A 71,990-nucleotide genomic window follows, 5' to 3' on the forward strand; every position below is an offset into this window, starting at 1 on the left:
GGAGATGCGACAGAGCTGGGGGGAGGGGGTGCAACGAGGGTGGGGGAGGGGGGGCGCGGCAACGGGCCGGGCGGAGGAGGGTGGGGTGCAACAGGAATGGGTGGGGAGGGACGTCTCGTTTTTTTTTTTTTTTTTTAGTTTTTTTGTTTGTTTTTAATATTTTTCTTTTTTATTTTGTTTTTTATTTTTTTTCTTCTTTTAGTTTAATTTTATTTTTTCTTCTTTTATTTTATTTTATATTAATTTTCTTCTTTTAATTTTATTTTTATAAATATTTTAATAATGAGAAACGTCAATTCCGTTAATTTTGACGAAAAGTGTAACAAATTTTGACAAAATATCCTCATTTGATTCTTAAATGTAGTAGTCCTAACAGATGCACTTTTGAAGCGATAATCCTGATTTGACTCAAACACATTTATTGGAGTCCTTTGCCTATAATTTTCCCTTAATAAACTCACTCTTAAGTTTGAAATATGTTAACATCACATTATTAATTGTTCCTAAAAAAAATGGTGAAATTTTTTTAACCCCCTTAAGATTTATATGATTTTGCTACCGCCCCCTGCATCACCCATGCCGCCCCATACTAATTCTTTTCCAAACTTTCAAGCTTAAATAACAACAAAAATTACCCACCAGCAACCAACCTCTCCGAGCCCATTTAACAATTACAATGAGACCTAGCTCATTTCGAAATTATTTTTTATGTAAACTATTTAAAACCCCCTAATTAGAGTTTAGTTATTTCAAAACCTCTACTCTTAATAAAACTAATTTAAAACCCCCTATTAATCACTTAAACTCTCCCAAAACCCCCTGGTCAACTAACACCCAGCTAGGTTTCACCCCATTTTATTTTGATTTTTCGATTATAGCCCTAGTCACTTAATTAGTTTCATTTCTCTCTCTCTCTCTCTCTCTCTCTCTCTCTCTCTCTCTCTCTCTCTCTCTCTCTCTCTCTCTCTCTCTCTCTCTCCCTCTGTGTTCTCTGTTCTCTCTCATCCGTGCGTGGCTGTCATCAGCGCGTGTGGCGTTGTCCGGCGACGGTTGCCAGCGAGACCACCATCATCAGCTTCACCTCTCTCTCCTCTTCCTCCCTCTGCCATCACTCGCCCCAATTCATGCCCAAACAGCCCAAATCGCCGCCACCAAATCAGTGGTGCTCGCCGGCGATCTACCTTTTTCGGTGGAGTTGGAATGCCAAACCACCCAAGCCTTCTTCCTCTCGACGTCCTGAGCACGATGGTGTGCTCGGATTCTCCATCCGATCAGCCATAGTGGCAGATAGAAGCCACAAAGGCCGCGGCTTTTCCGCCGACGATATGCCTTTTTCGGCAGCCATTTCTGATGAGTCAGGTACCTATCTTCTTCACCTCGTTGTGCTCTTCAATTATATGTATTTGGATTGGTCCAATTGTTGAAGAAACAAGAAAACCCAAATCAAACCTCACGACCACTGCGGCTGCTCCACCACTAGTGGTAGCGATTAAAACCTGATTTTATTCATTTTTTATATGGTTATTGTGTGCTCTGTAGTTCTGTCGCTTACAGACTTTTTTTGTGTTCAATGTGCTTGAATTTTGATTGCAATTTGTGTCTGTAAATATCATGAAAATGAAAATTCAGTTTCATTTTGTTCATATGTATGTTTGTTGGAAGATTAAGACCTGTTTTGTTTGCTTGTTTTGTTGGAATAAGGGTTATATGATTATATATGTATGTATGTATGTTTGTATCATGAAAATTCATGCTTTTATCTGCTTGTTTTGTACAATCTGTGATTTAGCAATGAATATCTAAATGATGGTGCTTCAATCTTCAATATCATAAAAATTTAGTTTCAGTTAGTGAAAATTCAATTTCACTCCCTGAAAATTCAGTTTCAGTGCGTGAAAATACAGTTTCAGTCCGTGAAAATACAGTTTCACTTTGTGAAAATTCAGATTCACTTCGTAAAAATTCAGTTTCACTTATAACTATGTTTTGTATATAATTATAGTGTTTTGTTTCATTTCATTTCTATTGAAATTCTTTTATTGTTCAGTTTCAATTAGAATTTGAAGATTTGAAGATTTTAGTTCAGTTTCAGTTGTAATTAAAAAAATGTCCAAAGATCTGCAACTGTGTAACTATTAATTTTAGTGTATATGTGAAATTGTTTCGTTTTATGTGTAAAGAATGTTTAAGCAATGTGACGGTGTAATTAAATTATTATTTGCGGTGTTATTTTTTCAATTGAGTTATAATTTGAATATTTTATTTTCAATTTCAGTAAATATGCTATTTTTCAGTTTCAGTGTTTGATTTTAGTTTTAGCAAAATATTGATTTTAACCAAAAAATTCAGTTAAAAAAAAATCAGTTTTAGCAAAATTCAATTACAGTGACGTCAGTGCACGTCAGTGATGTCAGCGCTCGTCAGTGCGTCAGTGCGTCAGTGCATCATTCCGTCAGCGCGCGTCAGTACGTCAGCATGCGTCAGAAGGGTAATTTAAGATTATAAGTTATTGGGGGTTTTGAGAGAGTTTCTAGATGGATGGGGGTTTAGAAAAATATTTTGGGTGGTTAGGGGTTTAAAATTACGGACTTTGTATGTATTATTATTTGTATAATAATGTATTAACATACTATAAATAACTTGTAAAAAATTATGTAAATAACTGTTGGTACTGCCTTTGATTGTGGTCAATTTATCATCTTTTTCCTGCCTCCTACGTCATACATATATGGTGGTTGTCAAATAAAAAACTTTTGTTGGTGGTGACAATTTGTGCTGGATATCATGATGATATGCATGTACCCCCAATTAATTTAGAAAGCAATGCATGGTAGATTGTGAAATAAGGCAAAGAAAAAAATTAAAGGGTGCAATATATATCTCCGCATCTACTAATCATAGGCCGGTCCATAATTTAACATAAATGTACTGTTTTTTCGTCTTTAATTTTGTTGAATTGTTACTTTTAATATTTCACTTAAAAGTAGATTTGTCATGAATAATTAATTATTGACCTAATAATATTTATTTTTCTCTTTATAATATTGGAGAGATTTCAAATTTGAATCTATCTTTATTCAGATTAAAAAAAAAAAAAAACAGTATTTGTTATGTATCACATTATATATAATTAACTATAATTAACACTTAACATATTTAGTTGTATTAATCGCAAAAACTTAACAAGTGTAACAGTGGTGATTACATCTTGATCATTAAAAGTGGTGATCACCAAAACGTAGGTATATATATATATATATATATATATATATTGATCGCCAAAAAATGAAATTAAACTAGCAAATTTATTCTCCTTTCGAGCATAGGCATGGTAAAGTTACCAAAACGTATGGATATGTCTTGGTTTTGAGTTGGATAGATATATCCCTAAAATAATCCAGTAAAGTAAAAGACATGAAAAAAAAACAGTGTCATGAAACCGTTATGAGTAATATTCACGCACTACCATTTTATTAGTTATATATCTGAAGTAAATGATCGAAATGAAAACTTTACGGTTAAAAATTATAATTGGTTACTTACTTAGCACTCCTCACTTAATACTACAAATTAATATGCATTTCATTCCTTTAAAACTGAGGTTACATGCAACAAGCAAAGTTCACTCGATCCCTATGCTGCTATGCACATGCATCCTGTCACGCGCGTTTTCCACCCCCATCAAAAAAAAAAAAAACAAAACAAAACAAAACAAAACAAAACAAAAGGAAAGAATAAAAAAAAGTGAAAAATCTAAGAACATAGAGTTATGAGGTGGGTAGGTCTTAAACTCTTAAATCTTAATTAATTTCTCTTAGAGCCCACTAGAGCCAATTAACTTGGATAACCCAAAGGTTTGAAGATGCTATGAAAGAAAAGATATGGCAGGATGCAATGGACGAAGAAATAAAAGTTATCAAGAAAAATAAGACATGGGAGCTTGTTGATCGACCTAAGAGTAAAGACATCATTGGACTTAAGTGGGTATATAAGACAAAGTTTAATGAAGATGGCTCAGTCCAAAAGCATACGGCTCGTTTGGTTGCGATAGGTTACTCTCAACAACCTGGTATTGATTTTAATGAGACATTTGCTCCTATAGCTCTCATGGAGACTATAAGAACTGTTTTGGCATTGGCTACTCAAATAAAGACATCGGTGTATCAATTAGATGTCAAGTCAACATTTTTAAATGGAGAACTTGAAGAGGAAGTTTATGTTGAACAACCGAAGGGATATGTTGAACAACCGAAGGAAGAGAAAGTTTGTCGCCTTCAAAAAGCCTTATATGGCTTAACGCAAGTGCCAAGAGCCTGGAATAGTAAGATTGATCAATACTTATGTCAAAGTGGTTTTTTAAGAAGTCCAAATGAGCCATCACTTTATGTCAAGAAAGAAGGTACACATGATTTTCTGTTTGTTTTGTCTCTATGTTGATGATTTAATTTATACGAGTACTAAACTGAAGATGGCAGAAGTTTTTAAGAAGGATATGATGAAGGAATATGAGATGACAGATTTGGGCACTATGAGATATTTTTTAGGAATTCAGGTTCAACAATCAGATGAAGGAATTTTTATTTGTCAAGAAAAGTATGCAGAAAATATCTTGAACCGTTTCAATATGTTGAATTGCAAACCAATGGATACTCCAATGGCAATTAATTTGAAACTTTCAAGTAATGATGGAGTGCCTAAAGCTGATGCATCTATGTATAGAAGTGTTGTTGGATCACTAATTTATTTAACAAACACAAGGCTAGACATTGTTCATGCAGTAAGTGTGGTATCTCGATTCATGAGTGATCCAAGTAATAATCATTTTGCTGCTGTGAAAAGAATATTAAGGTATGTGCAAGGAACCAAAGGATATGGCATCAGATATACTCAAGAGAAAGAAAGTGTTTTAGTTGGGTTCACGTGCATTTATATCTTGGCCACAATCTCGTGCATTTTACACAGGCAGGCTCGTCCGATCAACACGTGCATTTATACAGCAATTTTAAAATACTCTTTAAATCTCTACTTACTTTTGAGATAAATGAATAACCATTTTCTTTCCCTCAACGCTCTCTTTAATAATCCAAACCCTAAAGTGTCATTTCTCATATCACGACATCACAATCAACATAAATATTCAAAGGAGACGAATATCCAAGACATATGAAATCTTTTCACAAACTAAGTAGAAATTAAAGCATGCCCCTTAAATTAACAATTTCTTCGATAAAAATTTCACATATAAAAACACATTTAAATATTACTTGATCGTTTAAAATATGAAATCCAAGGTATGGGCATTCGAACCTACATGAGTGATTAATTATGAAACTTGAAATTTAAAACTCACGATCGACTCCAATTTAAAACATAGAGATCAAACCACATAGTTAAACATAATTTTATAAAAATCAAAGTTCATTCACAGTAAAAAATCTAGCTTCAATCCTCCGCCAGATTGTCTCGAGCCTCTATAATGTCGCCTCAGCCAGGGCTCGTCCGGAAGTCGTTTTGGTATTGCAAAGTGACCGGTTACGGTACTATTTGAGATTTTGTCTACTCTGAGCAACTTCCACCTAGTTTGCCCTGAGAGGTGGCCGGAGTAGCCGAAAATCGACGGAAAACCATTAAGGGGCCGAAAAGTTTCAAGGTTTGATTTGCTTTGTACAGTCCACTACAGATCGCAATCTATATATCAAATGAAAGAGGACGTCGAGATGAATCCATAGCCACCAAGATTGTATCAATCGGACTTCGGACGACCAAGATATGGCCAATCAAAGTTTTTGCTGTAACCCACGCCTAGAGAGAGAGAGAGAGAGAGAAAGAGAAGATGCAGATGAGAGAGAGAGAGATTTTCACGGAGAAGATCAGCTGGGCTGGTTTTTAAAATATATGGCCCATAAATTACCATTTTGCCTTCCAACTTCAATAGCTCATATTTTGTCCCTCGTAACTCTGATTTGCGATCCGTTTTTGCTTACACACTCATGAGCACGAGCTCTATCCAACCATGTCAAAATTATAATTTGCAAACAAAATTTTCAATTAATCCCTTTTAAAAAACTCAAACTTTTTCTATTATGAGCATTTGTGTCTAAGTTCTTTTTCTCTTTATAATATTGGAGAGATTTCAAATTTGAATCTATCTTTATTCAGATTAAAAAAAAAAAAAAAAAACAGTATTTGTTATGTATCACATTATATATAATTAACTATAATTAACACTTAACATATTTAGTTGTATTAATCGCAAAAACTTAACAAGTGTAACAGTGGTGATTACATCTTGATCATTAAAAGTGGTGATCACCAAAACGTAGGTATATATATATATATATTGATCGCCAAAAAATGAAATTAAACTAGCAAATTTATTCTCCTTTCGAGCATAGGCATGGTAAAGTTACCAAAACGTATGGATATGTCTTGGTTTTGAGTTGGATAGATATATCCCTAAAATAATGCAGTAATAGTCACGCACTACCATTTTATCAGTTATATATCTGAATTAAGTAAATGAAATGAAAACTTTACGGTTAAAAATTCTAATTGGTTACTTACTTAGCACTCCTCACTTAATACTACAAATTAATATGCATTTCATTCCTTTAAAACTGAGGTTACATGCAACAAGCAAAGTTCACTCGATCCCTATGCTGCTATGCACATGCATCCTGTCACGTTTTCCACCCCCCTCAAAAAACAAAAACAAAACAAAACAAAACAAAACAAAACAAAAGGAAAGAAAAAAAAAAAAAGTGAAAAATCTAAGAACATAGAGTTATGAGGTGGGTAGGTCTTAAACTCTTAAATCTTAATTAATTTCTCTTAGAGCCCACTAGAGCCAATTAACTTGGTTAACCCAAAGGTTTGAAGATGCTATGAAAGAAAAGATATGGCAGGATGCAATGGACGAAGAAATAAAAGTTATCAAGAAAAATAAGACATGGGAGCTTGTTGATCGACCTAAGTGTAAAGACATCATTGGACTTAAGTGGGTATATAAGACAAAGTTTAATGAAGATGGCTCAGTCCAAAAGCATACGGCTCGTTTGGTTGCGATAGGTTATTCTCAACAACCTGGTATTGATTTTAATGAGACATTTGCTCCTATAGCTCGCATGGAGACTATAAGAACTGTTTTGGCATTGGCTACTCAAGTAAAGACATCGGTGTATCAATTAGATGTCAAGTCAACATTTTTAAATGGAGAACTTGAAGAGGAAGTTTATGTTGAACAACCGAAGGGATATGTTGAACAACCGAAGGAAGAGAAAGTTTGTCGCCTTCAAAAAGCCTTATATGGCTAAAAGCAAGTGCCAAGAGCCTGGAATAGTAAGATTGATCAATACTTATGTCAAAGTGGTTTTTTAAGAAGTCCAAATGAGCCATCACTTTATGTCAAGAAAGAAGCACTACAACAAAAAGTATATATTATAGCACTTTAGTATAGCATTTATTTCAAACTGCTGTTATAAGTGATAAAATTATAGCACTTTAATTAAAAACGCTGTAAGCTATTTTAAGGCCCACAATCCTTAGGCGCGCGAAACCCAACATTTTGTTTATTTCCCTCCCACTTGATTTGGGATAGTTTTAGCCTTCCAAGTCAGAACGTACTAATGCTTTTCCTCTCTCTCTCTCTCTCTCTCTCTCTCTCTCTCTCTCTCTCTCATCTTCCTCTAATCTATCTTCCGATCGAGCACTTGGCTGAGGGACGCTCACTCAGTCCTGCTCACTCTCGCTCGCTCACTCCTGCTCGCTCTCTCAGTCTCCCTCACCCACTCTCTGTCATGTCCATAGGTAAGTCTCTTCTCATGATTTTCTACAAATTTTGATTTTAGGGTTAGTGGGTTTTGGGGAAAATTGTGTGGGGAAGAATCAATTTTTCATGTGCTTGAACTATTGACAGCATACAATTTATTCATATGTTTTTTTTTTCTCTAAATTTTCATGTTCCATGAAGGACGAGAGCGACGAGGACAAGCACAAGGCCGAGCTCTGGTTCGACTCCGCTTTCGCATATGCCCCTTCACGTACATTCCCTATCTATCCCTCTTCTAACTTCTCTGTGTTTTTTATTGTGGTTGAATTTCTTCAATTCATTTGCTTAGTGCTTCTTCTTTGTTAGGGTTTCTCTCAGATATATCTTTCTTGCATTGCATTTGGTGTCGATTTTAGGGTTCTAGCTTGGCTTTCTTCTTTGAATTCTGTTACCTCTCTTGGAAGTTTAGGGTTTCAATTTTCGTTTTTGCGATGAATTTTGTTCCAATTGAAGCGATTGGTGTCTTGATGCTTGCTCTGTTTTATGGTGTTTGATTGCTGAGAAAATTAGTTTGGTTGTCTTTGGATGCTAAGAGTTTCGGGACTAGAAAAGAAAATTCAGTTTATTTATTTTTTGTTAGTGATTTCGTTTGCACAATTGAAAAACTAAACTCAATTGTGGGGTTCCAAATTCTTGAAAGCAAGATTTTGTTCTTTACTTCTGTTTTTGGTTAATCTATTTTCAGAAATTAAATAAGAGGTTATGGGTGTTCTTCAATTAAGCCATTGATTTGCCTGTTTTTATTTGGCTTTCTTTGATTTTCTTTGTAGTTTTCATTAGAGCTTCAATGTCATTTTTTCTACAAAAGAAGCAGAAATTAGAAGCCAAAGCAGGTATTGCAGTACAGTTTCTAGGTTGTAGTTATAAAGTATTTTGGCTTTTGATATTTAATGTTTTTGATTTGAACACTATGGGGTGTATTTCATAATTAAATATTTTTTTGTGTACTTAGGTGTAGTCCCTTTGACGTTCTATCTATAAATTTCATACTTGTATATGAAAAATTGAGTCTTATAATTACTTGGAACCTAAGACAACAAAACTAATTAATTGCCTAAACCATTTTAGTTGAAAGCTTGGTTTGATCATGGATGTAGGATTTAAACAAAGGTATAGAATCATAATTCATGGGATTGGTTGTTTTTGTATGACACTGTAGATACCCTATTTGTGTTAAGTGTATGTATGTAACTAATCATTTTGATGGGTAATAATTACCAAGGAAAATGAATTGCTATCCAAGTTTGGTGAACTTGTAACATAATGATGAGAACTTAAAAAGAAATATGTAACTTAGAACTTGTTTATGTAGATCTTATGTGAATTTAAGATGATAGATAAAGAATGGGTGCATCTTAACATGTAACAATTACCTTAAAATCTAATTGAACACTTAAAATTAAACAATCTAGCTAGGTAGGTTTTTGAGTGCATTCATTTTTTTTTTTTTTAAATGAGATTGGAGGGAGCTGAGGTTGATGTCATGACCATGGTTAGTGTTCTTTCCAGTCTCACAGAAGCAGGTAATATGAGACCTAAGAGGTCAATATTCCCTTTTCGTTTTTCTTTTGGCTCTATACTTCTGTGTGATTGTGTTTATTGCTAAATTCTTTTGCTACTGTTATTGCAAGTTATATCAAATGTTTGTATTATTGATGGAGATGAGACATTTGTTTTTTTTTTTTTCTTATTGTATATGCCACAGATGATAAGAAGAAAACAGAACACTTACTTGTACTAGATGAAGCTAAGGAAAGGCTCCAATTGTTCAAAGTAGATCTACTGGAAGAAGGGTCTTTTGATTCCGTAATTGATGGATGCGAAGATGTTTTTCATACAGCATACCCATTTAATCACTGTGTCAGTGATCCACAGGTACATTCCTTCTTAGTTTTATAGAGTTAATATTTCGATTCAATTGCAATGGTTTTCTGTTAGACACTTTATAGAGTTAATATTTCGATTCCTTTTTATCTGCAAGATGAACAAAATTATCACCTTTAAAATTCATTTTGTTATGCTCAACAATGTTCACATGATGCTTACTAATTTCTTGTTGCTACTTACAAATTTTTTCCAAATAAATCTGCAAGTCGATCTTTGTTTGGTATCACTTTGAGTAAATTTAAAAAGGAGGTCTTCTAGTAGATACTTTTCTGTAATTAATAATTAAATTATTTGTTTTGTTCCGTCAGGCATAATTAATTGACCATGCTTTATAGGGAACACTTAATGTCCTTAGATTGTGTGCTAAGGTTTCATCTATCAAAAGGGTGATTATAACATTGTCTATGGCAGTAGTTGCATTTACTAGAAAACCTCTTGCTCTGAATGTACGTAATAATTTTTCAATTTAATATGTCTTGTGTGTTCTCTGTGTAATAGCTCTTGTGAATGCTGATTCATTGAATTTATACTGTCAATGATACCAGAATTGCTTATGTGTTCTTCAATTTTTATGGTAGTTTTGCTTCTTGCCCTATTATGGTTATTGTTGTTCTTTCTTTGTACCAAACCTATACATGTAGTTGTTGAGACTGAATGTCCTTTTAAAAAAAAATTTTGGCAATATATTATTTGGAATCTTATGTTTGATCATTAATTTATTTCATGAAGGTTTCTTGTCTACCTGCTTTTGATAATTTGAGCGAATTGAAGCTGGTTGTTCTTGATTGCTGTTACTGGTGGGTAGAGTTGCTCAAGAGATCACCTAATCTGAAATATTTGCAGGTACAAAGTACTTCTCTTTTGTATTTTGGACTTTCAACATTTTCTTTCTTCTATGCAACCGTGTTTATGAAGGATATTCCTTCTTTGTGATTGGGTGAGTTTTGTTAGCTAGGTAATTAAGTACTTCTTTGGGTAGTTGAATTATGATTGAATAGGTTGTGCTATATCTACTTACTGGTTCTGATTATTTCTCATACATAGGCAACGCTGGGCATATTTGGACAACTATCGCAGCGCCTTTAGATGACACATTTGCTTTAGCTTTGGTATTTTCCTTTCCTCATTAATGTGTTAAAATTAATTTTAATTATCTCCCTTGCTAGCTCCATGTGTATTTGTGGTTTTTGTAGATCATATTCTATCTAAATTAAAAGTACACAGGACAACATTATTTGTTCTTGATTTCATTGACTAGTCACATGGTCATTTGTAATTAAGAGGGGATTATCTGACACAACTCCTTGGTTTGGAGGGCACATTGATTAAATTAAAATATTGGGACAGAAGAATCCCAATAAATGTGAAATCAAAAGTTTGTTGTACCTATATACTTATTTTTAGCAAATGCATGAATAACAAATAATTTAAAATTTTGCAATTGAGAAAAGAGAATGGGAATTAAGAGAACATAAAAGGAGAAGGGATACTCGTAGCACAATGCTGTGTTATATTTTGGTATTTGTTAGTCTTAAGTTTTTCTTTATTTATACTTATTGGGGCTGAATTGTATTATCTATATTTAGCTTTGTGCTATATATCTAATTTGGGGGAAGGTCAATATTTGTTTTTATGAAAAAAATTGGGGGGAGGATGACTTCTTTGCAACTTATGCTACTTGAACCATTTAATTGATATTTAAACTCCAACAACCAATCACAAGTTTTCTTGCTTATTGGATGATTTCTTGCTTATTATTGTTTTTTATTCAATTGATATGCAAGAGAGAGAGGTGTATACTATTTTGTAAGTCTTAGAACATCTTTATCTTTCTCTTTGGCATTGTGGACAGAAGCTAGCTAGGATATGGATCTATATCTTTTTCTTTCACTTTCTATTTTTCTCTTTGTCCTAAAAAATGTTGTCTTTCACTCTCTGCACACATCAACCATTCCCTTTTCTCTTTCTTTTTATTTATTTTTCATGTCAATGTAGGATTGTTTTATAGTTTATAATGTTATTTATATATAGTTATGAAGTAACAATGTTATTTTGTTGTAACAAAAGCAGAGATTCGAGGGTAGATTGGTCTGAAGATCAATTAAACCATTGCATTTACAGACGTTTTGGTGCTGTTGAGTGCAAAGAGGTATTTTTAAATGCTTAATTTAAATGGAGTCATTACATTAAATGAAATCATTGCATTTGACTATATGTTATTAGACATATAGACAACTCAATTGAGAAAATCTCTTGTTTGGTACTAGTCTTTCTTTACTAATTTTCATTTATATATCTATTTTTTGCTCTATCACTTTGAAATGCAGAATTTGTTATTTTAAGTTTTGTGCAATTGAGTAATTGATATGGGATCGGTTCTCTAAGAGTTTAGGCTACAAACAATGCTGAAGAGTTTTAAAAAAGTACCTTTATGTACAAAGATTTATTCTGAGTTTGCTGAAATCATCTCATCCTGCAGTACATTTATGTACGATAAGGTTTTTTTATCATTGGGCTAGATTTATCAACTGTAACTTTTATGGCTATATAATGTCAATTTCTCCTCCAGAACAAGTTTATGTAAATATTAAATTTTGTTCATCTGTCTAGGTAGATGCTTGCAGGATATTTCTTTTTTTTTTTTTTCCTTATTGTCTCTAGGTTATAGGCTTATAGTGTTCCAATTATGATTCTGATTGTATTGACAGAAATATGTTGGGTTGTACTTGCTGTGGAGTTGTATCTTGCTGGTGCTGCAACAAATTCTCAAGATGGGATTACATATCTTTTTGGAAGATGCCCTACATGAGCTCAAGGAGATGGTTGAACAGAATATGCGTTGATTTGTTAGTATTCTCACTGACCCAAAATGTTGAACTGTTTTCCTCTCTGTCTATAGCTAAGAGGTGTTTTGCAGTTGGGAGACTTGGATATTGTTGGTTTTCTTTTTTGAAGTTTGGTATTTGTAGCCTTAAGATTAGTATTTAGTATTTTGTAAGGTACTAATTGTGATACTTATGGAGCCTTAAGGTGTTTAATTGGAGTAACTTCTATTTTGAAACTACTATACTTTTTTTTATCAATTGAAACTATTGTACTTTAGGACCAATTTCCATTTTAAATGCTGTATAGAAAAATTTCTCAGTGGCAATTTAAAAATGCAAAGAAATAATTTGGGAGCAGGCACCAAAAAATGTCAACAATAAATACTATAGCGTTCATTAAATGCTGGGAAAAAAGAACAATAGCGTTTTAAAATGCTATAGTAAGGGCATTAAACGCTATTATACACAATATTATAAGAACCAAAAAACACCATTATAGAGTCCCAATAATAGTGTTTCTAGTATGTTATAGCATTTTAGAAACGCTATTATAGTATATTTCTATAGCGTTTGGAAATGCTATAATAGATGTGCTCTTTTATAGCATTCTAAAAACGCTATCAAAAAGTTCGACCTATTATAACGTCGGCTGTCATAGCGTTTTGGATAATGCTATTATAAGGGTTTTATAGCGTTTTTTGAGTGCTATAAATGACCATTTTTGTTGTAGTGAAGGTACACATGATTTTCTGTTTGTATGTCTCTATGTTGATGATTTAATTTATACGAGTACTAAACTGAAGATGGCAGAAGTTTTTAAGAAGGATATGATGAAGGAATATGAGATGACAGATTTGGGCACTATGAGATATTTTTTAGGAATTCAATTTCAACAATCAGATGAAGGAATTTTTATTTGTCAAGAAAAGTATGCAGAAAATCTCTTGAAACGTTTCAATATGTTGAATTGCAAACCAATGGGTACTCCAATGGCAATTAATTTGAAACTTTCAAGTAATGATGGAGCACCTAAAGCTGATGCATCTATGTATAGTGTTGTTGGATCACTAATTTATTTAACAAACACAAGGCTAGACATTGTTCATGCAGTAAGTGTGGTATCTCGATTCATGAGTGATCCAAGTAATAATCATTTTGCTGCTGTGAAAAGAATATTAATGTATTGCAAGGACCAAAGGATATGACATCAGATATACTCAAGAGAAAGAAAGTGTTTTAGTTGGGTTCAAGGACAGTGATTGGGCTGGTTCGATTGATGATAGAAAAAGCACATTCGGCCATGTATTTTTCTTGGGAAGCAAAATTATATCATGGTCATCCAAGAAGCAGATGACAATGGCATTATCTACAGCAGAGGCTGAAAATATTTCAGCCACAAGTGCAGCATGTGAAGCCATTTGGTTAGCGTAGAATTTTGTCAGATCTTCATCAAGAACAAAACTCTCCAACTGATATATATTGTGATAACATGTCCACAATTGCAATGACAAGAAACCATGTTTATCATAGCAGGTCAAAACACATCGAGCTCCGCCATCATTTTATCAGAAAGTTAGTTGAGGATAAAGAAATCGAAATGAAGTTTTGTAGCAGTGGCGAGCAGATAGCAGATGTATTCACCAAAGCACTTCCAAGAGAGAAATTCTATTTTTTTCCGCAATAAGTTAAGCGTGCAAGAGAAAATGCATTAAGGGGGAGTGTTAAAATTAATAATGTATTTTCTGTAGTTTAGTTTTTCTACAGGTAGTCTTGACTTTTCCTAAAGGGTATTAGTTGTGTCCTCTCATGAAGATGTGTATTTGTAACTATAAATAAGCCAACAATATGACATATTCGATATATGAAATTTATCAATTAACTATATATTCTCTCTGCCTTTCATAACTTCCTACAATATATTATAGTTATGTGATCTTTCCCCCAACAAATCTTTCATGGGGCATGTTGAGATATCCTCTCACGATGAGGTGGGCTATACCCATAAACAAGTCTTACATGAGGCACACCTCATTGTAATAATTGATCAATATAAAAAATGGAAGCTCCTTCTTATCCGAAAAAAACCCAAAAGAAACGAAAGGTAATTATACTCTATATATATATATATATATATATATATATATGCAGCCGTACTTATTAACAAACTCTCATGTAATAACTTTACGCAACCCTAAAGTTAAAGGCACAATTTATTGAGCATAATATTTGCAAGTTGATCATAGCTAGAGAGAATTCATATATGCGACCCTACTAACTAACTCCAAAGTAGTTACGTACTTTATGCAGCCAATAAAGTTAAGGGCAGTTGATTTTATATAGCCAGTTGATCATATAGATAAGAAAATAAGTAAACTAATTAAGCATATATATTTTCACTCCTATTTCGACATATAATGGATAATTGATCCTATTATCTATACTATCTCTATAGTACTAGTCTTTAAAGTAGAAATTATTTTAAGCTGTGTAACTTTTATGGATCCTAAAATGCGTTACTACAATAGTCATGGCTTGTGTCGAGTGGGTGCAGTTTTTAGAAACCAGGTTGGTGAGGTGATGGGTGTTGTTGCATTGCAAGACACGCAACTATATATGCAAGGGCCTAGTGGTGTTTTTGATATATGCAAACATTCATTTCCGCATCTTCCATGATAAATATACTTAATATATTTTATAAGAGGAATGCTATTCATGACTCTCTCCAATCTACATTTTCTTTTATTATTCTCATTTTGCAGTGTAAATTTATGATCAGAATCGTTTATTTTTTAGATCATTCTATAAAGATCATCTCTACAAAAAATCAATCAAATCGGAAATCATTTGGTTATGTACTTGTGATCAAATAAGCAGACGATAAATTGATATAAATTTGATTCACCGTTTATTTATTTGATAACAATTACATGACCAAACGATTTTCAATTTAGTTCATTTTTTGCAGATACGATCTTCAAAGAATTACTCAAAAAATGAACAGTTTCGATCATAATTAAAAATATATTCTGAAATTAGAATAATAAAAGAGAAGATCGGTGGAGAAGGTAGATTGGAGAAATTAAGTGGATAACATAATATATATGTTCAACTCGATTTATGATATAGATGAGCGTCAGAACGCTTCTTTATTAGTTTTAAAAAACTCTTTGTTAGTGTCAGTCATTAATTAGCATGTAAAAATTGTATCTAACCAACAATAATAAGTGTCTTTTTTTTTTTTTTTTTTTCTTTGTATGTATTATTATTTGTATAATAATGTATTAACATACTATAAATAACATGTAAAAAATTATGTAAATAACTGTTGGTACTGCCTTTGATTGTGGTCAATTTATCATCTTTTCCCTGTCTCCTACGTCATACATATATGGTGGTTGTCAAATAAAACTTTTGTTGGTGGTGACAATTTGTGCTGGATATCATGATGATATGCATGTACCTCCAATTAATTTAGAAAGCAATGCATGGTAGATTGTGAAATAAGGCAAAGAAAAAAATTAAAGGGTGCAATATATATCGATCTCCGCATCTATTAATCATAGGCCGGTCCATAATTTAACATAAATGTACTGTTTTTTCGTCTTTAATTTTGTTTTTTTTTTTTTGAGAATAAAGCATATCATTGTATTAAAATAGCCAAAAAGGCAGAGAGAATACAAAATATGAGCCCAAAGGCTTACAAGAAAACAAAAACCCACAAAAGTGGAGCAAAAAATCCCACAGAAATTCGAAGATCTCATAACATCGGCATCGAGCAGATACTATAGTCATCAAACGGAGCCAGAGAGGCACCGTAGGAATTAGCGAACTAGTCGCGTTTGGATTCACGATCCTACCAACATCTCTAAGTCGAGGCTGACAATAGCGCAAAGTAGTGGATGTGGCAATAGTAACTGGTGGAAATATGACCGGTACCGGCGAAAATAATGACTCACTAACACCTTGTGATGAGCGCCAGAGAAAACCTGAAAGCATCAAAACACAAAACAAACCAAAACAAACAAAATCTGAAAAACTCTCACGAAGAGAGGTGAAGAAACTCTCACAAGGAGAGATGAAAACGCTCTCACTTATTGGGATGAGAGTATCCCAAAGGACAAAAATAAAAACACAGAAAAAGGAAAAGAAAAACAAAGGAGAGAAGGGCGAGGGGAGGAGCAGTCTGTGAGAACACAAGGGCCGCCCCTCCCCCATGGAGAGGTTGAGGGGAGGAGAGAGTTTTTTCTTTTGGGATGGCGGCTAGTTTCGTCTTTAATTTTGTTGAATTGTTACTTTTAATATTTACTTAAAAGTAGATTTGTCATGAATAATTAATTATTGACCTAATAATATTTCTTTTTCTCTTTATAATATTGGAGAGATTTCAAATTTGAATCTATCTTTATTCAGATTAAAAAAATAAAAAAAACAGTATTTGTTATGTATCACATTATATATAATTAACTATAATTAACACTTTACATATTTAGTTGTATTTATCGCAAAACTTAACAAGTGTAACAGTGGTGATTACATCTTGATCATTAAAAGTGGTGATCACCAAAACGTAGGTGTATATATATATATTGATCGCCAAAAATGAAATTAAACTAGCAAATTTATTCTCCTTTCGAGCATAGGCATGGTAAAGTTACCAAAACGTATGGATATGTCTTGGTTTTGAGTTGGATAGATATATCCCTAAAATAATGCAGTCAAGTAAAAGACATGAAAAAAAACAGTGTCATGAAACCGTTATGAGTAATATTCACGCACTACCATTTTATCGATCAGTTATATATCTGAACTAAATGAAATGAAAACTTTACGGTTAAAAGTACGTACTTTAACTGTTAATTTTTTTATCCAAAATTCTAATGGGTTACTTACTTAGCACTCCTCACTTAATACTACAAATTAATATGCATTTCATTCCTTTAAAACTGAGGTTACATGCAACAAGCAAAGTTCACTCGATCCCTATATATGCTGCTATGCACATGCATCCTGTCACGTTTTCCACCCCCTCAAAAAAAAAAAAAAAAAAAACAAAAACAAAAAAAAAAGTGAAAAATCTAAGAACATAGCTAGAGTTATGAGGTGGGTAGGTCTTAAACTCTTAAATCTTAATTAATTTCTCTTACAGCCCACTAGAGCCAATTAACTTGGTTAACCCAAAGGTTATAGCCATAGCCATCAAACCCCCAACCAAAACCCTCATCACAGACCTCATAACTGGAGCCTTCCCCAGCGTTGCCCCCAACCACCCAAACACCACCAAAGCCAAGCTCACAGCCGCCGCAACCACTGCCAGCCTCACCCTGTACTCTCTTATAAACGACGCTGCCAGCAATGGGACCATTGCCCCCACTGAAAACGCAAGCGCCGAAGCCGCTGCAGCTTGTAGCGGGTTCGGCAGACTCTCCTCGTCCTCGTCCTTGGCCTCCTTCTTCGCTTCTGCCACGTGTACTGAGTTATTATTGGTTTGCTTGTTCTGACTGTCTCTCTTCAGTTGGGCAACCTCTATGTCCAACTGCGAGTAAACGGAGACGAACTCTCCGATGGCCATGCTACAAGCACCGGCTACTAGTCCGGCGAACCCGGTTAGGATCATGGCCTTGATGTCTTGTTTGACAGCTCCCACGCCCATCATTAACGATGCGGTTGAGATTAAGCCGTCGTTGGCGCCGAGGACGGCGGCGCGGAGCCATTGGGAGCGTTTCGAGTAGTCGAAAGAGCCGTCCTCGTGTTTGGAAAGGTTTTGGTGCTCGAGGTCGGTGGTGGTGGTGGTGGCGGTAGCGGGGACGGCGTACTTGCCGTCGGTTCGGGATGTTTCAATGTTTGTGGCTGCCATTTGAGAAGTGGAAGAGGAGGCCGGAAGAAGGCCGGGTTGATAAAAATTAATTGTTGTGTGAAGAAGAGATAATTGGAGAAGTGTGGAGAACACACGCCGTGAAGAAGGGTATTTATGGAGTAAGATGGTTCAATTATGGAGGAGGCAAGGGTGGGGTACGGCCACTAAACACTGATAACACTAATGGGGAAAGAAAAGTAGTGTGGTTACTTTGTATTATATGAGACCACCATGCTTAATCTTAATTAGGGAGCGTCTTCAACTCATATTTTAATAGATTTTAAAAAATTTAATAAAATTTAAGTGTTCTCAATTAAGAATTTAATGGATTTTATAAAAATCTAGGTGTACTCAACTCGGATTTTAATAAATTCTTTAGATATCCAAGTGTCTTAAAAAACTGATGGATTTCATTAAGTGATGGATTTTAATGGATTTGAATGAAATTTAATGGATTTTTTACACATAACATATTTTATGAGAAGTCCAGTTATTTCTCTTGGATTTTGATGAATTCTATGGATTTTCAAATCCATTAAAATTTGAGTTGGGGACACCCCCAAGCACTCGGTAGTGTAGTTTTTTTACTCTGCGTCCGTGTATACGGACATATTTGACTGAAACTTAATTTTTTATTTAGCTGGGTTTTCAATTAAAAATCTTTCAAAAATTGAGTTTATGAGTAATTTATTATAAAAATAGTTGCCTCCAATGCATTTTCAATAGTTATAGAATTAATAAATGAAATAGATTCGTAGTGGTTTTTTTATAAGGAATTGTCAAGTAGAAGTTCAATTAACTTTTTTTTTGTAAATATTGTCATGCAGAGATTTAATTCATTTTTTTCTTAATTTTAATAGGGAACAATAAGTTTTTTATGGAAATAATTCATAACAAAATGGAAATGGGATTTGTTCCTAAAACTGTGTTAGATAGCCCGCCCCCTTAGAGCCTTGACTATATTATAGCCTCTATATTTGTTTATATATCTATATATAGAGGAGCGCTCTAGAGCTAACTAGTTAGTAAGATAATACGACACTAATCATCATTTTGAGTCCACTATACACAATGTAATCTCATGATCCAAACTATTTATTTTTTAGGTTTTCATTCAAAGATCATCCTTGTAAAAAATCAACAAAATTGGAAATCGTTTAACCAAGTATTAGTAAGCTAATTGTGCTCATGAAAATAGACGAACACAAATTTTTCAATAAAATATTAAATGATTGTAATGATAATCGAATGGCTAAATGATTTCTGATTTGGTTGATTTTTTGTAAGGTTGATTTTTGAATGGAGACCTAAAATATGAATGGTTTGGATCATGAGATTACATTGTGTAGTGGACCCAAAATAGTGGTTAGGACTGTATTATTTTACTAACTGATTAGCTCTAGAGCATTTTTGTATATATATATATCCCTATTTAGATTAAAAAAAAAAAAAAAAAAACCTTGTGTTCTTCATCCCTATAAGTACCTCCGTGATTGAGATGAATGATCTAATGTTTTGACCCAAAAAAAAAAGAAAAAAAGAATGAGTTTCTTATTTATTTAAGTGGCTCTATATATGAAGGCCCATGATCAAGAGATTGCCACGTACTACATGCATGCATGTTCATGATGTTGGATCAAGACCAACTTTGCAGGGGAAATCTATGCTGAGTTCTGCTAGTTCTATTATCTCATGAACTGACTAGCCGGCCATCTTTTACATCATTACATCATCTATCTAATAAATCTTAAATTTATAATAAATTTTCAGTTAAAGGGAAAAATAGAAAATAAAAATTTTGCTGCATGAAGACCCAATTCTCAGCTTCTGATATTTGAAACTGAGATGAGAAAATTTGGACAAAAAAAAAAAAAAAAATTGTACAAATTACAAAGAGAAATATGTGAATTGAAGGAGCTAACTAATTAAGTAGGAAGAAAGTGTTGCATGCATGCACTAATTGGTAGAATATAGATTGTGATGGGGAAATTAATTAAGGACAAATATGATTATTAATTGTGATATACGTACGCAATAGTACGTAATTCTGTTGAGGAAGCAAAGAATAATAGAAAGATTAACACCGCGACAGCTTTATTGACATTTATCATGAAAAGATAAAAGAGTAAATGAAATGAAATGAGAAAGGATAAGACGTATGTACTTTTAAAGGCAGTTATAGCGGATACCCCGGCCAAGCTCATGAGCAAAGCGTGACTCGATCACTGACTGACTATCAAACAAGACAAAGCTCCACAACGGAAGCTATGACATAAACAATGGAAGCTAGCTAGCAATAATTCAAGGCTTTCTTTTCTATCTTAATTCTTTTTTGTTTTTTATTTTTATTTCTTTTTGGTTATATACAATTTTTGTTAGTTTATTTTGGTAGCTAGCTAGCTAGCTCTCCTATATATATAACAACATGTACTGGTAGGAGATAAATTAAGATTTGTAACTTGGTTTAGAAATTTTAGAGACCTAGAATCAAGTTGATGGTTTCATATATATGGACTTTAATTAATTTAGTGGCTGGTTTAATTAACATATGACATTGCATTTCCACATCCACATACGCATATTCCAAACATAATGTTAGAGGTTGATATTCTTTGTCAAGCGACCCAGTTCAATATTGGATTTTAAAGTAAGCCAAATCGATCGGATCCCGGCCATGCATGCATATATAGACATCAAATCAGGTAGGATTTGCACATGTTAGCTCATATATACATATGCTGTTGTCACCCAAATTTGTGCCAACAAAAAAGAAACAAGATCAAATCTGTCATTGTTAAAACCTAAACAACTAAATATTATATAGAGGTCCATTCAGGCGTGGATGTCTGTACGTTCGCACCCAGCGTCGAGCGCTTGGTGCAGCGCTCAGCCGTTGTAAAAAAAATTATATATATATATATATGAACGTTCAACGATTAACTAGTTCTGGCAAAAAAAAAAAAAAAACGATTAACTAGTAAATTAATTAGTAAGATAATTACACAGCATAACCATGCACCCTTTTGGAATTGACAATAAGAATTATATAATCTGATTATCGATCCATTAATTAGTGGCTTTGTAAATCATTTGGAGAAAGCCCTTTAGTACATGACCATACATACATTACATACTCTTGCATACGAAAAACCTACTGAAAAAAAGAAAAGAAAAAAAGAGGCTCAAAGATGGATTGCTGAAGAAGAAAGCACTAGGTAGGTGTTGATAAAGAAAGAGAGTGGGGATCCATCAGATGATTAAAGATGATGGGAGGGAGGGTGCATTCCATACGAATGCCACTACCACTTCATTTTCATATTCAGTCAAAAAATTAACGGAATTAGGTTCTTTATCTTCTCGTCCTTTCTTTTCAGTGTCCCACACTTCCCACTCAAATATATATTGCACAATATATCAATAATGTGGCTTTATTGATCGATTTATATATGCCTCTTTTGAGCACTAATATTGGCTTTGTGTAAAGCCAACGTAGCAAACTAGAAACCTTTCTTTGAATGCATGTATAGTGGACCATCCAAGTTGTTTGTCTACTTATAAGCCAATAAATTCCACCTCATTAGACAAACATTGATCAACAAAACATTGAACTCTGGATTGACCCTCCTCACGATCACGTGCCAATCAACAAGTTTTATATGTGTTAACTGATTTTAAAAATGTATGGAACGTTTTTTTTCTAGTATATTAATTCTGAAATCAATATTTAATTTTCTCTTAATTGAATTGAATCCATTCGATTATAACCCCACAATAACTCTGTCTTCAACAAAGGGTAACCTACCTTTGTTAGTTTTAGTTGCTTTCGGCCTTGTTTTGAGAGTCTAAATGCCTTCTTTTCTTTGGGACCAAATCAAAGCGACTGCTTTTTCTGTTTTAGTCTATATCCTCACAGAGACAAATACAAAATGTACAGGGTACTGATTGACTCATCTAGTTTATGAGTGATTATACATATCTGAATGTACCTTTAGACTTTACACCGATGACTCGATGAGGGAGTAAGTAGCAAAGATTTTCCTCATTACCAAGAAATAAAAATATAGACCTAAAAAGATTATATATGGTCTTCCAAGACCTAATAAAGTGCAGAAGATAGTTGATGTATGTGCATTTTAAACAAACTGACGCACAATTAGAAAATGGAGCATACGTCACCGTACATTAGAACTTCAATTAATTAATTTTGACCGTCCATATAAGCTATATGTAGGCTAGAATGTAAGATCTTAAAAATTATGAGTTAATTATAGCAATAATCCATGAATTACATCCTGAGTATCACTTTTTTTTTTTGGCCAACCTGAGTATCACTTTAGTTCATTAATTTCATTTTGAAATTTTGGAGTCCATGAACTATTACATGATCAAGTATCACTTTAGTTCTTTTTGTAACTTATGTTATATTTTTCGTCTAAAATACTCATGTGCCGTGCACGTGACCCATATTTGAGGACTATATTTGTCCTCACAGTGCCTTACGTACCCCTCTTCAACATCTCATCCAACCCTTTTACATTCATCTCACCCTTACCTATGTATTGGTTGCTTCCTTATTCTGCTCAATAATTTTGAAAATTATTGTGCAAGGGCAATATGAGACGTTAAAGGAGGGGTAGGGCACTGTAAGGACAAAAATACCCCTTAAATATGTGTCACGTGCACGGTTTATAGGTATTTTAGACGAAAAATGTAATAGAGGTTACAAAAAGGACTAAAGTGATACTCGTGCAATAGTTCATGGACTCTAGAATTCCAAAATAAAATTCATGGACTAAAGTGATACTTGAAATATAATTCAAAGAATATTGCTATAATTAACTCTAAAAATTATTGTGTCCAACCGTGCGGATTACGGATGGTGGCCAGGACACTTCCTAGCTTATTGCGTACGTAAAAATGCATCGAACACACACAAAAATTTATCTACAAACCTCCTTGTATCCTCCAGTTCGGGTCATGACTCCAAAAATTGTGGCCAAAACTGTTTAACAAGTCCCTCTTTTTTTCCTTTGCTACTTAATTAACAAGTCCATTGGGGTTGTCCATTTGAGCTAATTATAGTAGCCGTAGCGGTTCATAAGGTGAATCGTGTGATTTTGGAGTTGCGTATAATAGTAGCATGAGTAAGATTGAGCTTAGCATATCCAATATATATGTTGTCCAAGACAGAAGCCAAACTAAGTCTTTTCACTCCTTTTATTGTTGAGTGGGTTACCATGACTTCAACATAGTGCAATATATATATATATATATATATATGTGTGTGTGTGTGTGTGTATGTTGGATAGGCCTGAATTATCGTTATCTGTTTAGAGTGGAATACACCTTGAATCAACGAAGTGGACCAAGTTCAAAAAGGGCGTGAGACAGATTTAACACACTTGTGCACCATATTATTCTCACTTGTCTTCTTGTTTAGCTTAAATATGAATAATATTAGATGTATAACATATCTCTAATAATAGTGAGACTCAACTATATGTACATGTGAACATTACCTCTACTGAAATGTGGTACCAAAATGTGATGCAAATAGTTTTATTTTCAAATAACAATAAAATATTATTTCTTGTATGTAATTTTTGTATTTCACGAAATGATACCCAAAAAATATATATATCTCTTACCTTTCCCATTCTAATTGAAGGCTTCTATAAAATACCTCCCAATTTGCTCTTGGTATCCTCCATGCTCACCATACCTCCTATTTATTTATTTTTTTAATTAGAGTAGGGGGATTGAACTTGGGTGCATTGTGAGTAATTTTACGGCCCTTCCAACTAAGTTACTTAACAATTATACCCCCTATATTTTAACTTATCACCTATCCTCACTACACTCTCAAATAAATTATGGCAATTTGATTGAAGTAGAAGCAAGTGGGAGTAAGTATATAACTTCTTTTCATTTGAGAAGGTGCACAAGGGTTCTGTTTTCCACTAGATTGAGGAAGGAAGTATCTCTTGTTATTGTGATATTCGGTTAGTTTGTATTTTCTGTTTAATTTAGATGTTTTGTTATGTATTATTTTTTTCTTCCTCCGGATTTACTTATCGAATAATAGAAAATTGAGTTTAATATTAAATAGTTAAATATAAATAGAACTTTTAATAAAAAAGGATATAAATAGAACTATTACTTTATGGCTTTATTACACTTTACTTACCTTAACTTTGAAATCAATCTCACTTCACCACCTAAAAAAAAATTGTATCAATTTACCACCTGAATTAAAAATTTGTTGCAATATATCACCTTTGTCTCATTTTGTCTAAACTTTTCTTAAAAATAATCACTACTACAAAATGCGTCAATTGTGGTGGACAGTGCTGGCGGATTAGCCTTGTCCAACAAGAATGCTAAATAATTCCTGGCGGACTGCCAGGATTACTCATATGTGGCAGATTAAACCGCTAGGATTACTCATATGTGGCGGTTATATCCGCCAAGATTAAATAAGCGGGAAAATTCCCGCCTTCAGAAGCTACGTTGACAGTTAAACTCAATCCTGTCGGATTAGACCGCCATCATATTTAATCATGGCGGTCCAAACCGCCAGGATTGATCTAACCTAATTAAAGTGTGCAGCCTCCCCTTCTTCCCTTTCATTTCTCTTCTTCTTCGCGTTCTTTCTTCTCCTTCGCCGCCTGTAAGTAAGCTGCAATTGTAAGATTTTTTATTTTTTTCTTCTTTTCTTCTTCTTCCCTTCTTCTTCTTCTTCTTCTTTGTAATATCTTCTTATTTTTAATTATGTTGTTGGATTCTCTTCTTTTCAGGTGCGGCCTTTGAAACTCGACTGGGGTTTGATTTGGGTCTTCCTTCGTTTGAACACGATTTTAGGTTGATTTTTGGTATTTTTGTGTTGATTTTGGGTCTGATTTTAGGTGATTTTAGGGTTGATTTTGGGTTTGATTTTGGTGCAGATTGGTTGATTTTTAAGCTTTTGAAACTCGATTGCAGCTAGATTGGGTGCGATCTGATTGCTCCTAGGTTGATTTTTCATTTCAAACAGATCTGATTTTGAGTTTCTAATTTAAGATTTTGGGTTTCAAACAGATCTGATTTTGGGTTTCATTTCTTTTATTTTTTCAAGTTCGATCGGCAATGGTGTAACAAAGATCGATTGGTGTTTGATTGTGCATCCTTTGATTTTTAGGTTGATTTTTCAGTTTAGCCTTTGATTTGGGTCTAATTTTTTGTGTTTGATTTGGATTTAAACTATGATTTTTTGTGTTTTATTTTGCAGGCCAACCCTTTGGTGCAGCAAGGTTTGGGTGGAGATATTGATTTGGCAACAAGGTTTTTCTATGTTGGATATTTTTTTTTTTTGTGGTTGTATGTTGATGTGTTGTAGTTAAAAATTTGTTAGAGCTAGAAATATGTTAAAAATTATTTATGCTTAATTTAATTGATAGATATGTATATGTTAGATTTGTGTTTATTTTGTCATATATTGCATGTTAGTGTTAATATATTATTAGGGTAGCATGAAAAATATTAATTATTTAGCTAACATACTATTTAAATTTAAAAATTCATGTATCAACCTTAAAAATAAAAATTATAAGAGAAATTAATTTATTAATTTGCTCCCCCTAATTTATTAATTTTTTCCTCCTAATTTATTAATTTTTGAATTTAATTTATTAATTTGTTCCTCCTAATTTGTGAATTTAATTTTTTACTTTGTTCCTCCTAATATGTGAATTTAATTTACTAATTTGTTCCTCCTAATTTATTAATTTGTAAATTTAATTTATTAATTTGTTCCTCCTAATATATTGAATGTTTTTTGAATTTAATCTAATAGGTATGGATAGGTACGCTTACATGATAGGGATTGAAAGATTGTAGGTGTCAGGGTCTAGAGTTTACATCTAAGAGTCGCGTAATATCTTGTGATTATTAGGAGGTAAAGCATGGATAGGAGTTGGTTGACGATACCGCGACAGTTAGAGGCATACGTAGATGGAATCAATTTGTTTTTGGATCAAGCGGCTACGAATGGTGTTGGGCCAAATAAGTTCAAATGTCCTTGTAAAAAATGTTGCAATTGATATATCTTTAGAAGACAAACTATTGTGGATCATCTTGTATGGCATGATATGGATAAAGATTAAAAAAAAAGCTTGGTGGCGTCAGCATAGGGAGCCTAACATTAGAGAGCCAAATTTAAGGATGATAGAATATGATGTAGGAGGAGAGATGGATGGTATGCATAATTTTCTTAATGACATATTTGTTCAACCAATAACGGAAGAAGAGGTTGGGTCGTCGACACAACCTTCTATTGTGGATGGGCATCCAGCAGAGGCTGAAAGTTTTTTCAAGTTGCTTGAAAAGGCAGATCAAGAATTGTCTCCTGGTTGTAAAGAGTTTAAGAAATTGGAGGCCGTTGTAAGATTGTACCAGATCAAGTATTTAGGGAGTTTGCCGGACAGTTTATTCACTACGTTACTAGAATTGGTAAAAAGAATGTTGTCTGATGGAGATTGTTTGCCCGAATCTTGTTATAAGGCAAAAAAACTTATAAATGGGTTGGGTCTCACGTATGAGAAGATGGATGCATGTCCTAATGATTGCATAGTATATTGGAAAGAAACCTCCAAATTAACTGCATATTCGGTGTGTGGCAAATCAAGATATAAAGATAACGAGGAAGAGGATACTTCTAGAAAGAAAGTCTCAGCTAAGGTTATGTGGTACTTCCTTCTAAAATCGAGATTGAAGAGGTTCTATATGCGAAGCATATTGCTGAACATATGAGGTGGCATGCAACTGAATGTCTCAAGGATGAGTTTATGAGGCATCCATCAGATTCTCAGGCATGGAAGCATTTAGATACTCTATACCCTGAGTTTGCATCAGAAATTCGAAATGTGCGTTTAAGGCTGGCAAGTGATGGATTTAATCCTTTTGGCCATATGATCAATGCCCATAGCACATGGCATGTGGTGATTTCTGTTTACAATTTGCCTCCATGGATGTATATAAAGCAACCAAATTTATTATTGTCCCTGTTGATTCTAGGATCGAGAAGTCCCGGAAATGACATTGATATGTATTTGCGACCATTAATTGATGACTTGAATGAGTTGTGGGAGGTAGGCACTACCACGTATGATGTGTTTTGAAACCAAACTTTTACGATGAAGGCTGCTATGTTATGGACCATTAGTGATTTTCCAGCTTATGGAATGTTGTCTGGATGGAGTACTAAGGGATATAAAGCATGTTCGCATTGCATGGATGATAATGTATCTGAACATTTGCCTGTGAGTCGTAAGATTTGTTATTTGGGGCATCAAAGATTTTTACCAATTGGACATAGGTTTCGAAGGGAACATGCAGCAATTAATGGTCATCGAGAGAATCGTCAGGTACCAACACAGTTGAGTGGGTTAGAATGCCTTGAACAACTATCTAGTTTGAGGTTCACTTTTGGAAAGCATGACAAAAATGCTCTTGTTGGATAAAGAAGACGAAGGCCTTCGATTTCTAGAAGTAATAACGGTCAATGGAAAAAGAAAAGCATATTTTTTGAACTACCATATTGGAGGCATCTTTTGATCAGACACAATCTCGATGTTATGCATATTGAGAAAAATATATGTGATAATGTGGTTGGAACATTGTTGGATATTGTGAAGAGGACAAAGGATGGACTGGCTGCACGTGCAGATCTTGAAGTCTTGAATATAAGACATAGCCAACTCCCTCGCAGAGAAGGAGATAGAACATTTTTGCCTCCGGCAATATTCACATTGAGCAAAGTAGAAAAAACCTCATTTTGCAAAGTGTTGTCTACTATTCGGGTTCCTGATGGATATTCATCAAATTTGTCTCGTTGTGTCAATGTGAATGAGAGAAAAATAAATGGGTTGAAAAGTCACGATTGCTATGTTTTAATGCAACAATTACTACCGCTTGCAATACGTGGTTTGTTACCCAACTCTGTCACTATGGTTTTACTAGAGTTGAGTGCAATCTTTAGACAGTTGTGTAGCAAGAAGGAATCTGAGGCAGCATTCAAACAACTTAACTCTAGAATTGCATTGACCTTATGTCAGATGGAGAAGATATTCCCTCCTTCATTTTTTGATGTCATGGTGCATCTCCCAATTCACTTGGCAAATGAAGCTACTATTGCAGAACCAGTTCAATATAAATGGATGTATCCCATTGAACGGTAATGATAATTTCGTTATGCTTAATTTGCACTCATCTTAGTTTTGATTCCCTAATTTGTTATTCATGTTAAATATTGAAGGTATTTGCAAACATTGAAGTGGTATGTCTGAAATAAGAGTCGTCCTGAAGGTTCTATTGCTGAAGGTTATTTGGTTGATGAGGGTTTATCTTTCTGTTCCATGTACCTTCGAGATGTTGATACTCATCGTAATCGTAAAGGTCGAAATGCAGATGGTATTGGACGTGGAGTTTCTAGTGGGTTATCAATTTTGACTCCACAGGCCAATATTTAAGTTCAGGTGAAATTGTGGAGGTTGATCTAAATGATAGGAATCGATGCCACATATACATTCTAGATAATTGTGATGAAGTAATCCCATTTAAAAGGCAACATGAAGACTTCTTGAGAGATAAACATTGAAGGGAAAGGTTCACTAGGCGACAAATCATGGAGTTAAGCAAGAAGGAATTTCCTGAATGGTTTAAGAAACATGTAAGAATCCAATTACTAAGTTTGCATTTTAATTTTTTTCATATATGTAATATTAATTTCTACCTCATGTTTAATTTTCACAGATTAATGCAAGATATTATGCTAATAATCCATTGATATCTGATGACTTGCATTGGCTAGCTAATCCTCCTCGTACACTTGTGACTAGATATAAATACCACATTATTAATGGTTTCAGATTTCGAATAAAATCGGTGGATGATAAGCATAAGAATCAGAATTGCGGTGTATTTGTACCTGCAAATATTCCGGGTGGTGTTGGGCAAGTTAATTGCTGTAGTGTTGTCACAGATATGTTTCTGGTTAGATATTGTGGTTCTACCGAGGCAGAAGATATGAGTCGTTGTGTGATTGAGTTGATAGTGGAAGTCTTAGGGGTATGAAGACGAATCAATATGGTTTTACCTTGGTGAAGTTCAATCAATTGAGATTTAAGAATGACCCTTTTATACTAGCTTCACAAACAATACAAGTATTTTATGTACAAGATTCAAATGAAACATATTGACATGTAGTGGTCTAAACGCATCAGAGAGATTTTTTGATGTATTAGAGGATAAAGATACAATTGATGATTATGCCATACCAAATCTGGATGATCAGGTACTTGACAATGAGGATATGCAAACAAGGGTTGGCGTAGAAGAGACACCTTTTGATGAAGCATTACCTTTGCCCACTGAGCTTGGCGTGGTTAATTCAATTGTTGACGATGACCTTGATGATGATATAGAGGCTTAAATTAGGTTTTTTTTTTTTTTTTTTTTGGTGTTATTATGTAATTAAGAACTATTATGTAATATTTTTTTAATAGTGGATTTTTTTTTTTTTTTTTTTTTGTGCTGGACTAGGTCCCGTGGTTTTTACCTTTCGAGGGTTTTCCACGTTAAAATATATTTGTGTGTCGATTTATTAGTTTTATTGCAATTTAATTTTCTTATCTTAATTAATATTTATGTAGTATATATGTATTTTGTGGTGTACATATCTATATACATGGTTAATTATAATTTAGTTAGATGAGTGATAATGGAGAATATATAGACGAGCACCACGATGAGCAAGTTGAGGATAGTTCAAATGGTAAGATATAGTTTGGTTATATAAAGTTTTTATTTATTCTATTATTTACAATATTTTTTTCATTCATATATATATATTAATTTTTATTAATATGTAGTAATGCCCCAAAGGAAAAGACGTGGTCCCAGAAAGATTAAGTAGGCTGGTAAAGATCATAGGGGCAAAGAGTATTGTGAATTTAGTGTGAGCGGAAAGTGCATTTCTCAAAACAGTATAGAGTTTTCCAAGTTTATATCTTCCAAGGTGAAAGATCCCAATAATATTCCCCTACTGCATGATTGGAGATTGGTTGAAGAAGAAACAAAGAACAATTTGTGGGACAGAATACGGGTATCAATTTATTTTTTTGAAATAACATTAAAGGTAAAATACTTGCAAATATTGACATATAACTGTTTTTTTAATTTTTTATGGATGTAGGGCACTATCACTTTTTATGATACGAATTTGGTAAAAATGTCAATCATTAAGACCATGACTTTGGCCATTGCTGAACATGCTTATGAAGAATACAGAAATTATTTGAAAGCGAAGTACTACACTAGCAGGCCAAGTCAGCGGCGATTGAGATGTCCCGATAATGTGGATCCTGTGTAGTGGGCGAAGATGGTGAAACATTGGGATAACCCAAAAATTCAGGTGACAACCTTTAATTAAATATTTAATAATACTACACATTGTGTAATTATGACTACTTCATGTTTTGTTTGACTTTTTAGGAGATAGCTGAGAAAAATAAAGCTAATCGTTCTCAACAATCGATGAGCCACACATCGGGATCGTGGACATTTGAACGTGTTCGTGAAGATTATGTAAGAATAGTTAATTTTTTTCATTTTATTGAGTTACAGTTTTATTTATATTCTACATTATTATTTTTTTAATGGTTTAAATTTTCAGAAGAAGAAGCATGGAGTTGAACCCGATCCTATTACTTTCTTTCGTGTTACCCACACGCGCAAAGACAATAGTTGGATTGATGCGCCATTGGAGTAGAGAAGGGTAAATATTTAACTAAATTTTTTTTCCATAATGTGTATTTTATGTTCTTAAATTTTAATTATAAATTTATCTAAATATTTGTATACTAGGTGTCCATGGAGAGTTCTGTTGACTTACGAGTTGAGTCTGGGGCGGATGATACTTCTGAACTTCGCACAGAAGTGTATGTTAAGGAGATGGGTCCTGAGAGAAAAAATAGAGTTAGGCTTTATGGACATGGGGTGACACCTGAAATGGTGCCTTATGCTAGGGCTCAAGCTAGTAGTTCTTCTCAAAGAACTTCGAGATCATCGAAGACAAGAGAAGTTCTTTTGGAGGCACAGTGCCTCGAATGGCAGAGGAAGCATGAGGCTGTGCGGCAAAGCAAAATGCCCAAGCTGAGGCAATTGAGCTGTTAAATACTCAGCTATAGCAGCAGCAGCATCAGCTAATGATGTTTATGCAGCAGCAACCACATGTGATGATGCAGACACAGGCACACCCGCAGAGCTCGCATCCACAACAGCTTTCTAGCCAGAGTCAGCCTCTACATTCTCCCTATGCTATGTTCCCAATGAATCCTATGTACAAGATGTCTTTTATGCCTCAGTCACCGTTGCAAATGCCAGGATATTGGCCAGAGGTACCTTCTCCTAGTGCCTCACATCATTCTACAGGTGGTGGATTTGCCAGATTGCTTTCCGGTCATATAGTTGATGACAAATTTTTGAGACATTTCGGTCCACAGGGAGGATCAGAATCACATTCAGCTTCTGGTTTGGGTTCTGCTACTGGACTTGAGTAGATTAGTTTAGTTTGTATAAACTTTAATCTATCTTTAATTACTAGTGGACTATTATTTGAATGGTTTTGTGAATTGAAATATTTTATCTTTATTAGTGGATAATTGTTATTTGAAATGTTTTATATTAATTAGTTTATTTTATATTTAAATATACTTGTGTTTTTTTTATATATATATTCAATAATTCTGACAGTTGTATCCGCTAGGAAATAATTTATTTATATATTTTATTACTTTTTCTGGCGGATATATTTGACAGGAATACTACCAATGCCGGCGGATTGGTCTGACGCGGTAAGATTACTGGCGGATATATCTGACGCGAATACTACCAATGCTGGCGGATATATCCGACGCGAAAACTTTTCCCGTCGGATATAACATTTAAAGACTTATCAGCGCGAAAACAATTTCCTAGTAGATTTAGACAGCTATCCGCCAGGAAAAGTGTTTTCCCTGCGGATTTTATGCTGTCGGACACGTTATCCGCCAATGTATTGTAATCCTAGCGCATTTTACTATTTTTTCGGTAGGAAATTGCTTTTGTTGGCGAATTAAGACCGCCACGAATAAGTTGTTAGTAGTATATTGTATTTTATTTTTTCAAGTTAGTTTTTTATTGTATCAAAGCAGGTAAAGTGTAAAAAAATCATTTTTTTCTAATAATAGGAACTTGAAAAATGCTAAAACACTTTTATTTTTAATAAATGTTTAGACAAAATTAGCCAGAAGTGAAACATTGCAATAAATTTTTAATTCAAATAGTAAATTGACATAATTTTTCTTATGTAGTAAAGTGAAATTGAACCCAAAGTTCAAATGAATAAAATATAAAACAAAAAACCTTACTTTATTTATAAATTGAGTTATATAAATGCACATAATTTATTTATCACTTATCTTCCTAAGCCTAACGCAGGCCCGGCCAAAGTCCAAGTTGAACAAGATATGTTTCAGGGGCCATATGTTGTTTACACTAACATCTCCTAAGATTTAACGTATTTTAAAAGACTTTTAACAAAAAATCTTGACTTTTACCCATTGTCTCAATTGAGGATACAGCATTTAAATTATTCAAATTAATGACTCCTAATTTTCTTTCAAAGTACAAATCAAAGACTTTTCGTCAATTCAAATAAATACCGTTTGATTGGTCACATGATCCGCACATGGTCAATTTGTGAGAGCAAAAACGTCTTTTCTCCTCAAAATGAATTATAAAAAATAATATCATTAATAGAATTTTAAAAAAATAAAAATAAAAAAAAGGGGGTAGAAGACGCAAAACCCTTCCACCCCCACCCCCACACCCACCCACCCACCCCACCCTCCACCTCCACCTCCACCTCCACCTCCATTCCCCTCACCTCCACCTCCATTCCCCTCTCCGGCCAGCAACTACCCCATCAGTGACAAAATTTCATTACTACCAAAATTTAGTATATAACTTCGTGGACAAGTTGTCCACCACAAACAGTACGTCTATAAAAAGACTAGATTATAACACAATTTCTCTTAAGCAACAGAAAAAGAACCTAGCTTAAGAGTAACAAATAACAACTGCTCTCCAATCAGTGACAATGGCTGGAAAGATGCACCCCAAAAATCGGAAGATACTGAAGCTCAACCCCAGAATATATATAGTCTTCAAAAATTCTCTTATTTCTTTCCCGCCAGACCACCCAAAAAATCCGCTAGCACACTACAGTTCCCCAAAACATTTTCCTTCTTACCACCACAGAGAGCTTATGCATTTTTCACAAAATAATGAAGTAAAACCAGCTGGCATAACCCGACTCACATTACCTTCTCTAAACAATTTCAGTCAGATTTAAATCTATTGGAAAATCAAGAAACATGTGATCTGCACTTTCGCTCCCAGCTCTACATATCATACACCACTGAGGATAAAAACAAGCATTTGGTCACCTTTGAATCATATCACCAGTGTTAACCTGCCATGGGCAACCAACCTAAAAAAAAGCTTGAGGCACCTTAGATTTCCAAATCAGCAAAGAAGGATGAAATGTGGGAATAGCTGGATTATTAAAATAATTTTCTAAAGTCAGAGTTGCAAGAAAACTTCCCTAAAGATTCTAAACTCGACCTTCTAAAAACAAGATCTACCAGCATATAATCTAACATTTCCCAGCAATGGAAGGAGCGGAATGGGCTCTCTACTTCCAAATCCCAACTCTAGCAACAGGCACATTACGAAACCTGGACAAATTGTACAAACAAGGGAATAGATTATTCAAAGGTGAATCCCCCAACCCAATTTTCCACCCAAAATCTCACTCTCTCCCCATTTCCTGATACCAATTGAAAATGATGAAGAAAATATCCATATCCTTGACTACTGTCCTTCCAAGGGCTACAAATTGCTTCACCAAAGGTTTTGCATATGGGACACATTTTCATGTAACCTACACTTACTTCTAATGCCTTCATGCCATAGAGCAAACCCAAATCTGCTTGCCAATCAAAGCCTTACTGTTTAGCTGATATCACCCACTACCAATCCACCTTTCTCTTTACCCACTCCACACCACTGATCCAATAACTCTGCATTTGTTTATTCCAAATAAGCCAAGTATACTTATTGACTTAACTATTAGCCATTCGAGTAAGTAGATAAACATAAACCAAAACAATACAGTCCTGACTCCACATGATTCAATATACACAGGCAATGCATGTGAAACTGCACCAAGTTAACTCAACCAGTCAACTCCACAGAGGAACCTGATACATTCACTCAACATAACAGTCAACAGGCGTTACCACCTCGCACCATCATCTACACCCTAGTAAACAATTACGTACGCATTTTCAATCTAATTTCGATGAGCCACCAAGGCCTTATCAAACCAGTCAATAAAAACCACAATATTTGTCTCTCCTTTTTCCAAAGGTCAATAGCCCATATTGTGAACAAGTTCCAACATATTCACTTGTAGAGCCTACAACCCTACTGTAGTCAATCAACTCTTATGTGCTTCTGGCATCACAAATACCAAACCCAGGTGAAGCATGCTCAACTAAACTTGGCTTTGGTACCACTTTTTGAATAGGATTTAGCAGAAGAAGGTATCCAATATTGAGATAAATCACACGTACAAAGACAATTTAATGTGGTTCCATGAAACTCCATCTAAATCCATAATCCATAGACAAGAGAGATAATTCACTACATAAAACCATGAAGAAATAACAATTAACAAAAGCACAAGAACCTAAACACCAAATTCAACACCTGACCCAAGCCTCAAACTATCCCCCTTCCATTGCTTCCTGATGTCCTGAATCATAAGACAAATTCTGCCTCATTGCTTCCCATAACTTATCCACTCTCTATTACTGTATATTAATCTATGAACCTGTGACATTGAATGCCATAACTTGCAAACCACCTTTCACATGAAAGACGTAACTTGTACTTTACTCACTGACGGAGGATATACTTATTTAAGAAAACGTAGAGTCTTCCCCTACCCTCTTCTGAGCAATCTGTAGTGAAAGCTTTCACTTTCTGAAGCAAATACAAGTATAACTAGGGTTATTAAAAGATAAAAATCCTTTAAGCATGCTATAATATGTGATATCAATTGATATTTGTTCTTTTATGTTGAAACACTAGTATCAAATAGACAAAACTTTGTAATGCAGCAATGGTGCATCCTAAGGTATTTTCAGAAGCAATTTTTTCCAGTTGAGTAAAGCCACAGTAGTAACAGTACGCGGCATTTGAAAATCACAAGTGTTTGTTTAAACTAAGAAAATATGCTTTTGCCACTTCTCATTATCTTGATGAAAACTGTAATGTGCATCCTAATAGTATCTACTAGTCAAAACTTCTTGATGCACAATGGTGCCTCCTAAGGTATTTTCAGAAGAATTTGCCACCCGTTAAGGAAAGCCACAGTAGTAACAGTATATGGCATTTGAAAAGCACAAGTGTTTCTTTGAAACTATGAAAATATGCTTTTTCCACTTCTCATTATTTATCTCAGTGAAAACTGTAATGTTACACTAGTCAATGCAATGTATCCAAGCATTAAGTTTATACCATGAACTACATAAAAGTTAAAGGTTGAGCCAAGAAGAAAGTTCTGAAAAATTCTTCTTATCATGTGAACTTGGTAATACAGATATGCAAGAGAACCTACACATTGCAAAATATCAAGAATTTCAAAATATTGCTGACAAACTGCACTTGCAGAGCAATATTCTGATACTCTCTTGCATTCCTGCTTCGGACATCAATGCATAAACAGAAACCCAATTATGAGCACACAATCTTACAACTGCAAATCCGAGATGCATTGTATCCTCTAATCAACATGCATGGGTTCCGAGCCCCCACTCGCGTCCTCCATTCCATTTTTTTGCTCCTTCTCCTCAATCAAATTCTTCTGCTCTTCCTCTATGGTATTCTGCAACTCATCCACCTGTAAAAACGTTGAAACACCACAAGAATTAGACCGAATTTCACAACATAATACAAGATTAGGGAAATGGAAACAGAGCTACATACCACATGCAAGAGCAGAGCAAACTGCTTCTTGCGAAGCTCCAGCATCCGGGAACTAGCCGTGTTCTCCGCATCCAACGCCGCAATCTCCTTCTCCAAATCCGATATGATCTTGAGCGTCTCGGACCGCGGTGGCTGCGTAGCAATCAACCTCCGAATGGCCTCGCACTCCTCCTTATGCTTCCTCTCAATCTTACTCTCCTCGAGTTGCTTCTTGAGCAGCTCGATGTCCGTCTGCGCCTGCAGTATCTGCGTGTTGATCTCCTCCCTCAACTCGTCGAAGTTGTGCTTCTCCCTAACATTCGCCTCCACCACGGCTTTGCTCTTGAGGAGGGGGATCTCGAAGGTGTTGAGCTCCTGCAGGAAAGCCTTGGCGAGCTTCTCGCAGTCGCCGTAGTTGTCCTCGTTCTTGTCGAGCTCGACGAACAAGGAAGTGAACTTCTTCTGGAGCTTCTTCAATGGCGGCTCGCCTCTGGTGGTGGTCGTTCGGGTGAGGAGTCTGTGCTTGATGATTGCGTCATCTTCGAGCGGCCCGAACGCGTAGTTCGCTGCCACGGTCTCTCCGCGCCCTGAAACTTTCCTTCCTTTTACCAGCATCTACACAAATGAATGATTTCGATTTTGCAGAAATTCAATTCCAAATTCGCCAAACCCTAATCTCGTTTCAAATTCGCATAGGAGGATTCAGCTTTCTGATTGTGGAATCGAACGGTGACGAAAGACCTTTGTTATGTTTGCTCAAGTTGAATGGACGGTTAGGATGTGTTTCTAGGATATATCCAGAGTTGTGTGTAACAGTGTATCACTATCATCTATTTGATCGACTCATTGACAGTGTATCACTGATTCACCGTCATCTATTTCCCGTTGCAAGAATGACCCACTTTTTGTTCTCACTTCGTTAACATTATCACCGCCGTTCCTTTTAAAATTAGAGCGCTACTATTTGCACATTTTTTTTTTCTTTTTGCACATTCTTTCAAAAAAAAAATTTAAAAGAAAAGACCACATTGCCCCTCTTTAATTTCCTCTCTTTCTCCTTTCCTCACCCACACACCCCATACCCATTTTTTCTTCTTCTTCTTCTTCTTCTTTCCCAACCCCTACCTGCACCATTTCTTCTTCTTCTTTTTCCCCCCACCCCCGCCTGCACCATTTCTCTTCTTCTTCTTCCCCGCACCCGCACCCGCACCCCCACCTGCCCCTGAGCCCTCCCCTCCTCTTCGGCTCCTCTGTCCCTGCCGCCTCGCCCCGAGCTAGTCCCTCCTCTTTCTCTCCTTCCCTTTCTCTTCCCGCCCCGCAGACAGCCAAAATCTTGAAGAAAAAAAAAATTGCAGGGGCTGGACAGACAGAGAAAAGGAGAGAGCAGAGGGGGAAGAAGAGAAAGAGAGAGAAGGGGATAGAGGAGAGAGGGGCGGAGAGGGGTGGGGTGGTCGCCGGCGGTGGTGGGCTTCGACGGTGGTGGGTTGCTCGGCGTGGTCAGGATGGGGTGTTTTGGGTGTTTGGTTTTTTTCTTTTCTTTTGTTTAGGAGGGGGTGTGCAAAAAAAAAAATTAAATGGGTATAAAGTCTTTTTCTAAGGGTTTTGTTTTTTTTTTTTTAAGAGAGGTGTGCAAATAGCAGCTCTCTAAAATTATGGTCACCGATTTGGAAAAGGTTTATTTCACGATTTATCATCCCAAACTATTTTTCATCCTCAGATTATTACTTGAAAGATTTTTTATCTTAGGTCACCACCTATAACTTATACATGTGTCCTATTTTACCTTATTTTGTCAACACCTCTGTAAAAAATGCTGACATGGCACGCTGGATGTGCATCACGTGTCACCTCTTTTCTTTTCTTTTCAGATTTTTTTTATTTTCTTATTTTTATAAATTTGAAAATTAATTAAAAATAGCTCCTACAAACTCAGAAAAATACATGGAAAATTCCTAAGAACTCGTCTTGACTAGTACTAATTTACTATGGGGTCAAAATACCAATTTTTCCTTTGAGTATTTCTAGAAAATTTGAGAAGTCCCAATTTATTTCTAGAAAATTAAGCAAAATATCCCTCTATTAAATAAATTTTAAAAAAATTCTACAATTTCCATAAAGTCTCGAACGAATTCTCAAAAATATTTTGGAAACTACCAAAAACCTATTTTAAAGAATTTTTTCGAGACTTTACAGAAATCGTAAAATTTTTCTAGAATTTATTTTATAGAGGGAAATTTATTTTCCTCTAAGACCAGGAGGTCTTTTGGGTAGCAAGTGTTCACGAAAAAGGTATTGTTAGTTTTTAGAAGCCCAACAATGCAGACTTTGTATTTTTTAGAGTTTGGGAGATTATCCTATGAATTTTCAAAGAGTCTAGAGTATTTTAATTTTCTATAAATAAATTTGGACTTCCCAATTTTTCTAAAAATACTCATAGGAATTTTGACCCCATGTTAAATTAGTACTAATTAAGACGAGTTCGTAGGAATTTTTCATGTATTTTTCTGAGTCTAGAGCTATTTTTAATTAATTTTCAAAGTTTATAAAAATAGGAAAATAACAAAAATTTGAAAATAAAAGAAAAGATGTGACACGTGGCGAATAGGGCCATCATTTCCGTATTATTACATATCATCGCACCATTCAACATCTCTTAGAGAAACGCATTACTACACTGACTCAACAAAAATGGCTCTGTAAGTTACTAGGTTACAATTACAATGTTCACTACCGTCCTGGTTCTTCTAATCAAGTCCCTGATGCCCTCTCTCATCAACCTGAGTTACTTGTTTTAACTGGCCAATCTTGTCCTCTTATGGATTGCATTATTGACATTCAGCATGAATACAATCTTCTTCCGAATGTTATGGCCATAATCGCTGCTATTCGTGGGGGTTAATCTAATCCTAAGGGGTTTTCAGTTCAGAACAACTTTCTTTATTATAAGGGTCGAATCTTTGTGGCTCCATCATCTATGTAACGTTCCAAACTACTTCAAGAGTTTCATAGTGGTGCCACAAGGGGTCATTCCGATTTTTTATGAACTTATAAACGCCTCACTCACAACTTCTTATGGACTGGCATTAGGAAAGACGTTAAAACTTTGGTTGCTGAGTGTGATATCGTCTAACGCCAAAACTATGAGGCAGTTCATCCTCCTAGTCTTCTCCAACCTCTTTCCATTCCTACTGGAGCTTGGTTGGATATTTTCATGGATTTCATTGAGGGTTTGCCTACCTCTACTGGGAAAAATGTCATTTTGGTTGTGGTGGATTGTTTGACTAAGTATGGGCACTTTCTTCCTCTTTCTCACCCGTACTCCGCTAAACAAGTAGCTGATGTATTCATTCGTGAAATTTTCTGCCTCCATAGGCTGCCACAGACCATTTTGAGTGATCGCGACCCTATCTTCCTTAGTAAATTTTGGAAATCTTTCTTTAAGCAGCAAGGCACACAGTTATGTCGCAACACTGCTTATCACCCCAAAGTGATGGGCAAACTGAGGTTTTAAACAGGACCCTTGAACACTACCTTTGTTGCTATGTTAGGGATAAGCCTACTGCTGGGACTATTGGTTTACCTTGGGCAGAGTGGTGGTATAACACCACATTTCACTCGGCTATTCGCATGACTCCATTTGAGGCATTGTATAGTTATCCACCTCCGTTTGTGGCTGCTTATTTGCTTGGTAGCACTTCTGTTCATTTGGTTGATGTCGCTTTCTGTGATCGCGACTCTCTTTTAACACTTCTAAAATCTAATTTACAGCTGGCACAATCCCGCATGAAGACTTATGCAGACAAAAATCGCACTGAACGAACATTTACCATTGGTGATTGGGTTTATTTGAAGCTTCAGTCGTATCACAAAAAGTCTATTCATTCAAGGCTATGTCACAAGTTATCAGCCCGTTATTATGGGCCCTTTCAAATTCTGGAATGCATTGGTACTGCTGCATATCGTTTGGTTTTACCCCCTTCTTCACGATTGCATCATGTTTTTCATGTTTCTTTATTGAAGGCCAAGATTGGGCAGCATGTTGTTCCTCATCCTACTCTCCCTCTCGTCAATGATTCTAGTTCTTTCTTGCGTGTTCCTAAAAATTTTTTGGACAGAGGTGTGGTTAAGCATCATAATGCTTCGATTACATGTTGGTTGGTGCAATGGTCTGGTCTTTCGTCCGACGATGCCACCTGAGAGGATGCTGCAACCATCATGGCTTGTTTTCCTGACTTTTCGGCCTGAGGACAAGCCTTATGTTGGGGGGGTGGACTTGATGAATTCCCCTTGTATTGGCTTAGTACAGGCTTGATTATATGTGATGGTCATTTGCTGCTCATATCAGTTAAACATTATTACTCAGTTAGTTTCCTTTTATTTTCTTTCCTAAATTGTAATTGTCTATTTGCTAGGTGGCAAACATCTAGACATACTTGCATCTTTAACCGTAGATCTGTAGCTAGGGTTATTTTCTTCATATATCTTCTATTAGCAATTATAAGAACTCCATGACATGAATTAAAGAACTACTTTCCTTTAGAATTCTCTCTCTCTCTCTCTGTGCAATGGTACCCAACACATACTCAATTTCCTTTTTAGGTTTGAGATGGATGAGAATTTGACTTCTCATAATAATCTTGTTGAAATCCCCCAACTGATAGGACCACATCAGTTCATCCATCATGGGTATTAAGAAAAAAAAAATTCTGGATCTACATATTTCCCTTCTCTTTTTTTTTTTTTTTTTTCTTCTGTTTCAAATCCATAAAATTAAGAAAAAAAAAAAAAATAGCAAATCCACCTCCCCACATCCAACCCATGCTTTTTAGTTCTTACTTCTTACCTCTCCTTCCCCGGCCCACCTCCTCTCGTTCTTCTATTGGTTTCTTTTTTTTTTTTTTTTTTTAATTTTAAACATATAAAAGAAATTTGTATAATTTTGGAAATGCCTACATTGCCTTAACATCTGTTAACAATTTTTACAGAAATTCTATTGAATACCTATTAGATACAAAATAATAGTTTCGATACTCAATTGGGTAAAATAAAAGTTCAGGTACCAAATTTGGACATAGTTTAAAGGTTAGGTACCAAAAATGAAAAAAACCCTTAAAAAAATGACATGATTTGTGCTCACACAGTTTTTTTTTCTTTTGTTTTTTTCTTTTGTTAAAGAAAGTAATTCATTAAGAAGCCCAAAAGGGCAGACCATTACAAAGATGAAGGCTCATTAGGCACAGCTCAACAACTAAATTAAGAAACACAAAACAGAAAAGAGAACAAAGGTAACAAATATCAAAACACAAAATCCTTAATAACATTTGCATGAACCCTAGCCAAACCAAAATCCATACATAGTAGCAAGTTCCACCATCAAAGCACAGCCCTGAGCCAAAAAAATCAGCAATTTCCACCATTAGAGCACAACAACTCATGCAAGACCCTTAACCACAAAAGAAAACTAGGAGAACCAAAGTACTACATAAAAAATTGAGGAAAATGGAGGTGTTTCCACTTGCACATAATCTGATTGAGGAGTGAAAAATCACTTTAAAGTGGTAGTTACATATACTACAGTGGACCGCCAACTCGAAGAGAGGAAATCACAAATGAATCTAATAAGGGTTTGAGATTTCGGTGGGTTTTGAGAAAGGGGCAAAGGGAAAAACAAAAGGGGGATTGAGCAAAGACTAAGAGAGCAGGAGAGGAGGAGAGGAGGACATGAGAGAAAATGGTAGAAAAACAAAGATAAAAGAAGATGCAATACCTCTAGATCTGAGCATATAGCTCAAACAAAATCACCACAACAGGGTGAAGGAAAGCTCAAATAGAGGAAGTAGAAAACATAGGAGAGAGAAAAGATGGAGATATGTGAGTAAGATGAGGGTTTGAGGTGGGTGGGAGGGAGAGGGAGGTGAGTGAAGACTCTCAAAACGGCATAGAGAAATATATAATTTGTTTACATCGTTTTATTCTAAAAATATTGTGTTCATCATAACAAAATAACAAAATTAGTTTTTTATTAAACTATCTTCTTTTTTTCTCCAATTATTAGATTACTTCTTACAATAATGATTCTTGAAAAGAACTTACAAAATGAATGACTTATATCAACATTACGAGGTAGCCTCACATCTGATTTTTTTTTTTTCTTTTTTTACTCCTTAAATATTTTTGTAACAACTCGACCCATATTTCACTAGAAATTTAAATTTTATTGGTTATGGACTTAAAGAAGTCTAAAGGAAAGTTGAGTAGATGTTTTGGCCTAAAATGTGATTCCCTATGCCATGTGGGAAAAGAATTGCGGGCATGCCACCGTCCAAAAAAGATGGATTAAAATAGAAGTCTTGGCCAAGACCACGAGAGTCAGTCGAGATTTCTATCAAACGATTGTGGGCCAAGATAAAAGCTTGTTCTTGGAGGGGGTTTTTTGCTTGCCTAATCTAATGTTAGAAATTCGCTTAATTTGTGTGTACAAAGACTCTGTGTAAATTCAAGTGTAACTACGGTGGAGCTCAGGGTTGACTGATTTAAATAAAAGCATAAAACCTTAAAGTGCAAAATAAGTGAAATATGGTGTGGGTGAGGTTGGTAGCTAATAGTGGTTCTCACTACAAACCTAACCATATTTTGTACCCAATCATACCATTTTTAAAGAAATGACAATAAAATATAAGCTAGGAAGAGTAAGCTGAAAGAAGACTAGAAAAGGAAATCAAATCTGAAAAACCACCAAGTTTTATCCACTGGGTAATGACTTTAATGTAAAAGAGATGCTAGGAAGGGCTTTAAATATAAGTGAAAAGAGTAGTCAAATTAAGAAGTCAGTAAATAACATTCATCCAACTAAGAAGCCATAAAGACTAAGAACAGTAACAACTTTCCAGAGTTCATTGATGAACTTGCACAAAAAAGAGAAGTGAAATACACTCCAAAACAAAGAAAGTAATGACAAAATAACCATAAAGATGATGAACACTTCGTTTCAAAGCTAATAACTACCTAAAAAGGGAGTAATGGTAAAGGAAAGACAAGACAAGACTGAGTCTTTGAATATTCAGATGAGCCGCTTTGGGATCTGGAATTTTGTGGGGGTTGATGATGATATATTCCCTCTGTAGCTTGATATTTATACTGCCCTCCGAGATTAGGGTTTGCCATGACCACATACGGATGGGTTCCACGTGTAGGTCCCTTCCTGATCTCCTTTTGAGCCTCACCTAACCTTGTACTATTGTCAACTTTTGTGCACACCACCTTGTCTTTAACTAGCTAGAACAATAACAATGGTTGTGCTACTTTTTAGAACCTGCTCCCTCAGGTAACGTAAGGAGATTCATTTTGTTGCTTTTATAACTTCGGTCCATATTGTTGAATGGTCAATTATGGCCGGAGTGCATGCTACGGCTGGAAAGGTAGATTCTTTAGCTATTAGGAAAGACCTTCTACCTTTTGTCAGTTGTGATTTTGAGGTTAGCCCTAATAGTAGAGAGACCCCAAAAAATATTTCTACATTAATTTGGAGACAATAATAAATTTTGGAGATTTCTGAAAATTAATTTAAGGTTATAAAGATTTTTGATTAATTAATTGAAGTTATTAAGGATTTATTGGAATTATTGAGAATTATTTGGAAACATTTAATTTTAATTGAATAAATTTCGGGAGCTCAAACTTTAAAGTTGAGGTAGTAGAAAAATAGTACAAGTCAAATGGTGTCTATATAATTTTACGGAACATAGAAGTCAAGTACAGTATAAAAAAAAATGACACATATTGAAATGTGATTGGGCCAGGTGGGAGGCCAAGCCCATTTGGTAGTCACGAGCTGGGCACGTGATGCCACATCAGTATTTTCCGTCACTCAACTTCACAATCTTGACTGATTGAATCTGATTGCGAAACTAATGGAATTACGATCCTACAAATGTGCAAATTGAAATGACGGTGACCAAAGTGCGACTTACCCAAAGTACAGGGACCAAAAATAACTTTTAGCCTTTTTCACTATAAATTTAAATTTTATTGGTTGTGAATTTAAGAAGTCTAAAGGAAAGTTCAGTATATGTTTTGGCCTAAAATGTGATTCCCTATGCCATGTGGGCAAAGAATTGCTAGCGTGCCACCATCCAAAAAAGACGGATTAAATCAGGAGTCTCGCCCGAGACCACAAGAGTCAGCCGAGACGATTGTGGGCTGAGATAAAATCTTGTTCTCGGCCAGGGGCTTGCCTAATCTAGCGCTAGGACTTCACTTAATTTGTATGTATAAAGACTCTGTGTAAATTCAAGTGTAACTACAGTGGGGCTCATGATTGACCGATTTAAATAAAGCATAAAACCTTAAAGTGCAAAATAAGTGAAATATGGTGTGGGTGAGGTTGGTAGCTGATAGTGGTTCTCACTGCATGCCTAACCATATTTTGTACCCAATCATACCATTTTTAAAGAAATGATAAGGAAATATAAAGGAGAGTAAGTTGAAAGAAGATTATAAAAGGAAATCAAATATGGAAAACCACCAAGTTTTATCCGTTGAGTAATGACTTTAATGTAAAAGAGATGCTAGGAAGGGCTTTAAATATAAGTGAAAATAGTAGTCAAAGAAGTCAATAAATAACATTCATCCAACTAAGAAGACATAAAGACGAACAGTAACAACTTTTCATAGTTCATTGATGAACTTGCACAAAAAAGGGAAGTGAAATACACTTCAAAACAAAGAAAGTAATGACAAAATAACAATAAAGATAATGAACACTTCATTTCAAAGCTAATAACTACATAAAAAGGGAGTAATGGTAAAGGAAAGACAAGAAAAGACTGAGTCTTTGAATATTTAGATGAGCCACTTTAGGATCTGGGATTTTTGTGGGGGTTGATGATGATATATTTCCTCTATAGCTTGATATTTATACTGCCCTCCGAGGTTAGGGTTTTCCATGACCCCATACGGATGGATTCCATGTGTAGGGCCCTTCCTGATCTCCTTTTGAACCTCACCTAATCTTGTATTATTGCCAACTGAAACAGTAACAATAGTTATGCTACTTTTCAGAACCTACTCCCTCTGGTGACGTCAGAAGATTCCTTTTGTTGCTTTTATAACTCCGGCCCATATTGTTGAATGGTCAAGTACGAACAGAGTGCATGCTACAGCCAGAAAGGTGGATTCTTTGGTCGTTAGGAAAGACCTTCTGCCTTTGATCACGTGGTGATTTTGAGGTTAGCCCTAACAGTAGAGGGACCCCAAAAACATTTTCTACATTAATTTGGAGACAATAATAAATTTTGGAGATTTCTAAAAAATTTATTAAGGTTATAAGGATTTTTGGTGAATTAATTGAAGTTATTAAGGATTTATTGGAATTATTGAGAATTATTTGGAAACATTTAATTTTAATTGAATAATTTTGGGAGCTCAAATTTTAAAGTTGAGGTGGGAGAAAAATAGTACAAGTCAAGAGGAGTCCATAAAATTTTACGGAACGTTTTTTGGACCCGAATCCATTATTGGTGACTTTATTAAAAATTTGGACACAAATGCTCTTAATAGAAAAGTTTGATTTTTCAAAGGACCTATTAGAAAACACAATTTTGGCTTTGATTTTGACATGGATGGATACAGGTCGAGCTCATCAGTACGTAGGTGAAAACGAATCGTGAATTCGAGTTACAAGGGCAAAGTTATGGGCATTTGAAGTTCAGGGGTAAACTGGTCATTTTTCAAGTCAGAATTTTATTAAAAACCCAGCCTTCTCTCTCCTCCCGTGACAGGCCCGGATTCAACCTCACTTCGCTCGTGGGACTTCCGACCCAACCTGGTTAGATCTTTGCCATCCAGCCATCTCCCAGCGCAAGACCAATCGCGATCTTCTTGTCTCGGCGACGCCAACTGCCTGCTGGAGTCTGTGGTGAACACCAAAAAAAACAAACTAGAGACAAGATCACAACAGCAAAAACAAGCCAAAATAGACCAAAAGATTGCAGCACATAACCAATGTGCCGAGGCCATGGAGTGTAGAGTTTCCAATTACTAAAATTATAAGTTATAACAATAAATGACTCCTGAACTGCTGGAAAAATTAATATTGCAGAGACAAAAATGTGAGCAGTTACCAGGCCTCTGGTGCAACTTTGACATCAAATGCCAATATGATGCCAGATTCATTGTTTTCTTTATTCAATTCTTTACATTGGCCTTCATGGCATCCTTTTTATGTACAGAGCCTATGCTAATACAATTAATAGGAATATTAACTTCTGGGATCTTCAAAAACTCTAGCAATGCTTCCAAGGAGCCTAGAGTAGATGCTTGTACACAAACTCCCTCACCGGCCATTCTTGTCATTAATCCTGCTCATGAGTCATGACTGACTTCATGTCATCCATAGGTGCTTCCTTGACCCCTTCTAAGTAATCAAGAGGGCCTACCACATATAGAGCAGTACCACATATAGAGCAGTGCCACAGATAGCATGTTCATCGCCCTGCATAAAATAAACACCAAAAATAAAGAAAATCTCACAAGGGTCCACAGCCAAATATCTTACAATAAGTAGAAGTGATTGGCCTTTACTTCAACCTAGAATTACCTGTGCTGTGGATCTTGATACCTTATGCAGCCTTGATTTCAAAATGATGCTGATACGTTAACTAAAATCAAGTAAGAACCACAGAATCATCATCTGAAGGAATGGACAACTAGCATTGCGTCAGACATAATGGTTCATACAAGACATGAATGACAAAACAATTTAACTTTTGGAGTTAAACCAGTTGATAACAAATGATTCTGCAAAAGATATTCAGTCAATAAAGCTATTAAAATAGTTAACATCCACACACACACAAAGATTAGAGGTATAGAATTATTTATATAATTCAACATCTCCTAAACAAGAAGCTCAAACTTAGAACTGGCAACCATTTTGGAAGAAAGCAACATGGCAATCTACTATTTTATAAAACTTGGTTATTTGTATAGTTGTTGTATCTGAATTGAAAAGATAATTGCTATTGCAGGCATATGGGTGAATCTAATACAGGTGGGCATTGCAGATATTGCTAACCTCAGATAAAAAAGGAAAAAGAGTTAATTATAAAATAGTCCTCAATTCGTTCCTGATTCTCACTTAAGTCCCTCAATTTGTTTTTTTTTTATTTTTTTTTATTTTAAAGTCCTCAAATTTTTATCCGTGTCCCATTTTAGTCCATACTGTCCATTCTGTTTGATTTTCCTCAACTTTTCAGTGGTTATTTTGTCACTATCTCTTCTTTCTATTGATTTTTCATTTCATTTGCAGATCCCTTTTGTGAATCAACAGCTCCATTAGGGGCTCCCTCTTCTTTGCAGCTTTTAACTCAGACCATGGATTCTCTTGAACATTATAATCAGCTGCTCCCAATTTCCTTCACTGATTGTTACACAAAAAACTCACAACTAAAGCTCTATTGTTTTGAAAAATCTACCATTTCGGTGCTTTGTTCAGGAAAGAGAGGAAATTGAGATTGAAATTAGAGAGGAAGTGACAAGATTACCCTTATAAAAAGCTGCTCATGTGCTCAAGATGTGAGAAAAATGAACAGAAAATGTAAAGGAATAGACGGAGAGGATCAAAGAGAGACATCAGTAAAAATTTGAGGAATGTAAATTCAAAAATTGAATTGAGTGATTAAAGTGAGAATTGATCATGAAAAACTTCAATGACTTTTGCTACAATTAACCCAAGGAAAATTATAATAAAACACCTAATATCATGTAGTAGATGCTATCCAGAGTGAGATGGTGACTTACTGATATGAATTTTGAGAACAAGATCACTAGCCTTTCAAAAAGTCTTTCTGAGGCATTGGATGATTAATTCAAACATAACTTTCAAGCATGCTGTGGGAGGGAGGGAAGCATTGGTTATTCAAGCACAACGTCCATTGCCTAAAATCCAAATCTAAATCTCTTCATCCAAACGGGACCTTAGTCTTCCTTATATGATGGGACATACATGCATGTTGTGGGAGGGAGGTCACATGTGATGGGTTCATACAAAAATTCCACCACTTCAACTTAGTCCTGCCTCATCATAGTTTTCACATATGCGCTTAATGGTGGAAAATTTACATCTGCTGATTTATCAAAATCACAATTGGGGGCGTCTATAGCCTCAAAAAGAAATGCTGTTGTCGAATTGGTTCACTGTTCGATTGAGTTCTTCTATATCTTGCTCATACACCACACGAGCCCCACACTTCATATTCGAGCATGTATTGGATTGGTTCCTCATGAAGGTTCCGAATGAAATCCTAATGTGACTGCCCTTTTTACTTTCATCACGAGGCACATAAAGTACCCAAAGGTGATCTGACACAAATTGCCGTGTTTTCTTAGAATTATACAGAAGGGGAAATCCTTCTGTTAATTTTTTCCCTCCATAATAATCATACTCAAGAAGGGCAAATGGCTTGTACTCCGCTGCAAAAACAACACATAAAGCAATCCCCATCCACTTGCTACATGACTGCGGAGGTAGCTCCACAATTACTGAATCCCCCACATTTTGATTAATGAACCAATCATGAATTTCATTTCCAGGAATTAAAACTTGGAATCGGTTAAGAATTTTAGAGATTCCCTGCACCATAGAAACCATTATATCAAACTGCTGTGTGTGTAAATAAATAAATAAATTTATGTATATATGGGCAGAGAGAGCGTACCTGAGCCAATTGCCTTAGAATTGAAAATACTATATTATTGCAACCTTGATTGTCAACCAATCCAAAGCCATTGACAGAGCTGAAGGTAAATTCATACAAATCGGTGTATGTGCTCAACTTTGGTGGATCTGGGAACAGTTTTAGTGAAGTACAATAGTCTGTGTTTACATGTAATATATAATTTGAGGGAAGACCTGGCAACTGCTGAAGCCTTTTGCACCTCTCCAAGTTAAAATGCTTAAGCTTAGAAAGCCATCTAATGCTTGCAGGAAGACTAACAAAATTGTTTCCACTAAGATTTAATATTTCTAAATAGAACAAGTGGCCAATATCATCCGGTATTCCTCCTTCACTGATATTACAGTCACCTAGATCCAATTCCCTTAAAGAACACAAACCATTTAGAGAAGCAAACACTAAACCTTTAGGCTCAAGACTCTTTTTTGGAAATAACCCAAAAGGGAGGATTGAACGCCTTGACTCAAGAGACCCAAAAGATAATACTTTGAGTTTTTTCATAAGAACAAGAGACACAGGTGGCGCTCTTATACCAGTTTGACTCACATCAAGCTTCTCCAAATCCTCAATCTCCCCCAATTTTTCTGGTAATTCACAAAGTTTTGAACATCCAGACATGTTGAGATTTTTAAGAGACTTCAAATTACAAATGGCACTCGGTAGGCACAAGAGTCTTTTGCAATCTCTCAGATCCAATGAAATAAGGCTAGTCAGACAACCAATTGATGAAGGTATTTTCTCAATACCAGTGTGATCCAAATCAAGCATCTCCAAACACTCGATCTTCCCGAAGTTTTCTGGGAGTTTGTCAAGTTTTGAGCATCCAGACATATCTAGATATTTAAGAGACTTCAAACTACAAATGGCACTCGGAAGACACAAGAGACTTTTACAAGCCCTTAGATCCAATGAAATAAGTCGAGTCAGACAATCAATTGATGAAGGTATATTCTCAATAGCAGTCTCATTTAAAGAAAGCTTCTCCAAATTTTTCATTGGGCCCACAAATTCGGGAATCTTCTTCACTTTTGAGCAACCAGAAAGAATAAAAACTTCAAGAGATTCCATTCTTACCTTACTTGGGAGACTCTCAATACTTTTGCAATGGCCAAAGTTCAAAATTTTAAGCCATTTGAGAACTGCAATGGATGGGTGAACCTCAACTAAATTGCTACATCCTTCAAGAACCAAGCTCTCAAGATTCTGAATACCTGTGAAATCTGGGGTCCTTTCCAAGTTTTTGGAGTAACTAAGATCAATATATTTCAACTTGTCCAAGTACTGTACGGTGCATACAAAATGGTAAAATAATTAGCATCTACAAAAACACAAATTATTAAAAAAAAAAAAAAAAAAAACTATACTGTATAATAGCATACAAGTAGAAAATCTTACCTTTACTCCATTCCAAAGCTTAAAAATTTTGCTACATTTCAGATTAAGCACAGAAAGTTCATCCGGTTGAAAACCTTGTGGGAGAAATTTTGAAGGATACTCCCACCAGTCAAGAAATCTTAAGGAATTAGGAAGATACTTGGGGCCTAGAGAAAAGGCACAATTAGCAATTTGGAGAAACCGTAGTCGACACATCTTAGAGAAGGCTTCACCGTTCCAGTCTACGTGTTCTCGGTAATGCAATCTTAAGACTATGCCTTCAATTTCTTTTGTTCCCTGATAAATAAAAATAACAAAAAAGGTTAATTCCAGGATCAAGTTTTATACTGTGTTAAAAGAAATTATAGTCCTATTCAAACTTAGTATTAATTTTGCATAGTTTCTTACCGTATTCTTCGTGAGTACATGAACGATGTCGTTACTAAGCCATAACCGACTGTGTCCACCGGGCTCATCAAAAGACTCCTGACGAACAATTTTACATCCCATTTCTTGTATCAAATCATGCATCTCCACCCTTCCATGTGAAATATTTATGAGAGATTTCTCAACAAGAACATCTATCACAATAGAAGCACAATAGCCAATACATTCCAGTATTTCAACTACTTTCTTCTTGTCCTTCCCCTTATGGAAACATGCAACATCGAGAAAAATGCTCTTCTCCATATCATCATCTAGTCCGTCATAACTTATTTTAAGAGTTTCAAAAATTATTCTATTAGGACACTCCTTTAGTTTATCCAATGTGCTAATCCATGCATCTTTACCTCTTTTGTACAAAAAAGATCCCAAAACTTTAAGAGCTAATGGAAGGCCTCCAGCATAATTTACAAAAGACTTGGACAGTTCCAAATAATCTTCTTCAGGCTGTTCTTTCCTAAATGCTTTCCAACTAAAGAGCTCAAAAGCATTATCTTGGTTGAGTCCGTCAACCTTATATGGTTTCTCTATACCATGTGTTAGTAGCAAATGTTCATCTCTAGTTGTAATGATGATTCTGCTTCCCATACCAAACCAGTCTTTACTTCCAGCCAATATTTCCAGTTGGGTTAATTGATCCACATCATCAAGAACGAGAAGAACCTTTTTATTACAAAAACAGTTCTTTATCAGAGTGGATCCATCATAAACATTTTCAACATTTGTATCACTTTTCTTAAAGATTGAGGAAAGAAATTGTGTTTGTAGATGAATGAGACCATGTGTTGCAGAATCCTCTCTGACATTAGCAAGAAAGCTGCTAACTTCAAAATTATGGGAAATACTCTCATAAACTAGTCTAGCAATGGTTGTCTTACCAATTCCGCCCATCCCCCATATCCCAATAAAACAAACATGATTTGCCTCAGCATCTAAAAGCAATTTTATTTGCTCTAATCTAAAATCAATTCCAACTAAATTCTCTATGGAACTTGAAAATGTGGGATGCACGTTGTTCCACATTGCTTCAACAACTTCTTTGATAAGCTTTGTTTCATATCTATCCTTTGAAGTCCACCCAGCGAGATTACCCACTTTTGTAAAAGCAATTCTCCATTGTTGCACCTTTCCTATGTCTTCCCTAAAGTTTTCTTCATGTCTTTTGAAGGCTTCTGCAAAAGTTCCCATTTGTTTTCGAACATCTGAGGGATCCACATCAAAAAATATTGGAAGAATTGTCATTCTGGCTTCCATGCATTCAAGAATCTTTGAGAGTTCATCCAAACACCAGGTTGAAGAAGCATAGTTTGGCGAGAGAACAACAATAGCAAACCTTGATTCCTCAATCGCGGTCAAGAGCGCTGAAGAAATAGCTGTCCCTCTTTCAAGTTCTGGGTCGTCTCTGAAAGTTTTAAGTCCTCGCGAGTGCAATTTCTCATATAAATGGTCTGTAAAACTAGTGCGGGTATCTTCACCCCTAAAACTCAAAAACACATCGTACTTCCACTGAGGAGCTGAAGTAACAGACGTGGAAGCTCTTTGGCTGCTCATCGCCATTGAAAACGGATCCCAAGCAATTTTCTCCAAACAGTCAACTGATACAAGCAATTGCTAAAGTTTACTAGAATATATTTTTACCAAAAAAGAAAACGAAGACCCATAAACTTACATGCTAAGATACTATGACTGATGATCTGAAAAACTACATTCTCTACAAATTACCATAATTTGATATAATTATTTCTTTTTTTATAAGCATAATTTGATGTAAATATGTTGGATCTTGGCTGATGCTCTAGATATCTACTACTCCAAATATATTTATGAGTTCATTCTATACAACTTTCCCAAATTTTAGAACTCCAAACCGATGGAATAAAAATAGGAAAATGTCCAGAACATACATGCACAAATGTAAAGAAATCAAGAAACCATTTGGATTTTGGAGCCTAACCTGAGCTTGTTGGCGAGCGACGTTGGAGTTGACCAAAGCTTGAATAGCTAGTCTTTGTTCCGGTTACAGAATAGCTAGTGTTTAGATATGTAGGAAAATTCTACAGCCACATTTGCAGAAAAAAAGGGGTGCTAGTGGTACCCTGCTACTGCTTTCTACTGGTTGACTATTGACTATTGACTATTGTCCAATGACTACTGTTCAGCATTTTTTTCTTCTTTTCAATTACTCTTTTCTTTATCGAAAAATATTAATTATTATTTCCTAAATTCAGAAAATTAACATTTTGACTCACAAGATCGATAAACTCTGTCTAGACTCTATTTTGGTCTCTACATGTCCAAAACAGTTAGTTTTCTAAATTTTTAGATCAAAGGTTAGTTTTCTAATAGAGCTATGTAACAATAATAGATAACATGTAACATATCCCTTTACCTACATGTTGGGACTGAAATAGATTGTAGGATAGAGGCACAGCAAATTGGTGGCTCACATATTTTGATCTAGAAGCTGCCCATAGGAATTGGGCACTGCCCAGTCAATCTATTCACCCATTTAAATGGGAAATGAGTACCATGATGAATTTTCATGTCACTTTTGGAACATTAAACTTGAAGAGAACTAACAGTGGTACTCTGGCTGGAATATTTCAAAAATCAGAAGATCTAAATTTTGTTTGCATTTATAATAATCTCTATTTCAATTTTGTGCACAGTCAAAGCATCCAGTATTACAATTTTCTTTTGCGAAAAAAATAATCCACTATTAATTTCACATCCACTTCTACTTTAGTTCTTAAAAAGAAAAAATAATCCAACAAATGTGGCATCAGCTTCTCTCAAGTCTCATGGTATCTTGAAAATCCTCTTCAATTTCTGAAGCAGCTCCCGCTCATCAATTGACAGGTCATTCTGAATATTCAAATTACAATTAAGAATAAGAGCTATATGGTTGACATTATCCAAAAAGTAATTACAGTTTTCATGAAATTTAAGCTTACCCAATAATACGCTTTTACTACATCAATCGACCTTCTTGTGATATGGCTGACAAGTTCGTCTTCAACTTCAAAATGCCTACCAGACATCTTTTGCTGTTCACCAGGATTCATCCCAACTATCTGCAAAAACACAAGAAAAATATTCCAATAAGTACTACTCCAGTTAAGTTTAAATCCCACAGCAGAACCTGCAAACAAGCAAAGCAGTCAAGCCCAAATAAGGCTCCAAAAACAAAAATTAAAAATAAATTAAAAACCAACCAGCATGAACAGAAAAAATAAAAAATAAAAAATAAAAAACAGACTAATATTTTGGAGAAAAAATGTGAGCAGTTCACTTATAATAACACCTAATATAGCACTTACACAGTTACACTTGTGACTGTGTAATAATATGGAAAAATATCAATCTGTTTATAGCATTGCTTTGTCATTACTCATACAAAAGAGCATTGATCTAATGAAAAGCTAAATTTCTACAAGCCACTTTCATAAATAAGTGATAAGGCCCTCTAATTCTTCACAGGAAAACTCCATAGATTACCCACGAAAAGAACATTAAAGGTTGCAGTAATGCACTAACAACTAATACTGACACACGTGTGTCTGTGGGTGTGGTGTGTACATTTCAAAGGTTATCATACCTTAATGGCTACCTTCAGCCCCTTATTTGCTATATCAACACTTCTGGTTAATTTCCATGGCTGCAATGCACCCAATAGTAATAAAAACGATTTCAAGAGTATCGCTTGGAGTCTTTATTGTTTTGGTCTGACAAATTGGAGTCCCAACCTGCAGAAAGGGCACATAATATAAAGATAGATGGATATAATTAACAAACATTCCATTGATCTTGGAATTTATATAATCTTTTCAGAAAACTCCAATGAAGTCCCTGAGCATTATCTAGACCCAAGGACAAAGTAGACATGCTTTGAAAACTGAAAGTAAAAAGACACACGTGTGTCTGTGGGTGTGGTGTGTACATTTCAAAGGTTATCATACCTTAATGGCTACCTTCAGCCCCTTATTTGCTATATCAACACTTCTGGTTAATTTCCATGGCTGCAATGCACCCAATAGTAATAAAAACGATTTCAAGAGTATCGCTTGGAGTCTTTATTGTTTTGGTCTGACAAATTGGAGTCCCAACCTGCAGAAAGGGCACATAATATAAAGATAGATGGATATAATTAACAAACATTCCATTGATCTTGGAATTTATATAATCTTTTCAGAAAACTCCAATGAAGTCCCTGAGCATTATCTAGACCCAAGGACAAAGTAGACATGCTTTGAAAACTGAAAGTAAAAACACATAGACATAGCAGGAGTGGAAATTATTCAAAATTTCAAATTAAATAAAGAAAACTTTCAAACTTTCAGTATATATGATTCAAGAACTAGTATGCATAAAGTCAAGGGATATATCAGCAAAAACAGAAAGAGCTAGCTTTGCAAAACCTAAAAAATAATTCACCTACATTTAGGCCGGGATGAACTATTGGTGCAACACACTAACATGGAAGGCGTTCCAGAAGATAGTGTCTAATTATATTGGAAAGGAAATATAATGTATCACACAAAATAAAATTCAAATGAGTTTTGAAAGTCCACATTATTTAAACAAAAGATAATGCATATGACAATTGCTGAAAAATCTTCTGTGAAATTCCACTACTTTACCCATATTCCAAAATAGGGGCAATGAAGAAGAGATTTCCCACTCTTAACTAAAAAAAACAAAAAAACAAAAAACAAAGGGAAACAGAGTTTTCCCGCTTAAGATCCTTTTAGCAGCACCAAATACTGAAAGGAATCCCAAAAACCTTGGCGCATGCCAGGGGAACATTAACAGTTTTTAGCAAATTTGATAACAAAATAAAGAGAGAACAAAATAAACCTATACACATGCCAGGCCATGATAAACCCAAAACCTCACACACATTATATCCCATTAGAGAGAACAAAATAAACCAAATGCAGAGTATATAAGTATACCTTCGCAATGCCTTCAAGAACATCAACCCCAAGAAAATTTGATTTTTCTTGTTATAAACAGTGTTAATCTTGAGCAAACAGGGAAAGACAGCTTCATCAGCAACTTCCTTCTTCTTTTCCTCAATGAGATTGTCGATGTAGGCCTTAAATTGATCAAATAAGTGATAGATGATATCCGCAATAAAAATCTTCACAACCAATTTATCTGCAATTGCTCGCGCCTCTGGCGTCACTTTGACATCAAATGCCAAGATAGTGGCAAATTCTTTTTTCTTATGAAGCATTGCACTGGCCTTCATGGCATCCTTCTTATGTACAGGGCCTATTCTAATACCACTAACGGGAATATTAACTTCTGGGGTCTTCAAACACTCTAGCAATGCTTCCAAGGAACCTAAAGTAGATGCGTGTACACAAACTCCCTCACCACTCTTGTCTATCCTGCTCTCAACTGATTTCATGTCATCCATAACTGCTGCCTTGACCTCTTCCAAGTCATCACGAGGCCCTACCACATATAGAGCAGTCCCAGCAAAAGCATGTTCAAGACCCTGCATAAAATGAACACCTAAAATAAGGAAAATCTTACTACAGAAGTCCACAGGCAAATATCTAACAGTAAGTACATGTGGATTGGCCTTGACTTCAACCTAGAATTACCTGTGCTGCTATCTTGATACCCTGTACAGCCTTGATTTCACTATGATGATGATATGTTCCCTGCAAGCAAGAACCATAGAATCATCATCTGATGCTATGGACAACTACAACTGTGTCAGACAAATAGGGTTCATAGAAGACATAAGAAAACAATTTAACTTTTGGAGCCCATTTAGAAAGCTAGAAGAAACTTCAACATTCTATGTTCCAATTGATGACAAATGATACTTCAACATCTCTTAGAAAAGAAACTTAAACTTGCTCCTGGAACTAATTTAGAAAGTTAGAAGAAAGCAGCAAGAAAACCGAATATTTTATAAAACCAGGTAATTATATAGTTCAAAATGTGTCCTACTGTATCTGATGTGAAAAACAGATTAGTAAGCTTTAATGTTTTGTGGAGGAGAAACGGCACCTGTTCTCTGTTCACTAGAAGCATAACAAAATTTGAGATTTACATTAATGTGCATATACCATTTGGAGAACATTTGAGATGATGCTTAACTACCTATGGCTCAGTGGACATTGACTAGAAGTATAACATATTTTAATCCCCTACCAAATCACAATAAGCTAAAGACAAATTAAAAAAAGAAGAAGAAGAAAGAAAGAAAAACAAACCTTCACACGCAGTTCTTTCATAGGATGTGGTGTCAATAAAGCTCGGATTGTAGTAACAATTGGTCCCTAAAAAGATAAAAAGAAAATAATATGAAGGATGATACTCCTCTCTGAAATTCTTAAATGTTGACAATAATCATTTGTAAGCATATCTAAAACAAAAAATGACAAAAGTTTGTGAAACTAAAAAGTACAAAAGCACTTAATTTACTAAATTGTATTGGTAAAAGGTTTTAGATTCTTGCCTGCATGCCGCAAACAACTATTTGATCTCCTTCATGAAGCATACCATTAACCAATACAACATCAATTGTTGTCCCAAGGCCCTCAACTTTCTTAACCTCCAACACCGTACACTGATTGGTGCACAGGATCATTCCCCCATCAGATTACTCACATTTCAAGTAATGTTCAATGCCTTCACATAACTGAAAACAAAGTGAAAATGAAATAACAAACCTGAACTTCATTGCTGTAAGTAAGTTTCTCAACCATAGTTTTCTGGGTCCACTGAACCAATAGTAATAACAAATCTGGGATTCCTTCACCACTGCAATATTCCAAATTATCAGAACAAAACCAAAACATAATCATTAAAATAAAATAATGGTACAGTTGAAACTGAAAAACAAATAAGGCCCAAAGTTCACAAGCCATATATACCTAATGGCACTTGTAGGTACAATACTGTATGTTTCCCCCATTTCTTTATTCTTATAGTACAAGTCAGTATTTAGACCCTGCTCCTTGAACTGAGTGATAACCTGGAAACCCAAACAAATTAAAATTGAAGATTTAACCAGAAAAGTCAAATTAAATGAAGTGAAACAAAAAGACAAGGCTGGAAATGGAATGCACAAGACCTGTATGAGTTTCACATTGAACTCAATTTGTACATCCTTAGTTTGTTGCTTCATTGCCTTCACAATCGGCGCGTTGCGGCAGGTTTTCCACCCGTAAAGTCTGTCTACCTGAAATCAAATTAGATATTCAAGAAAACAAAATTAAACATTGTTGAGAATGAGAATACACTAGTAGGGAGGGTATGTGGATTTGACCAAAAACTCACCTTATTCAATGCAATAATGAGCTCTGTATTCCTCATTTTCAAAAGATTGAGTGACTCTTTTGTTTGAGGCTCTAAGCCACACATATTGTCAACAACCAAAATTGCAATATCACATAAGCCTGAACCCCGTGACCGTAAATTAGTGAAAGACTTATGCCCAGGGGTATCAATGACCAATAGACCTGGGACATTCAGCTTCGCATCAGCTTTCAGTTCCTTAGTTCTCTCACGCATATTCTCTGCAGGAAAATATGTTGCACCAATCTGTTGAGTTATTCCTCCAGCCTCACCTTCCTGAACATTTGTGCGTCGTATACAATCCAGCAGCTTAGTTTTACCAGCATCAACATTGCCCATAATGCAGCAAATACGGGAACGAAGAAGGTTAGTTTCACTCTCTTTAGGGGCAGAATTACTCGGTATTGCTTCTTTTTTACCAGCAGCATCTTTCTTTCTGCTTCTGCCAACTTCTACCTCAGGTTGTTTTTTCTTATTCTCAAGATCCTGAGACTATTGGTTGACAAGGACGGATTTTCTGGGCAACAACTGCTGGCTTGGCACTTGCAGGAAGGGCTGGAATATTAAAATATCGAAGATACAAATCCAAAGCAATATGCCTTAGCTAGGTAACACCTATCAGATCAATAATATAAATTCAGACTGACACCTTTCCAATTCCGAGCATATGCTTGGAATAAAGAAACTTCCACGTAACATAACTCGAGACACTAAAATTAAACCAATAAGCTTCGGATCACTTCTTGCAAACATAATCATCTATAATGATTTCACACTTCCTATGTCTAAGAGCAGTGTTGATGCAAATTTCCGTAAGAGAAATGTAACAACTTAGAGATGATGATCTGGCTAATCAGAAGCTCTGCTGGATGATGAAGTGGATGTTGACTCGAGATCTTCCTGCACGAACACAAAATCAAAGGAGATGGACCGGTGTGGTACCAGCCAAATACGCTCCGATGATGAAGTCAGTGATGTGTATTTGGAGGTGTTTGTGTAAGAACAAGAAAAAACAGATGATGAACTTGGGAGAATGAAGAAGAACAAGGTAAGATCTTCTGGGTTTATTCTCAGCAAGTGGGATGTATTATGATAGGCTTTTTGTGAGTGGAGTTGTGTATTAGATGATCCCACTTTTTGTGCACATAAGTCAACTTATATAGGTAAAGGAAGTGGTGAAGGGTAAGTTACCTGCATGAGGGTGAATGGTTGAGAGGAGCCCACGCGTTCGGCCATGAATAGTAGCATGCACAGCTACCCACCTCCTTTACATTCAATGCTGCATTGAATGCAAAGATGGAAGATCAAGTGGGATGCCCTAATAGTCATGACTGTGAGCTGAGATGTTTCATCTGTCAGAGAGCCATGTTAGAGATATTCGAGTGAGGCGGTTCGTCCTGACTCCAATCTTCTAGAATGGCAGTGGGATCCGAGCCGAACCAATTATAGATATCATATACGCGGGTATAAAATATATCTACGTTCGGATCGGACATGGATGGACTAGTTCAGACTGGCTCGACATATGACATGGCAGTCACCACCCGACGATAATCCGTTTGTCTGAGAAGATGATCACCAAGGGCCGAGCCGAACCGAACTGGGATAACTAAGAAAAGATGAACACTCAATTCTTAGGGGATCCTCAGATCGGGTCGGATCGGATATGGAGATCCGCTGAGATGTGCCGATCCGAACTAGCAGTGAAACTATGCCGAGCTGGCATGATGACGTGGAGGTCCAAGTCTGACCATTGAAAAGTCAAAGCCTGAGGTTGGATCTGACTTGCCACGCTTCTATCCATGATTGGTTGTTAAATCCATGTGGATTTATACACAAACAGAAGTCCCCCAACTTCCGATCCGAACAGACTGTGATGAATTGGAAGTTGAAAAAGGACAGTCTGTGAAAAGTAATACATGATATGCCCCGTGCCGAACTGATGCAGATGTGCCGATCTGGACAGGTCAGACTTCCCAATAATCCGAGCAGATGATGATGCCTGATTGGCCAAAATAGCTTGGGAATATGCGAAGGAGTAACTGTTCATGATTGTGTCTGCATGGGGGAACGTAAGGGTCACTTCACTTATGAGTATTTTAAACGTGGACACGTGGCAAGATCTGGCATCTGAAGCGCCAAAAGTGAACGGCTGGGATTGAATTTTCATGGGGGTATAAAAGGTCACCCATCTTTCTCTTCCTACCTTCTCTCTCTCTCTCTCTGAAATCTTTCTCTCTCCGTGGGTTGAGCAGCAACTCAATCGCGACTCCGACCGAGCACGGTCTTAGGCGAGGCAGTTCCGAGTGTGTGAGAGGCGGAGAGTGTGGCCGGAGAAAAACCAATAAGTGATTCCTCCCATTTCTGAGTTTTTGTGTTTTTCGGGTTTTCTGGGTTTTGTTCTTGAGTGTTCTTGAAAAAGACACTTTTTAATTCAAAAAGCAAGAGAAAAAGTGAAAAAAAGGTGTTTGAGAATGTCAACGACCGACTCAAGTGGTCGGCTCGGCTCGGGGGAAGCATTCGAGGGCGACAGTGATGCTGAGCTGAGCCGAAGCCCACCAGGGGGTGAGGCAAACTGGGACGAGTTTTCCGAGGAGCTGGTCGAGGTCGGCTCGGACTTAGAGTGTAACCCAGGCGAGGAACGCCAACCTCGAGAGGGTGAAATAAGTCCCCAAGTAGGCATGAGTTCGGATCAGGGGCAAGAAGGAACAGCTCACGAGTCCGAACATGCAGATGAGGAGGACGATGAAGAAAAAGATACCGGTGTCGAGCCGAGCTCGAGTACTCCAATAAGGCTCACTTCGGGGTCAGAGGAAAGAGACAGAGGTCACGATGCGTCGAGTTCAGCTCGGGATGTGAGGGGGTGTTTGATCGACCCGGATTTCTATGAAGATCTGGCGTGGAAAGCCGACCAGATCCCCAATGAGATGACCAAATTTCATCTCAGGGATCTGAGGATAAGGTATGGAGTCCCCGATTCGGTCTTGACAAGATTGCCGAGCAGGGGAGAGAATCCAAGCCGACCCCAAAAGGATGGGTGACAATGTACCCGGAGATGTTTGAGAATGGGGTTCGGCTCCCCCTGCACCCTTTTCTGCAGGATTGGCTGGCAATGATTAGTGCGGCGCTACACCAGCTTAATCCGAACGTGTACAGGATTATCCTGTCTATACACATCTTGTGGCACAAAGTGCACAAGTGTGTGCCAGACAAGGACCTGCTGATCTGCTCTTATTCACTGAGGTCGAAGCAGAAGACCGAACTCGGCTTCTACAACCTTCAGGCATACTCTGGGCCACTGCTTACTGGGAATCCCTCATCCCAGAAGACTTGGAAGAGGAGATACTTCTTCGTTTCTGGGGATTGGGAGTTCGCCGATCCGAGCAGTCCCTTTCCGACTCGGGTTTCTAAAGCCTTTAGGATTCCAGGTGAGCACTCAATGTCTGGAAGGGCCGATCCGGAATAGACTTGTGAATATTTGCTAGTGATGATGATCTAACTCTCTTGGTTTTCATTTTGCAGTCAGCTGGGGGAAATTTAAACTTCGAGGTGAGCTCAGAGACCAGATCGCCGTGGTGAAGGAGCAACCATCGGAGCATCTGTCCACCAAATTCTTGCTCGGCTCAACCCAGATCGAATCGAGCGGGATCTCTTGGTTCGTGTCGAGGTGGAACCCCCGAGTTGAGAAATGGATGAATCCTGCCGAGCTGGAGGCGAAGCTGAGGAAGAGGGCGGCGAGGAATGCCCAGAAGAAGGCCAGAGCTCAAGTCCCCGCCGAGCCAACTTCGGTGCCTGCTCGGGCCACACCCCAGGCCGATCCTTCCATGCCGAATTCGGCTAGGCAAGCTGAGAAAAGGAATGGCCCGCAGGTTGAAACCTGGGTAGAGAAGAGGGCTTGTGGACTGAGCCAGCGGGTGCCAGCGCCGATGTCTCCGGTTCGGCTCCCAAAAGGACGGTGGAGGTGGATCTCTCCATTGAACCTTTCGTCACGGGCTTCAAAAGTGTGGTCACGCCGAAGATCGTGGAGCGCCTCTGGGCAGGGAAGAAGGCCCCGAGCTTCGGGAGCAAGGCCCTGAACGCGTCTCAGCAGGCCATGGTGGTAAGTATCCTCTCTTTCGAATTTTGAAGTTTGTCGGTTCAGCCCGGACTAATTGTTTCTGTTTTTTGCAGCTCGCCCTTAGGCAATTCGAGGTGGCGCAAGCTGCGGTCGACGCCGAGGAGAAATGAAGAAGCTCAGGGAGAGGAACCTGGAGCTGAGGGAGAAGCTGGCCGAAATCGAGCGACTGTTCAAAGAGGAGCGTGAGCGATCCGCTGATCTGAGAATTCAGATGGCCAAGCAAAAGGATGAGGTAGCTCGGCTCAGGAAGGAGCTTTTGGCCTCGGAGCAGAAGGTGATCGACCTCGAGATGTTCGCTGATGAGCTCCAACGGGATGTCGAGGTGGCTGAGCAGAGGGCGGTTGCGGCTCGGCGCTAGGCTCGGGAAGTGAGCTTGAAGGAACTGGGTGACGCCCAGTTCGAGGGGTACAAAGAGCTTGTGGAGGTGATCCGAGCGAAGAGGCCGGACTGGGATTTGTCCTTCTTGGTCGAGTCAGAGGGCGAGGAGGACACCCAGGAAAATCAGAAAGAAGAGCTCCCCCCCCAATCGCCAAGCTGAAACCAAGGCGGTCGCGTCCGCGGCCGAGTCGAGCCAGGAGAGTCCCCCGATCTCCGCGGACAATATACTCGAGATCCCTCTGGTCCCCGAAGCTGATCCCAATGCAGAGATGCAGATCGGAGGCGTCGAGGTGGTGCAGCTCGGCGAAGAGTCCCCTGAGAGATCTACTTGATATTTATTTTTATTTATTTTTATTCCCGAGCCGATGTGTGGCTCAAGGTTTGATATGTTTTTGAACAATTTGTTTTTGAATTGTTTGTTTATTAATTTATTTTCAGTATTTTCTTTTATTCCAAGTTGTTTGTTAGTTCAGCTCGGAAATGAAACTAAAAACACAACAAGTAACAGATGGATAAGAAAATGATGAAAAATAAAAGTCATGATAAAAACAAAATGAAATAAAAGGTATTTTGAGATCGGCTCGACTTGACGATCGCAATGAAATAAAATGTAATGATAATTTAAAACTTGTTTTCAGACTAGCCTGATAAGCATGATGAAAATAAGCAGAAATTAGAAACCCCTAATGATCCAAGATGGGCTTTATATATCCATTGAGATATTAGGAATTTTATTTTTGAGAAAAATATTCAAATTTACTTTCAGATGGGCTCGGTACGCACGATGAGAGTTTGAGTTTGAGGGTATATTTTTCTTTTAGAAATTTCTTGTCGAACGTTAGGACTGTTGTAAGTCACTTCGGCTCGGACAAGGGTTTTTATAGACCTGATAAGTCTGTACTATGTCGAGCATCGGGCCAAATATGGCGCGCCAGCTCGGCACAGGAGTTTATAGACCTGATGAGTCTGTACTGTGTCGAGCATCGGGCCGAACATGGCACGCCAGCTCGGCACAGAATTTATAGACCTGATGAGTCTGTCAGTTTATTATTTTTTGAAGGAGACACTTAGATCTATTTTTTTTTTTTTGTTTGGGGTGTATAGGAGTAGAGTCCCCAATGTCTACTTCAAAAAATAAGAATAAGATGGGTAAAAAGGGTGTTCATCTTTTCATTGATTGGAAAAAATGCTAGGTCGGACAGTCCCCGATCCTAACTACATTTACTAGTAATAAATCTTTAAGTGTTCAGCATTCCAGCTATGCTTGAGGGGTTTCCCTGCCAAAGTGGCTAAGTTGTAATTGCCAGGCTTAACTATGTCTGTGATCCTGTAAGGTCCGGTCCAGTTAGGATCGAATGAGCTCTCCTTGATGACAGAGGGTTCTTCTTCATGACGAGGTCGCCTAGTCTGAAACTTCTTGGCTTGACCCTTTTGTTGTAGTATTTGCCACCTTCTGCTGGTAGGCAACTTGGCAGAGATTAGCATCGGTTCGTCTTTCTTCGATTATGTCCAGGCTGAGCCAAAGTCCGGTGTCGTTGGCCTCTGGATTGTATGTGCCGGTCTGGAATGAAGGAGTCCCCATTTCGACCGGAACAACAGCATTGACACCGAACGCCAATGCATAAGGTGTTTCCTTTGTAGAAGTTCGGTAGGACCATAACACCTCTGGTAAGAGTTCTCGCCAATTTCCCTTGGCATTATCAAGTTTGGACTTCAAGGTCTTCTTGATGATCTTGTTGACTGCTTTGACTTGTCCGTTTGATTGCGGATGGTAAGGTGCGGCGAAGCGCAAGTTGATATTCAGACGTGAACAAAAACTTCTGAATTTTTTGCAGTCGAACTGTTTTCCATTGTCCGCGATGATGGTGTGTGGCATGCCGAACTGGCATATGATGTTCTTCCACATAAAAGTCTCCATCCGTTCAGCTAGGGATTCAACTTCGGCCCATTTGGTGAAGTAGTCGACTGCTACTACAGCCATCGTGACTTGCCCCTTCGCCTTCGGCATTGGGCCGATCAGATCAAGTCCCCACTGCGCGAACGGCCAGAGACTGGATATGGAGGTCAGCAATTGAGGAGGCTGATGGGAGACTACGGCGAACTGCTGACATTTCGCACAAGTGCGAGAAAGATGATCTGCATCCTTATTCAGCGTAGGCCAAAAGTAACCCTGTCTGATCGTCTTGTAGGCAAGGGCTCTTCCTCCAGAGTGGTTCCCGCATATCCCCAGGTGGATTTCCTTTAGCACATATTGACCCTGTTGAGGTGTGACGCACTGTAAATAGGGTAGGGAGAAGCTCCTCTTGTAGAGCTGACCATCGATGATGCTAAACTGACCCGATCTAGTTTTGATGAGACGTGCCTTATCCCTTTTTGGGGGAAGAATCTCGGAGATCAAGTAGTCGGTGATCGGCGTCATCTAGTTCGGTTCGGCGTCGGTCTGCATGACGGCGGCCTCCTCTTCGGAGGTGCTAGGTCTGTCCAGGATTTGGACTGCAACATTCCTGGCCGATCCAATATCTGTGGCTGAGGCTAAACGCGCTAGTGCATCGGCTCTGCAATTTTCTGCCCTCGGGATTTGGGATACCTTGTATTCTCGAAATTTCCTAAGCAGTGATCGGGTTTTCTCGAGATAGGCCGTCATGCTTGGTTCTCGAGTCTCGTATTCTCCCAATATTTGGTTGACAACGAGTTGGGAGTCATTGAAAATGTTCAGTTCAGATGCTCCGAGCTCCCTTGCTAATCTGAGCCCGGCGATGAGTGCCTCATACTCTGCTTCATTGTTGGAGGCTTGAAATCTGAAGTAAAGAGCGTACTCCATTACGACTTGTTCTGGGGAGATCAAAACCAGTTTGGCCCCGCTTCCCATAGCATTGGAAGATTCGTCCACGTACAAGGTCCAAGTGAGGAGGTCAGCTTGGGTACGAACACTGTTCGCGTTCAGATCAGACGCAATGAGGATGACGGCGGTGCCGAGCGGATCTTCCTTTGTGATTGTGGATTCACAGATGAAGTCTGACATAGCTTGGCCCTCGATTGACCATTTGATGAGCCGACCCGACATCTCAGGTTTGGCCAGAATTTGTCTAAGTGGTTGGTCAGTCAAAACGATAATTGAATGGGCCTGGAAGTATGACCTTAGTTTTCGAGCCGAGCTGACCAGGGGTGAGGGCCATTTTCTCGAACTTGAGATATCTGGTTTCGGCATCGACGAGAGCTTGGCTCGTGTAGAAGATCGGATGTTATACCCCGCAGACCTCTCTGACCATAACCGAGCTGAGCGCTAAGTCAGAGACGGATAGGTAAAGAAAAAGTTCTTCACCTTCCTCGGGTTTGGATAAGATGGGAGGTTCCCCCATGTGCCTTTTCAGATCTTGAAAGGCCTGCTCGCATTGCGGGGTCCATTCTATGCTCTTCTCTGCTCCCTTCAAAGCTTTAAAGAAGGGGAGGCACCAATCTGTCGACTTTGATATGAACCGGTTCAGGGCGGCGACTCTTCCAGTCAGACTCTGGATCTCCTTGCGTGTCTTTGGGAACTTCATGTCAATCAAGGCTTGGATCTTCTCCGGATTGGCCTCGATCCCTCATTGGCTGACCAGGTAGCCAAGGAATTTGCCTGACCGAACCCCAAAGACACATTTGGCTGGGTTCAGTAGCATCTGATATTCTTTCAGGACTCCGAACATGTCTGAGAGGTCCTTGACGTGTTCATCCGCCTTGATGCTTTTGACCAGCATGTCGTCCACATAGACCTCCACCGATTTGCCTATGAATGATCTGAACATGTGGTTGGCCAGCCTTTGGTAGGTGGCTCCGGCGTTTTTGAGATCGAAGGGCATGACTTTGTAGCAGTACATACCGCGATCGGTTATGAAGGATGTGTTCTTCTGGTCAGGTTTGTGCATGAGGATCTGATTGTACCCAGAATAGGCGTCCATGAAGCTGAAGAGCTTGTGTCCTGCTGTCGCATCGACCAGTTGATCTATTCTGGGCAAGGGAAAACTGTCTTTAGGACATGCCTTGTTCAGATCGGTGAAATCCACACACATCCTCCACTTCCCATTGTTCTTTTTTACCATGACCACGTTGGCGAGCCAATTGGGATAGTCGACTTCCCGGATGAACCCGTTCTTTTGTAATATTTAATTCCCAAGAGTTAATCCCTTTTTAACTTGTAAACTGGAATGGAAAGTATGTATAAAACAAACAAACAGATTACAATAAACTGGAAGATACAGATGTAGAATAAAAGAAAAGTAAACATTACAACTCACAAATCCATTTGGAACAGGAGACCTACAAATTGGTAGTGGCAAAGGAACTTTAAAACTTCAAACTTCACACAACACTCGAAAGAAAGAGGCCGAGTTTCTAACTCTGATCTCTGAAAACTAGAATCTTAAACAAACTTAAAGCTTAAAACTTGTGATGCCTTGGAATGAGAAGGAGTCCTTCTTAAATAGAAGGGAAAAGCAGGTTCCTTCTTGTCCTTTTAGACGCACTAGCAAAGGGAATAGACAGGAGGATAAAAGGTGAAAGGAACAGTGACCCGCACTAGGATGAACAGTGCAAACTTTAATAAAGGTGATGTTGACACCTTATCTGTAAAGGCTAGGATAGATTCCGTCACAGTCATCTTCATTATTTAGACGGGTGTCTTCTTCTTCTTCTGGTTCAGATGTTGACATTTTATCAACTTCATTAAGAGCTTCAAAAAATTGCTGCTTGATGTCTTCTTGGGAAAGGGAAGGGTCAGCTGATTTAGCTGCTTTAATTTGAGAGATAAGTCCTTTAAGGACAGGAACAGATTCCTTTTTAGAGTTCGAAGAAGAGGCTTCTTTAACCCCTTCAAGAATTTCAGAAACTGATCTTATCTTGAATCTGGGAAAGACAAGATGAAGAGTTTGATATTTGTCCCACCATTTTATAAATAATTGTCTTTTAAGGTGAGGAAGGTAGATAAAGTCATCTTCCTCAGGTGGGGAGATTTCATAAACCCATTTGAGAATCCAAATCATATCATAAAGGTAAAAAAACCATAAGACGGCTTCCCAATATCCTGAAATATCAAAGTTAGAATTTCTAAATCTAAAAAAAGAATCTTTGATTTCAAGAGGTAGAAGATCTATGGAAGGGCCCCAAAGGAGAAACCAAGCTTTAAACCAGTTTGGAATGAGTTTTTTAACCCTTATTTGGAAATTGAAAAACCAGGAGTGTGAGAAAATATCATTTTGTAAACACAAAGCATTTTCCCAGGCATGCTGGTAATCAAAATAATTGAAATAATTTGGATAAATTTTTGGGTTTCTAAACCGTCTTTTAGACATTGGGTTTGGACCCCAATCTTCCTGAGATAATATCTTTAAGATATATAATTGGGAAAATCCAATAACTCTTTTAGAGTCATTTCTGTAGTTGTGGGTTATTTTAACCGATCCAGTTTCTATGAGAATTGCTTCATAGAAGAATTGGTTCTTTCCTTCAAATTTAGGGTGTAGATGCCCTATTAAATATAACCTCGCTACTTCAGCTGGGTTTCTTTCTGCGTGAACATCTTCAATGGGTCCGAGGGGGATTTCCATTGAAGGGATGTAAGGAGACCTTTTAGGTTCCTCTGGCTGCATTTTTTGCTTATTTTTTCCTTCCATGGGACCTTTTAGATCCCTTGTCAGCTTCTGATTCAGCCTGTTGGCCCTGCAAATCCCTCCCCTGTAGAAATTCTCTGGTTAGAAAATCAGGGAGAGCATTGTCCTTCCCTTTGATATAATCAATTTGGAAATCAAAAGCAGAGAGAATAGCTTGCCATCTAGCAAATATTTGTTTAGAGGCTATATTTTTAACATCTTTTGTTAAAACATCTTTGGCCGCTTTGCAATCTACTCTAATTAAAAAGCTTTGATTTAACAAATCACTTTCAAATTTAGTGACACAAAGGAAATTTTTAGAGGGAAAATTGGCATTTTGACCCCATAGTAAATTAGTACTAGTTAAGACAAGTCGGTAGGAATTTTCCGTATATTTTTCTAAGTTCGGAGCTATTTTTAATTAATTTTCAAAGTTTATAAAAATAGAAAAATAAAAAAAAATCAAAAAATATAAAAAAGATGTGACACGTGGCGCACATCCAGCGCGCCACGTCAGCATTAACGGAATTGTTGACGGAACAAGGTAAAATGGGACACGGATGTAAGTTACAGGTGGTAATCTGGGACAAAAAAACTTTCAGGTGGTAAAGTGGGAATGAGTTACAATTTTGGGTGGTAAATCGATAATTAAGCCTACAATTAATTATTTTTTCAATAGAAGCTTAATGTACTATATGATCTTGTCTTTCTTTTATGACAATCTAGTTGTACAGGTTCTTTATGACAATCTTGTCTTCCTTTTATGACAATCTGGTTGTACAGGTTCTCTGTTTGTACATCAAAAAAGAAAGAAAAAAACCGAGGGACCCAAAAAAAAAAAAAGAACATAAGAGTGAGTTACTTTGTTTTTGGTATCTACAACTTTCATTATTCTTTATTAAGTTGTCTATTTTTCCAAAAAGAGAATGCTTTCATTTTATTTTTCTCATACAAATTACAGATCTTGTGCTCTGCTAGATTAGATGTTATTATAAGTGAACTGCTTTGCTCATGTCCAGTGGGTTCTGCATAATATAATAGCATGTGTACCTGATATGGGAAATCTTATATTTTGTTTGTTTTGCTTTTTTAGGCTCTTCAAGCATTAAAGTGAAAGATGAGAAGTCAGGGAATGCATACTCTGTTGGTGCCCACAATCTTTCTTCAGCGTCTACTATTGACTGACTTGTTATTAGTAATTGGTAATATCTTTGGTTGTAATATCTTCTAGTGGTGCATATAAAATTTAACTTTATAAGGACTTGCATGTATTTTGAGTTTGTTGAACACTTTTTTTTTGGATATTGTACTATAATCCCTTTTTGGATACTTTAAATGTTATTGGTATTTGGAATATGGAATATATGAGAATGGAAGATTTTATACTTGCACAAACAATATCAGTTTTGGTCTAAAATTTGGAATATTATAATGTTTTGATATCAGATTCTCTATCAGACCTATATCAGATTCTACCTTGGACCTAATATTGATACTTTAGTTATATATCAGATTCTATCTTAGACTTGATATTTATACCTTGGTTATATATCAGTATTAGTGTCAAATATGATATCTATTGACCAGAACTATTGATATTCGAATTTTGTAGATATCAGAAATAATAGAAAATCAGATATCTATTTTGTATTTAAGACATCAGGTTGAAAGAAAAAAAGATATATAAAAATATTTACATATCAGTTAAAAACTGATATCTAAAATGTGAACATTAGATATCACGACGCGCTATATCAGACGGCTACCCAATTAGATATCAGTCCACGACTGATATCTATTGACAATTTTGTAGTAGTGTACTGATCCATCTTAGGGGGATTGGTATCCCTAGAGACCTCAGCATTCATGATCCTGCTGGTGTATGGGAGAGGGAGTTCTTCCCCGTGATCAATTCTGCCGAGGTATCCCCTGGAGACTTCGATTTGGCCGAGCCGATCATGGACACTCCAAATTTGGTTTTGGACCAAAGTTCGGACAAGATTTTCCACGTTGGATGTGGTCGGCTCAGGTGCAGTCTCTGCTGAGCACTCAGTTCGATCACCGAGTTTCTCATTCATCGGCTGACGAGTGATTCTCTCGCCTGCCGGACGCCGGTCAGACATAACCATGGTAGGTCCTAGTCGATCCCTCACGGATCATCTTCCCTAGTGTGTTCCCGACGTTGAAGGGTCTTGGCTGGTCCCGGCAATGTGGTCGGTGACAGGGTCGAGCCTGCTCTGGCTGGGACCCTGGGTTCAATCGACGTGGCCGGATTAGCGGCCCCCAATCTAGATCAGACCGAAGGTCACTGATCAATGGCTGGTTCGGATCGGTCTTCCTGCTAGGTTTCGGAAGAGCATCTTCTGAAGGCTGCTTGCTTTTGCTGAAGGAGACGGTGGGCATTCAGGAACTCCAGTTGCTCGGCCGGGGGCATTTCTCGAAGCCCGGAAAGGCGCAATCCGTGCTCTGCCGAGCGGGGTGGTTATCCACATCGGCCTGAGTATTCTGCCGAGAAGGAGACGGTGAAAGAGCCTCCTGGTCGGTTCGGGTTTGTCTTGATTGGAACCCCGATCTTTCGCTGACGTCTAGCTGAGCGCGATGGCACGCGAGCTTCTCAGCCTGTTCTGCCTGTTTGGCGAGTAACTCATTATTTTGCTTGAGAAGTGCGTTCTCAGCGGCAAGTGGCGTTGGTTCTCCCTGAGGAGTTTGTGAGCAGCCTTGATCTTCAGGGGGGCCTTAGACCTGGCTATTTTGGTGAGATGTGCTCTTCTCGTTTTGTCAGGTGTCTTAGGCTCATGTTGCTGATTATCCTGGGATCCTAATGAGGAAGAGCTGCTGTCACGAAAGATGGTAGTCATGATGTAGGGATTTGTTGAAGGAAAAGCTTAACACTTGTGATGATACGGATGTAATTAAATTTTTTTATGCAATTATACAGATGTTTGACTATACTTTCATACGTGACTTATCTACTATTATTCCTAAGTCTTTTATTTGTACCATTACTTTATCAATTATTTATTACTCAATTGATTCATATTTTGAACTTGAAGCTCAAATCTATGCCATAGAACCTGAAGTTCTAAATTAACTTTATATGTTCTTATATCAATGAACCTGAAGTTCGAATAAGATATGCGAAGATTTTAGAACCTGAAGTTCTAATTGTATTTATGGCTTCTTTTACCTTAAACTTGAAGTTTTTGGTATATGTGTATATATATTGGAAATATTAAGAACTTATGGTGCGTTTGGATGAAGTAGTTTGAAATTACTAAGAAATTCACAAATGACGGAATTTAAAACGATGTGATTTAAAATTCTAGAATATGTAAATTCTCTTGTTTGGATAACATGTAAACATAATGGAGTTTAAATACGGAATTTATGGTAGTTTTAATTTTTGATACATCAATTCAAAAGAGTAATGGTGATGGTGATGGTGGCAACAATAAAAATGATATTTATGATGAGTTGACCATATTGGTAGG

At 36.8% G+C, this 71,990-nt stretch overlaps 3 protein-coding genes and 3 pseudogenes across 4 annotated transcripts; 2 read left to right on the forward strand and 4 right to left on the reverse strand.

Annotated features, from left to right (window-relative positions):
* Positions 1–17,519: 17,519 nt before the first annotated feature.
* LOC147277743 (vacuolar iron transporter homolog 4-like) lies at positions 17,520–18,444 on the reverse strand. Its single transcript, XM_086254453.1, has one exon. It carries the CDS (start codon positions 18,392–18,394, stop codon positions 17,681–17,683), a length of 714 nt encoding a protein of 237 aa, XP_086110579.1. The 5' UTR covers positions 18,395–18,444; the 3' UTR covers positions 17,520–17,680.
* A 7,890-nt stretch (positions 18,445–26,334) lies between these two features.
* Positions 26,335–29,861, forward strand: LOC147277744 (uncharacterized; annotated as a pseudogene).
* Positions 29,862–30,302: 441 nt separating this feature from the next.
* On the forward strand, positions 30,303–31,989 carry LOC147277745 (uncharacterized; annotated as a pseudogene).
* Positions 31,990–36,099: 4,110 nt separating this feature from the next.
* THO7 (Tho complex subunit 7/Mft1p) lies at positions 36,100–37,282 on the reverse strand. The gene is made up of 2 exons (XM_086254751.1): positions 36,527–37,282; positions 36,100–36,440 (listed from the first exon to the last, which is right to left on the reverse strand). The coding sequence occupies exons 1-2, from the start codon at positions 37,118–37,120 to the stop codon at positions 36,324–36,326; spliced, it is 711 nt and encodes a 236-aa protein (XP_086110877.1). The 5' UTR covers positions 37,121–37,282; the 3' UTR covers positions 36,100–36,323.
* Positions 37,283–46,394: 9,112 nt separating this feature from the next.
* LOC147277747 (disease resistance protein Roq1-like) lies at positions 46,395–53,106 on the reverse strand (annotated as a pseudogene). The gene is made up of 7 exons (XR_015123753.1): positions 53,012–53,106; positions 51,022–52,652; positions 50,635–50,910; positions 49,222–50,520; positions 48,305–49,136; positions 47,103–47,195; positions 46,395–46,997 (listed from the first exon to the last, which is right to left on the reverse strand). The product of XR_015123753.1 is annotated as a disease resistance protein Roq1-like (transcript).
* Positions 53,107–53,709: 603 nt separating this feature from the next.
* Positions 53,710–59,616, reverse strand: LOC147277748 (eukaryotic translation initiation factor 5B-like). Its single transcript, XM_086255708.1, is given in 14 exon segments — positions 53,710–53,922; positions 54,012–54,131; positions 54,656–54,698; positions 55,058–55,164; positions 56,013–56,047; positions 56,050–56,563; positions 56,673–56,732; positions 57,294–57,359; positions 57,539–57,649; positions 57,753–57,843; positions 57,957–58,057; positions 58,157–58,264; positions 58,363–58,872; positions 59,572–59,616. Coding segments are annotated over 14 exon segments (1,977 nt in total). The 3' UTR covers positions 53,710–53,856.
* Positions 59,617–71,990: the final 12,374 nt, after the last annotated feature.

Source organism: Dryas octopetala, chromosome 8 (genome assembly GCF_963921425.1).
Source record: "Dryas octopetala chromosome 8, drDryOcto1.1, whole genome shotgun sequence".
NCBI classification, from domain to species: Eukaryota; Viridiplantae; Streptophyta; class Magnoliopsida; order Rosales; family Rosaceae; genus Dryas; species Dryas octopetala.

Coding starts and splice junctions, on each gene's coding strand:
- LOC147277743 (XM_086254453.1), bottom strand. CDS start 18,394: ATGGCAGCCACAAACATTGAAACATCCCGAACCGACGGCAAGTACGCC.
- THO7 (XM_086254751.1), bottom strand. CDS start 37,120: ATGCTGGTAAAAGGAAGGAAAGTTTCAGGGCGCGGAGAGACCGTGGCA. Junction 36,441..36,526: donor TTGCTCTGCTCTTGCATGTG/GTATGTAGCTCT, acceptor ACGTTTTTACAG/GTGGATGAGTTGCAGAATAC.